At 42.6% G+C, this 65,270-nt stretch overlaps 3 protein-coding genes across 3 annotated transcripts; 1 reads left to right on the top strand and 2 right to left on the bottom strand.

Moving 5' to 3' along the window:
* The first annotated feature begins 9,030 nt into the window (after positions 1–9,030).
* Positions 9,031–38,596, top strand: HOOK1 (hook microtubule tethering protein 1). Its single transcript, XM_061451119.1, has 22 exons — positions 9,031–9,184; positions 15,363–15,448; positions 17,044–17,116; positions 17,430–17,480; positions 19,084–19,216; positions 20,126–20,193; positions 21,412–21,474; positions 21,963–22,046; positions 24,552–24,718; positions 25,307–25,447; positions 26,783–26,984; positions 27,590–27,700; positions 27,936–28,023; positions 28,108–28,168; positions 28,767–28,907; positions 30,926–31,013; positions 31,452–31,486; positions 32,071–32,153; positions 32,537–32,637; positions 32,994–33,095; positions 34,174–34,242; positions 35,002–38,596. Exons 1-22 carry the CDS (start codon positions 9,134–9,136, stop codon positions 35,158–35,160), a joined length of 2,157 nt encoding a protein of 718 aa, XP_061307103.1. The 5' UTR covers positions 9,031–9,133; the 3' UTR covers positions 35,161–38,596.
* A 3,776-nt stretch (positions 38,597–42,372) lies between these two features.
* LOC133268256 (cytochrome P450 2J2-like) lies at positions 42,373–48,242 on the bottom strand. The gene is made up of 10 exons (XM_061451104.1): positions 48,170–48,242; positions 47,543–47,820; positions 46,790–46,952; positions 46,505–46,654; positions 45,792–45,952; positions 45,188–45,364; positions 44,726–44,861; positions 44,341–44,528; positions 43,711–43,849; positions 42,373–42,940 (listed from the first exon to the last, which is right to left on the bottom strand). The coding sequence occupies exons 2-10, from the start codon at positions 47,729–47,731 to the stop codon at positions 42,765–42,767; spliced, it is 1,479 nt and encodes a 492-aa protein (XP_061307088.1). The 5' UTR covers positions 47,732–47,820; positions 48,170–48,242; the 3' UTR covers positions 42,373–42,764.
* A 1,409-nt stretch (positions 48,243–49,651) lies between these two features.
* On the bottom strand, positions 49,652–63,711 carry LOC133268241 (cytochrome P450 2J2-like). The gene is made up of 9 exons (XM_061451088.1): positions 63,619–63,711; positions 57,807–57,969; positions 56,888–57,061; positions 55,151–55,311; positions 54,175–54,351; positions 52,873–53,014; positions 52,535–52,722; positions 50,994–51,132; positions 49,652–50,541 (listed from the first exon to the last, which is right to left on the bottom strand). Exons 1-9 carry the CDS (start codon positions 63,709–63,711, stop codon positions 50,363–50,365), a joined length of 1,416 nt encoding a protein of 471 aa, XP_061307072.1. The 3' UTR covers positions 49,652–50,362.
* Between the last annotated feature and the right edge of the window lie 1,559 nt (positions 63,712–65,270).

Genomic DNA, 65,270 nt, shown 5'->3' with positions numbered 1-65,270 from the left:
TGCAGGGCAGCAAGGAATCTGCGCTCTTCTTGCACTTTCATCAGCATCCAGTCTTTAACTGGGAACCTGAGATATTATTAGGCTTGACTCATTGAATTTGACCATACCTGTTTGAGAAAGACTGTTAAATAATAGCAAGGTTCCCTTCACATATCTCCAGAATATTTTGAGAAAGATAACAGACAGAAGAAAATCTCCTAAAAATCTATGAATCTATACGTAAAATCATTAAAAACATGACTGTCTAAGGCCTGACATTCCTACTGACCTTTTTTGGTCTCAGTTCATGCTGAAAGTTGCAATCCTGGATCCATTTTGTCCAACTGTAGGTTGGGCTTTTTGGGTGCTAGGTCTTTTATTGAGGCCTTAAAGCACAACTACAGTGTAAATAATAATGTTTACTGATAATAAGTGTGTAATTTTGGCTTTGGAGTTGAAGCTGGTGAATACTTATTTGTGCTTGAGTTATTTTGCATAGTTGAATAGTCCCATCAAAGCCAACAGGTCTGCTCCTGCCAACCACTTGTATTATTGCATTATTATTTCCCAGTTTTACAAATCAGGGTTCTTATTCTACTCCACAAAATCCTACCTAACCAAAAATTGGGGTTGAGAAGTATAAAGATGAGGTTGAGAAGTACGAAGATGCAAAATCACATTTCCTGGCAATGTTCTGGAATACAGCCTCTCTAATGGCATCTGACACAAACCAGGGGTTTTTAACTGAGATGGAGGTTTGCAGTATGCACTCTCAGTGTGTCCCAGCTGTGACCTAATTCCATCCTGGGATGTAAGAGTGCTGGCTGCTGGATACATAGGCAGACTTCCCAGTGTTCTGCTGAAATAAAGAGCTAAGCGATCAGAACTGCTGTGAACCTGGTTCCTATGCAAAAGCAAAACATGTCAGCCCAGCTGTCAGTGAAAAGCATCAGGAAAGCAAGAGAGAAATCTCTCTAAATGGAAACATAAGCTGAACGGTTAGTGGAAACAGGCGATTGTAACTTTTACCTCCAAAAACGATCTGAGTGCAAAATGTACTTTTGTTAGAAATACATATAAAAATAATTGTAACCTCCCTGTCACTGCCTTAAAAAGAGGCTCCACCTGCCTGCTGCAGGAGTTGGCTTTCACTCTTTGGAATATGCTGTATCAAGAGAACCTTAAAATATGGAGGGGGGAGAATAAAATTCAGACAAACTGCAGTTTATTTTCAAAGAAAAGAAAAAGGGAAAATGACATTGATATAAAAATAATGGGAAATCTGAACTCAGTTTTGCATGCTAACTTCCTTATTTAATACATAAATGTTGTGGCGAGTATCAGGATAATTCTTCTTATGCTCTCCATACCTTCAGCTTGCCTACTCTGTTTAGCTATGGTGGGGTTTTAGACATTTCTGTGTTATTTAATAGCAAGTGATAGCTCTGACATTTTCACCTATGTTTCTATTTCTGAACATAAGACTTTTCTTCAGCTAGAGAATACTATTTAAGTCCTCCATTTAATAGAATCATAGAATCAACGAGGTTGGTAACATGTCTTCTACGAATTTTTCACACTAACTTACAGATGTTGAGAAAAAAAATGGAAATCAAGTTTGGATTTCCCTGATCCTGAATAAAAACCCCATGCTCATGAGCTTACTCAAGAAGTAAGCCCAAACTGTGGTGAAAACTGGAGATGCTTGGTGTTCGGTATTAAATAAGGAAATTTTCAGGATCTGAATCTACAAGCCAAATGGTCTTCTTGGGACACAAAACCATGTGCCAAACCAGTGCCTTAGTGGTCAGAACTGTCTGTTCAACACTCTTCTGGAAACAGGATTTGAAAGTGTGTGTTTGTGGCAACTCCACCTCTGTCACAGTTCATACTACTGAATTTTTTGTTATGGGCACCAACTGAAATTGTATCTGAGAAATTTAATACATGTGAACTTGTAAAGCCAGGAGCTGCTACCATGAGAGAGCAAACAGATCTGTTATGTCAATTCATGTCAGCTAGCTAATAGTGGAATTGCCAAAGCCCACTATCACTTGTGACCTTGTTTGCTGAAAAAAGGATGAGTACTAAAATAGAAGGGCAGAGATCTGCGAGAAAGTAAACAAAAAGCCAGAAATAGAAAAGCACAGATAGGAAATTGATACTGTTAGGGAAACAACCGAGGCAGTGAGAGAGCATGTGAGGAGGGAAGGTTGCAGTGACAAAGTGGGGTCTGGTTGCGACAAAAATGGTGTCGTAGAGGTGTAAATATTTTACCCCGCTTGAGTTGCTGTGCATAAAAGTTCCTGGTTCTGAGATGTTTTCCTGAGATAATCGAGGAAGATCATTCCTTAAAGATGTTAATCATTCATCTCCTGCTGTATGAAGAAAGTAGAGTTACAAAGATCTGGCCATAGTCTATTTTGTAAGTGTGGGTGGGTGGCTTCCCGCTTCTGATCTGCTTTGTTTCCAGTATAGCTTGTTACGGAATTTAATGAGATATCACAACTTTTAACTCTGTGACATTATTTCCATCTTTTCTCTATCCTCCTTCTCCTCCTCCTCTCCATCCCCAATGGGAATTGCATTATACTAAAGCAAAGATAACCCATCATTCTCACATTCATCTCCTAGTTCTTTAAAAAGTGAACAGGTAGGGTAGTCCTCATGTAGACTATCTTGTCTTTTCCCTTTTCACAGTGCAAAGTGAATTTCCTTTTCCCAGGAGAATTTAGAGACAGTGGCCTGGTCAGAAAAACTCACATATATAATTTAAAAAGAATCCACATCTCTACAGAGCCTGTGACTCTTCAGAGTACAAAGCTCCTTTCCCCTTCTTTCTGTAAGAAAAGATCCCACAAGGGCTTTTTTTTTTTATTTGCCTTAGACACAAGATTAACAGGAATCGTATTGCAATTTAGTGTTCTCTGTGATAAAATGGGATTTGCAGAGCTCATGTTAGTAATATTGTTAAAGTAACAATTTTATCAATGCCTAACTCACTGGCATATGATAAACCTTAACTAATATTTGTAAAAGTACTTGCTATTTTTTTCTGAAACTATTATAATATACTAAATATTATTATTCTGTGAAACAGGTGTAGATGCCTTTGTGTTCTATATACACACTTGCCAGTCCAAGCCATCATAGTTTTAATGACTATTTCTTACCATCATTAAGTCTCTGGGGATGAAAGAAAATGTTCCTTGAGTTAAGATGTGCTAAGAAAAGCATACAGGAGAGCATAAATGGCTCAGGAATTCCAGGAATCCCACTGGCTTAAACAATCCCTTATTAAAAGCAAGTGTTCTCATAGTTGAATGAGTTCCAGAAAGGGCCTCAAGTGATGAAAGTATTTCTATCTAATGTGAAAATACGTGAAAGATGCTTATTCCATGTGAAAATATTTTTACCTTTCAGAAAAGCCTGAATACAAGACTCCTTCAATGAATACACTCTCATACAAATTATTAGTTTTTGGAATTAATATACAAAATATATAGAATTCGTACTATTTTGATAGTGAATAGATTATAATGACTTTCATCTCCTATAACAGCCAGACAAAATATTTCAAGAGGATTTTATAAAATCGATACTTCAGTTACATAGTGGAAAATTCTACATTCATCACCATGACATTGCTCCCATTTCTCACAGAGTATCATTGACCTGGAAAGTCCATAGAGCATCTTCAGAGAAAAAGCAATGGGATCTCCTTCAAACACATCACAGCACAGTAGTCAGTCCTATTGGCTCATTGTGCAATATAAATATGCCCTACATACCCTGTACCTTCCTACTCCCCTCACCTAAAACACCAATATTGGTATCTCCTGCCCTCACCAAAAATCATACAAGAGCCTGGATGAAAAACACTCTGAAACAGTCAGCTACCCCCAGTAGTATTTCAGCCATCGGGACTGTCTCTTTTTATGCTTTCTGGTTTTACGCTTTCTTTCCACCTCCTCGAGCTGTTTTTCTCAGAGGTGAGAGGTAACCAGTATCAGGTGCCCAAACAGCTTCTTTTCAGATTATGCTAAAGTCTCCATGTCTCAACCACTCCCTGCCCTGACAGCTACTACTCTTGTAGAATGCGATTCTTGGTGAGATTGGAAAACAGTAATGAAATTAAGCTGTGTCAGGCCCCATCTCTCCCTGGTTTTACACCCCAAAGGAGTGAGGAACAGATTGGCATGACTTTCACAGCTGCCACAGGTCTCTTGGGTAACTTTCCAGGGAGCAGTCAGGCCTTGGGGTGCAGCAGCAGTCAGAAGACTGTAAGTGCTGACTGCCAGTGACCTGCTGGTTTTGGAAACCTCATCTGACTCTTGTGCAATCAGGAAACACAAACCTGCAAGGTACTGATAACCCTCTGCCAGTCAAATAGCATGAGTTATTTGAGAGGTTTTTTATTGCATATTTTTGATTTTTAGGTATTCAGTTGTGGCGAATAATGTCCTAAATTTGCTACGTTTGGAGAATAATCACATAGCCAATGCCTTTTTCATGAAAATACAACTTCCAATCCACACAGAGCTTGATTCAAAAGTAAGTGGGAGTGTATATGCCAGGAAGATGTAGGAGATTACAGCAGGACATGAAGGGACACATGGCCCAGGGAATACAGCAAGTATGAAACCACTTTGTATTGTGCAGTAATTAACTGCACATATTTTGGCCCCTGGTTAGTTTCTAGTTTCAGCATCTAAAAACTTCAAAAACACCTCAGCACCACAGAACAACATGAGGCTTATGTGATGCTTCTAAAGCAATCTTATAAATGCTTTCAAAAGAAAGATGCCTGGGAAATACAGACTTCCATAAATATATTGTTCAAGCTACTAAATCTGAATGAAAATCTGAGGATCATTTTGCGTCTCATGTATGCTAATGGTGAGAAGCATGCAAGTTACGTAAGTAACCACCAAGTGTCACTGTTCAGTATTTTTACATTCTGACATCTCTGTTCCTATTAGAAAAAACCTTTTAGATGCAGTCCTGTAAATTAGGATTTTCCAAGAATAAGAACATTTTTAAACTAAAAGAGACTCTGCCACACAAGGCACAGGAAAACTTAAGTATCTGGATACTTGGCTTTCTTGAGCAAGTCATCAAGTAATTCCTGAACTAAATATTGATCATATTACTGGATATAATAATGTGAGTCCCACTGAAATTAAGACACCCCAAATGTTAGGGATCAGATTTTATTTTTAAGCCTAGCAATTTAATTTATTGTAGCAAACACCATTTTTTGTTGTTGTTTTTATGAAGAAAGGTAGACAACCTGAGATTCACTGAGATTGTCAGATGCTTTGTCAAAGATCCTTTTGGCAAGGGATGCATTATCAAAAAGAGTGAACGCATTTTAAGTAAGTAATTTTCTATTGTGAAAAGTAATTTAACCTGACTTTAAATTAGACATCAGAGATTGAATTGCAGTCCTGGCATGAGGTGCCAAGCCAGTTCTCCCAGTTTCTAGAATGGTAATATAGGTCATAATCTTTGATTGGCACCAAACCATATTTTGTTGACAGGCATTCACGTAAGATGCAATTCATGAAGGAATTTCCAACCAGGCTTAATAAATAAAATCAAACCACCTTACTCTACATAACTTACATAGCTTCCCTTTGTCATTATTTCTTCTACACCACTACTGAACGCTAAGTGCATCTTGCCACCGCTGTGGTGTTCCTGATGTGCTCCTGCTTAGCTGCAACTTGAAAGATGTAAAATAGCTGCACAAATTTCCATTTGTATTTGTGTTTTATTTCTCTGTAGAATGCCTTAAATTTAACATTCCTTAAGAGAGATCCGTGCAGGGTGCTAATACTGGTTTATCTGGGTGAGCAGTCAGCCATTAGGAGTCAGGTGTGTGACGTAGATCCAACAGCTAGGGTACGTGGGTGAGACAATCCCTCCTGACATAATCTCAGATTACCAAACCTGAACAGCCTGCCTTCTTCACAAAAGAGTGCCTCTCCCACAGATCTCAGCCACGCTCTCCACGCTACGGACAGTCTGTAACACCTTTCCAGCACAGCCTTCCCTTAGGAATAATAATTTCTAGATGCTTTTGAATGAGGAGCAACCCTGAAACAAGGATATTAGCCCTCTAGTGGAAAAACATTGTCTGCAGTAGTTTTTGTATGTATGGAAGATCACCCCGGTGAAACAGTGTGTTGTCAGGGCTCTGAGTGCATGAATAGACCTTAATGGTTTCTCTTTGTGCCTCCATCCACACCCAGTGCCTATGGGACACTTTATGTAAGCTCAGCACTGTATTTAACTTCAGCAGAGTCACAGTCAGGTCAGTGCCCTGCCATGGACCCCACTGATCTGGACTGTGACCTGTGGTCTGAGTTCCTACCTTGATCTTCAAAGTGCCTCGTCACTGTGCACCTGCCCAGCGATCACGGGACTGTGCCTGACTCTGGTTATCCTCGCAGATCCCAACCCTGACTGGCAGGTTGCCTTCCAGGCTTTACCTTGTACTTGCCTCATCACCATCAATTTGCCTGATCCTCTGAACATCACTGGACCTGCCCTGCTCACCTTGCTTGGATATTGTGGGATGGTGTCCTGGCTGGTGAAGCTCTTGCCTTGCTGGCTGTGTTCTTACTGTTGGCTCCATATTCCCCGGGAAGCAGCTGGCTTTTGCTGCTCCCTAGCTTGCGTAGCATAAACCCAGGAAAAAAGGAGCATCCTGTAGAAGCCATATAAAGTAAGTGTGAGAGAGGTTAAATCTGCAGAGAAAGAACGTATGAAATCAAAAAGCTGAAATGCAGAATTATATGTTTTTGTCAAATGGGTCATCGGAGATTGAATAAAGGTTGTTAGGAAGTGACAGATGCTAGGATGTGATATTTCCTGAGAAGGACAAGGACATAAAATTATAGAAAGGAGAAACAATAAGCACATGAAAAGGGGTAAAAGAAAAACTAGCAAAAGCTCCTAGAAATTATAAAAGAGTGAAAATACTAAAACCCTAAAATTAGCATGCTCAACAGCCCAAATCCCAGCACAAAACTCTCTGGGATTTTACTGTAAAAACCTTTTATTCCTTATTCTATTTTTAATAAGGATTTCTGATGATCTTCCATGGCAACCAAATCTCTTTAAGAACCTTTGGCGAAGGAAACTGTCAAAGGGTATTCAGAAATCCAAGTTCACTCTTGAGCCTTTATCAATTCTGGACAGCACTATGAGGGGAAATAACCATATAAATACTGTCCATGCCTCCAACACAATTTTAATTGCTATGAGTCAAAGTAGAATTAGTAACAGAAAATTAAAGTATGTATCTCAAAGTAGAATAGCCAAAAAAGGAGCATGCAATGCCAGTAAGAGCTATTTATTCAAGTTATTTAGTCTGCTCTTCAGCTGACCTAAACATTGATGTGATTAATGACATCCACATTGAAATAACAGGCAATGTAAGAATCTTCATAAAAGAGAATCAGCTAACAAATATAACAGTTCAAGTCAATTAGTAAAAGAGGCTGTTGGAATGAAAAGGTACTGAAGTTCTTGTGCTGAAACTGAAGAGGGGCAGAATTATCACGTCCTCTTAGTTTAAGGTATTTAGGCTTTTCACCGGAGTGCCTGAGGCAGGGTATTAGAGAAGACAAGATCCTGAACCTGGCATACCTAAGAGCTAATCAAATAAGGCAAGTTTTTCCTTTGAAAAAAAAATGTAGTAGAGGAAAGCAAGTAAAAGAATTCTGGTGTGTTTTTTTTCTGAAACAAAAAAAGATCAAACGAAAAAGTACTCCCACACTTTAGGTATCGTGTAGTGAACTATGTAAGATGAAAAGAACGTGCACGGTGCCTGTCTGGTGGTGTTTGACGTGCTGTGCAGTCAGTGATTACAGGACTGCCTGTGGAGAGGTGGCAGTGTGCCCGGTGCTCTGCCAGGTGGATCAAAGGCTTGCTGGGGAGGACCAGCCCAGCAGTGCCCCTCGAGCCCACAGGCCTATGGGAGACTGGAGTATGGTGGGGTTTGAGTGGTACTAACAACAGCCTCTGAGGCTGAGGAGAAACAAAAAAAAAACAACTAAAAATGCGTTGCCTTCTTATTCCCACCTGAATTTCACTGTGGGAGCAGTCACTGGATGCTTTCAGTTTTGGAGCTGGGCTCTGGGTAGCATGAAAAAGCTTGAAAGGAACATTACGTGGCACAGCAAGCACAGATCCCTGGTGCTGCTGGCGCTGTTCTGGTGCTTGCCAAGTAGGGTCCACCAACAGCCTTCTGCCCTGGCACCTTTGCTGTGGAGCAGTGGCTGCATGTTGCCACTTTGGGACTTGGGCTCTTGGGTGGCGAGTTGGAGGAACATTCAAGGCCAGGCTGGATGTGGTTCTGAGCAACCCCATCTAATTGAAGGTGACCTAATTCGTTGCAGGGGGGTTGGAATTAAATGACCTTTGAAGGTCCCTTCCAACCCAAACTACTCTATGATTCCATTATTCAAATTGGTATGTTTGATCTTACTTAACAATGTTATTTTTAGGCAATTCCGTACCCTGCTCTGTAAGCAACATTTGTGGCTGGCACAGGTACACTGACCTACCTACACCTCAGGCACAGTAAGTGGTGCTTGTCAGCCCTTCACCTCCCACCTCCGCGGCCCGTCCGCCCCCCGCCTAGGCTCTGACGGCCAGAAGGCGGGAGGAGGCAGCGGCCGCCATGTTGGGACGGAGCGGCGCTTCCTGTGCGTGCTCAGAGCAGCGGAAGGACAACAGGGGCTGTACCCGCTGAGTCCCCGGCCCACATTTCACCCGGGGGTAGGGGACAACACTCCCGCCGTGCCCGCGGAACCCGCCCCCGAGGCCGCACCGAGGGGCGGCAGTTGCGGCAAGAGCTCAGAGGAGCCGCTGAGGCGACGCGTGTCCCCGCCCCTAAGGACGACGCCCCCCTCGTGATTGGCTCGGACGGCTACGCCTCCCCTGTGATTGGTGGCATTTGCTGCCACTCCCGACACGGGGCGGGCGGTTAACTCAATTGGTCTGACAACACCCCCTATCCCCGCGCGCGCGGCGGTGCGTGCCCCTGGAGCCACGTCACGTCGGCCGCGCGTGGCGGTCCGCGTAAGCGCGCTCGGTGCCGCGGGTGCTGAGGCAGCCGCCCGGAGGAGACGCGGGCGCCATGGAGGCGAAGCCGGCGGAGCTCCGGCTCTGTGACAGCCTCATCCTCTGGGTGAGTGGCCGGTGCCGCCGCCTCGCTGCCCCGAGGGGGCCTCCGGGAGCGGCGGGAGGGGGATCGCGCGGGAGCGGCGTGTCCTGGCGGAGAGCGCCTCTTCCCGTCAGAGCCCGGGGCTGTTGCCGGGGAGGATGGATGGGGCCTGCCGGGGGGGGTCAGCTCCTCAGTGGTGCTCCTGCCCGGTACGAGCGGGCAGCAGCCAGCGGCGGTTTGGGCACAGGAACCGGGCCTGGTTGTTGGGATGGGGCCTAAGTGTGAACCGAGGGTGTTCGCAACCGGTCAGACGTTTCCTTGATTGTAGATGTGGTCGTTCGAATACCATGTGGTGGTTCTCCAGCTGTGGCTTTGGTGCGGAAACTGCTCAGTAATTAATAATAGTAAATATGTCTAATTAATTTGAATAGAGTTGACAGGAACAGAAACCTCAGAACATCTCATACCAGCTCTCAGTTGGCTAAAGCATTTATTAGGCAGGCGCAGCACACCTAAACGTCCGGTGTTTCCTGTGCAAGAAGCTTGTATTTAGACTCATAGACTTATGTACGTGGTAAGACCTTTAACATAATAGAATCATGGAATGGTTTGGGTTCACTTAGTTCCACCCCCCTGCCACAGGTAGGGACACCTTGCACTGTAGCAGCTTGCTCCAAGCCCCGTCCAGCCTGGCCTTGAACACTGCCAGGGATGGGGCAGCCCTAGCTTCTCTGGGCACCCTTTGCCGGCACCTTCAAGATCATAAAGTCCAACTGTATTTAGAATCCTAGAGTCACGGGATGGTTTAGATTGGAAGGGACCTTGAAAGTGGTCTATCTCCAATCCCCCTGCCACGGGTAGAGACACCTTCCACTAGGTGAGTTTCTTCTGCTTCCTAGTTTGCAATTTTGGTCCTGAAGGTGCAGTACCTTTGGTTAGGAGTGAGCTGCACTAACTAGAACTTCTGGAAGAAATCCTGGCAGGGAAGGCCACGTTTACCTGATGTGAAATAGCAGGTGTCACCTTTAGAAATAGCAGGTGTTTTGCCTGTGTGAATTGTAAACTGGAGAAGGGAGTGTTTTAGAAGCATTGTGGACATCTTTGAATGAAATTGGTGGAAGTGATAGCAACAGCTACTAGAACAGGAGTTCCTTTTACTTTCTACGTGACAGTACAGAAGTTGTAACAAGTTGACGTCAGTACTAAATCCATGAAAAACAATTCCCTCCTTTATTTCCCTTCCTCTGTTTTCCTTTTAGTGATCTGTTTTGCTGACTCAGGCTTTGTCTTATGCTTACCTCTCTGGATATCTTCTGTCATTTAATCTATGCGTACTTTGGTTTGTCTCTTTTTTGGCTCTGTAACTGTATTTTCCTCTCAGCAGTCAGGTAAGAATAGCTCTGTCATGATTCAATTGCAAAATAAATCAGTGCATTCCTGAACTCTTGCTCAGAATACCATGAGCACTGCTGAACTTTCTGTAAGTTTTACAATTCCTATTTAAAAGATTATAAGCCAGATACTCATTTTCTGTATCCTCACAGTGCATAGCTGAAATGACATTATAGATCATGAAAGGAATTCTAATGGAACTTTAGCTTTAAACTGTAAGAGTTCTGTGTAGTGGCAGTAGTGGAAATGAACATTCAACTCTGTGCGCTCAGGTTTTCTGTAAAACACTCAGCAGATGCATTTGCAGATGCATGTTTTTAGATCTAACACCCTATTTCTTGGACCTAGTTTCCAACTTAGAAACTTTGTTAACACTAAGATTGTTTCAAACATCCTTTCAGCTTGAATTTCAGTTTGAATAATAGGGGAAATAAAAGGTCTGGGGAGGCAGGAATGAAGTGCTATATTTCAGAAGAGAAGTGGGTTCTGTAACTGTGGTTCTAAAGCTTTCTTAATATATCTACTGTTTTAGTATAGTGAAGAGATGCTCATGATTTTCTGTGTTCTGCTGAAAGATCTTGTGGTTTGTTTATGTATTTAATTTTGGCAAACTCCATATTAGAAAACATACTTTGTCCAGAGAGGAAAGAGAAAATTCAGATAAAACTGTTATTTATTGGTTCTGCAACACAGATGTCATTAAAGTCTGAGGATATTACAGGAAAAAACTTAATGGAGTTAAGTTAAATTATAGGGGAAATGTACATGAGATTCCAAGGAAAATCGATGTAAGTAGTATCTGTTAAGTCTGAACTTACAAGTGTGTTCCAGAAACAATTTTCTAAGTCAGAAAGACAAACTTCAGTTAGGATATGTGAAGTAAACCTGAGTATTTTCTGCCTCTGGGTAGGAGTGAAGGAGTAAAAGCAGCAGTAGGCCTAGTGGTGCAGTAGAAATTCTGTATTTATGTGCCATTACATAGGTGTTTTCTTTACTGTAGCAGAGAAAAAGTTGGTTGAATGTCTTTTGGTACTGGGCTGCTCTGAGGCTGCTTCTGTCTTTGTCTCCAAACTAGAAATATGTGGTCACATCTTAAGCAGAAAGCTTCCACAATAGATGTACCCTTGTTTGGCACTGGAAGCATTGGTGATGTTAAATCTGTCCAGTGGCTGAGTTGTTTTATTAATGTTCTGGCATTAAGAATGGGAATGTTCATTGTTACTTTAAAATCTCTTTGACTGACTCTATAAAACTTCTATCCCTAGTTTGTATAGTCTGGGTATAAAATGGAGAACCTTAGCTCTACATTGTCTGGATGAAATTGAGGGCATACCTTCCCAAGAGGTTGATTTCTGCTGGGTAGCACTCTTTGTTTCATCTACAGCTCTTTGGTGGTAGAGCCTTCAGCAGACCCAGAGAAAAGGCATTAAGTGCTACATCTACAAACTTGAATTTTCAGATGATTATTGGAAGCATGACAGCTGTGTCTGAGAGAAAAATACTTGCTTCTCTTATAGCAGCAAGTGGCAGGCTGTATTTAAGCTAGATTCATGAAATGGTTTTCAGTGTGAGTAGCAGTATGTCCTTGAAGCTATATTTAGTAAAACTAATCAAGTTTGGGGGGAAAAAAAGAGTACTGCTACAGTTGTGAAGTCTGTGACTGCTTCTGCCAGCCTCCTCCCCGTGCCTACTGTGTTCATTAGTTTTGCAAGTACAGTAGAAACCTGTCTTGAGGAAATGATTGGGCTGGCACAGGGTTTGAAGAACCCATAATTAATGTGTCTACTCTCATATTATTTCTAGGTGCTTAAGTAACTTCTAAATATACAGAGAAACTAAGATTCTCAGCCCTGCTTTTTGCTTAATTAGCTGTTTCTATTCTGGGAGATACTGGCATACATAAAGCAGTGTCACCGGGCTTTGTAAGGCCTTGTTTACCTGCTCTGACAGGCTTGGGTGAAATGGTAGTACCTGTGCTTAGCAGTTTCTTTGGTTTCCGAGGAGGTATTTCCAAATGGCAGCTTCATAATCTTGGTGCCATGAAACTCTGTGCTCAGTCTTGACTTGTAAGCTTGCATGCCTGTTCTTGTGTTGGCATTAAGGTTGCTATAGTATTAGAAACCAGTGCTGTCAATCACAGCTGCTTCTGTGATTGTTCTACTTAGTCTGTGTTGTTCTACTTAGTCTTTTATGTAACCTAACAGGGATTATGGACTTCTCACCTGCTGTAATACAGGATTTATAAAATGCTTTTTAAATTTAAAAACAAATTACAAAAACCCCCTTGCTTTGCATAATTTTCTCATATTGGATTTATTAGACTCTTTTTGAAGCAAGCAAACAAATATTCAGAGTCTGTGGTCACTTTTATAAGCATAGATGGGACACCAACTGCCTCAAATTCTTACTCCTGGACACTGTGCTTTTCCACTATGTTGGCGTAAGTAGCTCCAACCCAAGCCATTCTATGATTTCCCCAACACGCCTGACAAGGCTGTTCACTGGTGACCTCTGAGGAACCTTACATTTCACAGGATGCTTGGGAAAGCCCTTTCACAAGTGGACAGGTAATTTATGACATAGGAAACGTAGTAACTTTAAGAAGTTGGTTTTCACAGCGGACAGAGATTGTAAGGATCTATTCTCGCTTCCATTCTATTCCTCATAAACATCTTTTAGTATTGTTAACAGCAAATTTTCTCTTGTTTGTTTTATTCATCATGGTAAGGAAGGCTGAGCTTAAAAGAACTGCTGATGAACTCTTACTTCCCTGAGTAAGTGTGTGATGAACTGGCCGATGTGTGTGGAAACTGCTTTCTTACCTGAAATAGTTAGTTCCAAGCTGATTGAGTTTTGGAAGGCATAAAATATTGCAATTATAATAGCTAATTATAATAGGTAATTCTGTCAAAATAGCTTTTTAAAGCTATCCCCAATATACCTTAGGGATAGCTTTAGAAAAAGACACAATATCCAAAATGGAGAAACATGTTTAACTTGAGGTAATTCCATCCTACATATCTTAAATGTGGGGAAACCAGCAAACTAAGGAAAAAATGTCTGTGCTCATCAGAGATATGGAAGAGCTTCCATGTGAGAACTGTCTGTATAGATGAGGACTGTTGGTCCTGGGAAAGGCAGTGGGAGGAGATGGGGATGGGTATGGAGGAGAGGTTGATGCAGACTTGAGCTCCTGGAAAGGGCAAGAAGAGTCTGTTTACCATGTGCACAATGATGCAGAGATGGGAGAGATGAGGCAGAGCTAATAGGTGACAGGCTCTCACAAGAGGGGATATCCTGCAGACTGTCTGGATGCTGAGTTTGTGACTGCAAAAAGTGCCTCAGCCACGTTCATGGAAGAAAACTTCATTGGGGACTGTTAAACAGGAATGTAGTGTCTGTGCTCCAGGGGTTCTCAAAGACACAAATTTCTGGAGCCTAATGAAGTGTTTTGAGAGTTTGGACTCACTTTTTACAGTCTATGGATTGATATGAGGACCTGGGTTACCTCAGTGTTGTAAGGCTTTATACATGAAGCAGTCCAAATTGAAGGCAGAAATGAGCAGAGCAGCAGAAGAGCTGCCCATGGATGTGTGATAAGCTAGTATTATACATCAGGTTGATGATGGGGCTCATGTGTATAGAGCTGTCTGCTGGGTGGTTGTTGCAGTACTGTGTAAGGACGTAGACATGTTGAAAGTATTGCTGGCATTTGTGCTGCAAAACACTTGTGCTGTTAGATTTTGTTCTTTAAGATGGGAGTTGTATCTTGTTTGTACCAGTCCTGCTACAAAGGGTCTTCAGTTGTACTTGTGCCTGGAAGCACCAGTTAGAATACAAAGATTGCATTCAACAATTCATATAGAATAGATCAGACAACTTACTATAAAATGCTTTCATGTATAATCTGATTTTGTAATGGAGGAGAAGAAGGAAAACTGGGGCTTTGTTGCTTAATCTTTAGACAGATATATGTAGGTTGGATGAAACTGCATCCAGCCCTGTGTTCAAACACTAGGTACTGTGATGCTTAGAAAATAACAAAGTGGTGGTGGAAATACCAGGAAAAATATATAAGTAAAATATAACTGGGAGAAGATGCATATCTTCAGGCTATAGTGAAGTTTCTTGGGTTTATAGCAGTATTTTAAAGTTGCATATTTAAATAGGAACATGTTTAGAGTAATTTTGGAATCCTGAATTGCAGGGAAATATCTTGCCAGCTTGCAGAACTTGAAGTGGTTCAGTCTTTTCCCGCTGTCTTCATATCCTTAAAGTGTACAGCAGACAACTGTTGGTTTGTTTTTTTTTTTTTTTCACTACTTTTGTACGATTTTCCCCCTTCCATTCTTAACTCCCCAGATAATTTTGGGGGTCTCTGTTGTTGTCATGACTTCTGTTACTAAATGTTTGGAATAAAAGACTGAATAGTTTCCCCCCACTCAACTTTCACCCCTTGTTGTGATCCTGTTTTATGTTTAGATAGTCATATGTCCAGAACTAAGCAGTGTAATATGATTTGAAAGATGGATAAACATGACTTTAGTTTCCCAAGTTAGTATTCCATAATTTGATTTACAATAAAAGGACCAGTGAAAAAGTGGAGTGTGGCTGTACTAACTTTGTAAGTTACTATTCAGAAGAACTGAGATGATTGGGATGGCTTAAAAACTGTACAGTTCAAAAAGCGTTTTGGCTGTTTCAAGTGGAGAAACATCTTGCTAAATGCTTGTGCCTTAAAGATGAAGATGGTAACTGATTTCCTGTTCTGTCTCCTGAGTAAGAAATGCAATGTTTTTCCCTGTCTTAGTTGCAGACATTCAACACTGCTGCACCTTGCAGAGATGTTCAGGACTTGACTAATGGGGTTGCCATGGCGCAGGTACTTCACCAAATGTAAGTTGATACTGGAGGAAAGGTATTTAATTTCTTGAGGGTTCTGTGTTTGCCATGCCCAGTTTTTAAGTAGGCGGGGGGGGGGGGGGGGGGGGGGGGGGAGGGACAGTTTACAGGAGAAGATAAAGTATACCTTTGTATTGTTGTTTTGGGGATGGTATAATAGTTGAATGTGATAGACTATCTCCTCATCGCCTTCTTCATTCTGATACTGCAGTATTAAATTCATACTTAAGGGTAATTGAGCAGGAATGATAGGACCTTTCTCACTTTTTCTATCAACCCTCTTTCCATGGATATCCATACTTCAGGCAATATGTTCCACTTTATGAAGAACTAAAAGTTCAAATGATGTCTTTGTGTTCTCTTCCTTTGGGATTGCTCAGTTGATTTAGTTGCAAGTTCTAAGATTTATATAACTGTTTGGAAAAAACAAATTGTGACACGTCAATGGCAATTTTAGTATTAAATAATTAACAGTTTGCTAATCAAAATAATTCCTGTTGTGTTGGTGTGATGACAAAGGGTACTGGGTTGAGTGACATACTAGGTGTGACAGTTATATTTCCTTCAGAGAGCTGTAACACAAGTATCATGCTACAAGTCATTGCTGCAGCTTTATTGTTGCTCAGATATAAAGCAGAAGTCTGAATTACTATCTCCTGTTCAAATTGTATTTTTAATTACTAAGAAATTACTTAATCACCACCATCCCCCTAAAAAACCTCAAGCCAAAATAATACATAAAAATCACCCCCAAACCAACAAACCCCCAAACCCATAAACCCCACCCTGTCTGCTTGAAAAGGTTTTAAGCATGCTGAGTAAAGACAGAGCTCACCCTTTTCCTGGGAATAGCAAAAATTGATTTAGGATTACTTAGTGAAGATTCACTGAGCAATGTGTGTGGTATGAGGCTGCTACAGGTTTTGGGCATACTTCTTTACAACCACATTGGTTGATGCTAGTGGGGATAATAATAATTGGGTGTAATACATAGGTGCTTTGAGACCAGTGAACAAACAATATGGTGTGAAGAGATATTGTTAAATATACTGTGATTGTATCATGCTGCAGCTCAGTGTGTGTTAACACTTCCCTCAGCAACTCATCCTTGTTTATGCTGGCAAAGTGAATATAATTCTGCCCAAGGGAACCAGTGACATACAAAAAGATTGAATGCCAGTAGCTTAAACCAGTTTGTTTCCTAATAAACACCTTTGACAAACTGTGGCAAATATTGGAAAATTGAAATGTATGAGAATAGGTATCAAGCATAACATCAGCACTAGTCAAAAGAGGATGTTTGCATCATTATGATCACTTTGTCTGGTATAAAAATTCAACGTGACAAAGGCCTTGTGTTCCTAGCTGTAGCTAGCTCAAGCATGTACAGGAATTCTTCTTGCCCTGGAATGTGGCGTCTTAATGCAGCCAGCAGGATGGAAATTGCTTCTGACATCAGTATAATTTGCAGTCTTGAGGAATTCATGCCTCGTTAGACACCATAGTCAAACAGCCAATGATTTAATGCTGGGAATCTGATACCTTATTTATATAAATGTGCTTATTGACATTTAATCATTTCATTTCAGAGATGTCGCTTGGTTTGATGCATCTTGGCTAAATCGCATTAAAGATGATGTTGGTGACAACTGGAGAATAAAGGTATTCAAAATTGAAATTAGTGGAAGTTTGTGGGGTTGGATATGTTGTCTGTCCTGAGAGTATTGAGCAGTCCAAAACCCACAAAATTAAGCTCAGACTTTTTAAGGTTATTTTAAATGTACTTGAATTGTCTGTTGATAGTTTTAAGTGCCTTCCAGCATTGTTTCATGGGGATTTTCTTCTGCATTATTTCTCTTCCCCTCTCATTATAGATTCATATCATAGAGCTGTTATGTGAACATGTTGTTCTAAATTATTATTTAAAGAATTTTAATGAAAGCCTGTAACTTTATCTTTTATGTACAACAATTAGGCCAGTAATCTGAAGAAGATACTGCAAGGAATTATGGACTACTATCATGAGGTATGGAAAAACCAGCTTTTTTTTTCTGTTGTTCTAATTATTAAACATGATTATTGTCCTCTTCACCTAGCTTATTTGTTTTCTTGGCAAACTAATTTATTTGAAGGACTTTCTTGGCAGAAAGTAAATGAGAATTAACTGGTTAAGTGGGAGGTGTGAGTGATAATAACATTAATTTATGCAGGTGTATTTTAGATAAGGTTCTTGGAGTGTAATCTGGAAACCATGTCTCTGTCATCGCCCAGGTAAATGTCACAAGGACTGAGCTGCAGAATCCTGTTGGCTTTTGTGCATGGATTCATATTTGCTCTTGTCTAATGAAGTTTTAATCCTTTTTTACACAACAGAACAGATTCAGCAAGCCTAATCTAGGTTTTACGGCACTCACTTGGAAGCCGAAAGAGAAGTTACAAATCCTTCTGGACACAGAAAGGATGACAGTTTGTTCTCTCATGCAGAATGCATGGGGTAGCCATAAACAGGTGCTATTTATTGAGGTTTTTTAAACAAATGCTGATTTTTTTGTGTGGAGCTTGATTACAGTAATGTAATGGGTATGGTTAGAAAAACTTGCCAGATCATCTTATGGCTTCCTGGTCTCACTTGGGTTTAGTTGTGATGTTGAGTGCCAAGCCCTTCTGTATTGCCGGGATTTTGCTCCATCCCTGGCAGTGTTCAAGACCAGGTTGGATGAGGCCTTGGGTGATATGGTTTAGTGTGAGGTGTCCCTGCCAATGGTAGAGGGGTTGCAACTGGATGATCTTAAGGTCCTTTCCAACCCTAACTATTCTATGATTCTAGTCTATGATTCTATGACTGAGGCTCTCTCACAAAGCCAGAAGCAGAAATTCTTTAGGCTTATGAGGAGCTTTTTGAAGGCTTATGGAACAACCAAATTTGGAAGCATTTTTAATTCTTTTTTTTTATTATACTGGTAGAATAAGTTGATTCTCTCATTTGAAGTTTAGCCCAAAAACTTACTAACTTCCTGCTGTCACTTTTCCCTGTATAAGTGGTCAATTAGCTAAACCCCCAGTTAATTAACTTTCAAAATATGTGGTTTTGCCAGAACAATTTTATACTAAAGTGCATAACTTCATTACACTAAATAATTGCTAGGTGGTTTGCGTGTATATATTTTTAATGCTGTCTACTTTAGATTAAATTTAGGCCTATTCAGAGAAAAAACTGAGGTGTCAAGTATGGTTAAGGTCATTGGCTAACAGGGGATTGAATATGCGTTTCCCTAAAACATATCCACACTGAGGGATGGAGAAAGACATTTGGAATAGCCTTTGCTGGTGCAGGAGAGGCACGTTGTATGACTTGGTGTTTCATGTGTGAAGCCCCATAACAAATGATTTAAGAACATCTGCTTTATCTAGGCCTCTTAAGATTTCCTAATCTGTTGCTCTCCACGCTTAATGTTTGAGATCTTTTCCTTCCTGAAGTTTTACAGTAACAAACTTATTAATAGACCATTTTGTCTGGATGGCTGAGTCTAGGTTTCTTACATGATACCAGATTTTCATGTACAGAAGTGGGAGTCTACTTTCTGTCTTCTTTCCTATTATGTTTTAATTTTATTTTTTATTTTCTCCAGTTCTTGGGTCAGCAGATTTCAGAAGAGCTTATTCCAGACTTAAACCAAATATCTGAGAACTCAGATCCCACTGAACTGGGGAGGCTTCTGCAGCTTATTTTAGGCTGTGCAGTCAACTGTGAAAGGAAACAAGGTATGCACTACCCTAACCTGTTCAACAAACAGCAGACTGCTTCGGGTGATTGCTAAGGTGAATGAGATGTAGAAGCTTTTCTCATGTATTAACAAATTAACAATAGAGATTTTTTTATGTGCCTATTCTGAAACCGGAGTTAACTTAAAATCTGTGGGGAAATTTCCTTGTACAAAACTCCTTTGCTCAGGTCAGGTTTAAAAAAATAGTCTGAGGTGTCTGTAAATTATTCATATTTGTTAAAATATAAACCAAGACCTAAAACTTGCTATTCAAATGCCAATCAATCAAATTAAATTAAAAAATTATATTAGAAATTGCCTTTTGTTTGTCTGCAGAGGCTCAAGACTGAATTAGTTGAGTTTTCTCTCCCCTTCTCAGAGCTAATGCTCAGTGCTTGAGTGGGTATGGAATCCTCAGTACTAATCTTCTAGTAGAATGGGTGTGATTCTTACGTAGTCTGAAATGACTTTATCTAAGGGTGTTTGGGAAGCCAGCTGTCAGGCTGCACTGGGAATGAATATGCCAACAATTACTTTTTTCCATGAAGTTTTGTTTGTTATCTTAGTTGCAAGCTTATCGCTCTTTGGAAAAGCTTATATACATACATACATGGATGAATGTATGAAAAAGACCTGTGGAAATACAGATGACTTAAAACCTCCTTGGTGTATTATGCATAGTATTGATTTGTTCATTTAAGAGATTATAATCCCTTACGTTTATCTACCATATGACTGTATAATAATGTTGTTTAACACTAGTGCTCTGTATAAAACGAGCACTACATGTTTTGGAGAAGCTTCATAGAGAATAGCTTCTCCTGTATCTCTCTGCAAACAGTATGTCGTGTTACTTAAGCCATTATGATGAACGTTGTCGTGACTCACTACAAATTCTTGTTAACAGAACACATACAAAATATCATGACCCTTGAAGAATCTGTTCAACATGTTGTCATGACTGCCATTCAAGAGGTAAGTAATAATTCGTAGCCTACAACAACAATCAACATCTGTTTGTTGATTTTTGTGAATTTTTTATCCAAGCAAGGGTCAGGGAAGAGCATAAGTACTTCCCTAATTATCTGGAAGGGTCAGGATTAAGAGGCTCCAGACCCCAACCCCAGGGTCTTGGATTTAATCTTGTATGCCCAAACATGCAATTTAGAGAGACAATAAATGCTTAAGATTTCTTGTTTCATACAAGAAATGTATCTCATTACCAACCATCCACTGTACTGGAGTCAGGTTCTGAAACACCTCTCTCAGTGCTCTAGTTAAGCTGGTTGTAACTGTTTGTGAGGCTACATTCTTCTCACAGACCGTTCCAGCATCAGATTTACAAACTCCCAGCTGCATCTCTTCTATTCTTGTCATGGTGTACTCCTCTTGCACTCTTGACTTGGCTTTGGTTGGATCGTCTTAGTGATCGTGCACATGGCACAGCTCTACAGTCAGTCTCATCTGTGAGCTTCAGGACTGTGAAGCAGAGTGTGGAGGGAGGCAAAAACTAAATGCTAACTTTGAAGAAAATGTAAGGTGTAATTGCACTCTCATCAAGGTAACAGTGGAGTTGGCAGTAGGCTTTAAAACTTAGATTTAAATTGACTATATAATCTTTAAAACTCTGAAGTATCCTATTTGGAGAAATAAATCCATAAACCTCTTGTTTGTTGTATTCTGACAAATCAAACTTTATTTCTGAAGAAGGTATAGATATAATACTGTAATTCTCAAATAAGTAAATCCTTTTAATTGCTGATGAACATACTGTGTACATCTGTGTACTGGAGATCTGAGAGAGCTATGTGAATGTTTCGGGTGTTTGCTTAATGGCAATTAAAGTGACACAAACTGTGATAACTATAAATGAATTGCCTGAGACCGCATCCTCTGTTTCACTCTGTTTTAACTTGACTAGTGGGGAGCAATAACTTCAACAGATCACAGATTCATCCAGTAAGATGTTACTGCTAACTTTGTTAATTTGGGGAGGAGGGTGGAGTAGAAACTGTCATCTTATCTAAATTTGTTTACATCCTTAACGAACAATAAGATGGGTTTTTTTAGTATTATGAGTCTGTTTTGATGTATTCAAGGGATGCAAGGACATGTGGAAAATACAATTGCTACTTAGCAGGCAATGAATTTGCAGATACTTAACCTTCTTTTTACTGCGGCCTCTTTCTGTAGCTCATGAGCAAGGAAGTAACAGCTCCTTCCACATGTGATGCATCAGGTGACATGGAACAACAGGTAACTGCATAATATTTGTTGCTGTTGTAGTTCAAGCCTGAACAATAAGTTGGTATTTTGCCATCCTTTGAATAAAGAGGTGTTGCACCTAAAATGAAGTTGTCTTTATGTTTGTAAAAGTAGCTGCCCATAAAGGAGCCCCAGCATTTCTATTTTGAGATGAAGGGTGATTGATATAACAGGCAGGGATTTTGAAATTGTGACAACATGTACCCATATTTGGTTTTGTTATGCTTTTAGCCTTAGTTGTTGTGTTGAATCTAGATGTTACTCTGAGTTTCAGTACTTCACTTTTGACATGTAGTAGTCATTTAACATGAAGGTAAAATGAACAGAGATTGTTATCTAACACAGTACATATAGGTTTCTGTGTCAACATGTGCACCTAAAATCCTTCTTAAACAATTGTAGACACAATTAATTGGAAGCTAGAAATGTGAGTAGCTTGGATATGGGCAGAATGATTGACTATCTTATTTTTTTTAAAGCTGAAAAAAGCTTTGGAAGATCTTCAGGAAGCACTAGCAGAAAAAGAAGAGTTGGCACAAAGGTGTCAAGAGCTGGATTTACAGGTAAGAAACAGCAAGTTGCTTATTTCTTTAATACGTAGTGGTGCTGCTGTTAAGATGCAGAAGTTCTGAAGGACAAAGTGAATTTGAATTTGTTTAGTTATATGAGAATTCTTAGCTGTTTGTGGGGGGGAAAGCAATCCTGTACTCCTGAATGCAATTGCTGGATATACAGTACAATCAGCAACTAAGCTGAGGTCCTCTATCAGCTGTTAACTCAAAGGTTGTTAGGTCTGCTAGCTTTATGTTTACCCTTAGTAGCAAGTATCATCAAAGCAATGTTATGGTGGCTTTAAAAATTGCCTATTTAATTTTAAGTCACTGCTTCCTTCTAGTCTTTTGAACTGTGTCCAAAACATCCACTTCATATAATCAGTCATCAGATTTAATCATAGGAAAATGATGCTGTTTTCAATGGGAGTTGATGGTAGACTAAAATGTGAGATTTATTTAAAAGTTACTAATTTTTTCTCATACAGAGCTGAAAGATGGAGGATATTTTGGGAATTAAAGAGAATGGAAGCTAACAGCCCCTTGTTAGAGTTTTCAAACCGTACTGATAATAGTAGTTAATGAGGTCACCCTTCAGAAAAAGGAGAGAGAACTTCATAACAAGAAACAGGAACTTGCATTTCAATCCCCTTGTTTAAAAAAAAAAATAAATCCATTTGTTAGCCCTAAGTCTTGAACTGATATTTCTTTTCCTTTTTTCTTGAGGCAGTAATAAGGCTCCCTAGTGAAAGCAGAGATCTAAAATTGTTTGTGAGCAGTATTTGCAGGCAAAAATGATTTATTTTAAATGGGGAAGGGGCTTGATTTGACAGCTGAATTCACAGTTGACAGTTGTTAAACTTCAAAAAGTGTCTTCACTGTTCAAAAGCTTTCCCTTCTAGAGGTGCTGGGATAACAGTTTACTCACACTTTCTGCTTCCATTAGGAGTCTTAGAGTTTGAGTAGTCCCAGGCTTTCTCCTGTCTCCCACAAACCTCTCTTGAGATTTCTCAATGCTAAGTTATAAAGCCAGTTGCTTGTAACATAGCATGGGCCAGGTGAAGGCATGAAAGGTGTTTGGAGGAAAGGTACAAACACATGAGTTAATGGCACCAGAGATTTTTAAGACTGTGGTGTGTTTTTAAACTATCTGTTCATAACTTATGTTGACTTTGACACCAATTCTATTATGTTGAAATAGTAGAAAAGAAGACAAGAAAGATAACAGAAAGGGACCGAGAAAAGATGAAGAACTTGCTCTGGGTTGTGCAGTAGTTGTTTTTTTTCCTTTGTGATTGTTGTGCATGTTTAAGGAGTGGCTGAACCTTGATCAGAAAGTATTGTGCTGAGCAAGGCTCAGGTATGCCCTTTACTCACAGGTGCTTTGTGTGCATGTATATTGTAAAGTTCCATTTGGTATGTAAAAAGGAGTGAACCTGAAAGCCAGCACCCAGTGAAGTGGGACATTACTAATTTGGTTTTTACATATATTTGTCTGATAGACTTCTAAATGATGATCACAAGCTGTTTCTTAATATTGCATACTTCAGGTTATATCTGATGCTTAATCTAATAATGTCACCATGATATGTTTTTTATTTTATTGATTTGAAGCCGTAATATTGACTGACGCTTCTCATTTAAACTAATTCTTAATAAATTCACTTGTAAGGTCTCAATCTTCCTTGATATTTTCCAAGAGTATAAGAAAGGTAGGTTTTCTTTATGATTCAGGAAAACATAACCCAAAAAGCATATTGTCCCTGTTTAAATGCCAGTTAACTAACACATGCTACATGCTCTTATGTTTGACAGGATGTTAAATTAACACAGCAGCTTTCACTAGAAAAACTTTGAAGGTTCTATCCTCTTAATCCTTCCCCATTTTATGGCTGTTAATACACTTACTGTTCCAACAAAGTGTTGTATTCTCATTTGCTTAGCTGTGAACACTTTTGATATCAAACCTGTTTGACTGTTGCAAACAAAATGCATGCTCTCTATGAAGCTGCCTAGGTTTTTTTGTTGCGTGTGTGCTTACCAGCTTACGGCGCCTGAAACCGCTTCTTGCGCTACCATCCGCTGCTGAGCGCACGGCAGTACTGTGGTAATGTGCTAGCCAGTGCCATCCTGCTTCTTATTGTTAAGCACAAGCAAGATGGAGAGTACCTTTACACCAGTTTATATTATATAATTACTTTTTGGATGGTGTCCATGGTATCCTTTTTAATGAAAGTACCAGTCTCTCTCCATATCACATTGTCTGCCTTTACCATGGTGTGTTACAAAAACTATGTCGTCTTGCTATTTTTAGAGGGACTTTTCCTGTAGTGCTTCATAACTGTCATACACTAAAGCATTCGTGTATGCTCAAGTATGTTGTGTAAATTACATTCTAAAATCTCTAAACACTCCAACCTTTTTCATAAACTAATTTGGTGATGCACTGCTGTCTTGCTTCAGCTCTTTCCAGTTGGACAGGTCTTAAAATTGGTGATGCTGTTTTATCTGCACTAGGTGGCTGCCCTCCAGGAGGAAAAAAACAGCTTGATGTCAGAAAATGAGATTATGAATGACAGGCTAGAGCAATTAGATGACTCTCTTGATGATCCAAATACCGTGGTTGCAAAAAAGTATTTTCATGCACAGTTGCAGCTGGAACAACTGCAAGAGGAAAACTTCAGGTATGAAATGATTTCTCTCAGTCTCTCACTTGACTTGCCAAATATATCCTGAGAATTTCGGGTACGCTTTCAGGGTTTTCCATCTCGGTTTCTTTTGTGATAAAAGCTTCTTGGTACTGGATAAATATATTTTAAACACTTTAAAAAGAAACTGTTTCTTGTTGTAGAAGGTATTACTTTGTAATTGCCGTATTGTAGCCATTTTTCACTTCCAAAAAGGTGATGGAGGGCAGAAGATGAGTGCCAAAGTGATTTGTGTGTAAACAAAAACAACCCTAACCCCCTCAAACCCACTGTATCTCTTTACTGTGCTGATTTCTCCTACATATTAGTCTCTCCCCCTGTGATCTGTAGGGGGGGATCAATTTTCATGCAGTCCTTTGGTACTGATATGGTAAATTCTCAGTGTACAATCCATTATGATTTAAAAGGTGGACAATAAAATATTCCATGCTTGCAGTACCATTTTCCTGGCTACTCAAGTCAATACGTTTCTTTTGTCTTAGTTATTTTTAGTAGTTCTAGCACTAAATGACAAATGTGTGATAATGCTGAGTTCTTAACAGAGTTCTTTTTTTGATCTGGTAGGCTTGAAGCTGCGAAAGATGATTATCGCGTCCATTGTGAAGACCTAGAAAAACAGTTGATCGAACTGCAGCATAGAAACAACGAGCTAACCTCCTTGGCAGAAGAATCTAGAGCCTTGAAAGATGAAAATGATATTCTTAGGTGTGTAATAGAGCTCCACACACACTAGGAGGATTTAATGACTGAATTCAAGGCTTTGTGTTTGGGCTTTGTTTCTGAGGTGTTAGTTCTGCAGGTCTTACCTGCATGAGATCTAAAATGTTGGAAAAGGGCCCTTTGACAAAGCAGAGGTGGAGCACAGGCTTTCAGGTATAGCCTCTATTGCTTGTATAAGGAAAGCAACTTGGAATTTTTCTGTGAAGCAGGATGGATAAATACAGAAATTATTATTCTTGTGGGATGGAAGGTTGAAGTTCCGGAAGAATTAAGAAATTTTGAGGGGAGTGTGTGTGCATTTCTATTAAGGGGACATTTTTGTTGCCAACAAGCTGCCTTTTCTGATGTAGAAAGCCATATAAGCAGCTAGAATCTTGACATAACTTCTGGTGTCAGCATTCTAGGCTAGATTTAGGTTAGCAAAAGGATTAACAAAATGAAGATGAAATACGCAGTAGCCTTGATGAGAATTTAACATTCCAGCTTGTGCAAACCAAATTAAATACCAGACCACCCAAGGAATATCAAAAGCAAATCATACTGCAAAGGCAGGTCTGCTATGCATAAAATAACATGAATAAAACATGGAAAGAAAAGTGGTTTCAGGTGTTTAAGTTGTAGTGGTTCTTAACATCTGAAACATCTTAACTATGAGGTTTTTTCCATGATTTTCTTGTACTAGCTTCTAGTGATACCATATGAAAGGATTAAACACAGATCCTAAATTTGTGTATTTATGATCCAAATATTTTCTTACCACATAGATTTTTGTTAATGATCAACTGGTGATTCTTGGCCGTATCAGCTCATCATAATTTGCATAGTGCAGTTACATTCTAATTATGTATAACCCCACAATGAGAGCATCATCTGTGTGTGTTTTCCGAACCAGGGGCCAGTGCTTTGAGATGACTACCTAGCATGGGATGTTGTGGTGCATTTACATCGCACTCCACAGAATTCCCTGGAGATATTTGGCATACTGACTCTTACATGTACTTCTGGCATACAACTGTTAGTCTTACTCCCACTTAAAACCTTGTGGTGATCTCAGTGTTTATAAGCAGTCTTTGCATAATGCAAGTTTGCCTCAATTATGCATTTGAAAATAAAGCAGTAAGATTTAACTCTGCTGTTAAGCATGTTTTATAGCATCGTAGAATCAACTACGTTGGAAAAGACCTTTAGGATCATCAAGTGCAACCTTTACCCCAGGATGTTTCTCTTTTTGAGACTAGCTTGAATGTGCACTACAGCAGAATTTGAGTTTTTTAATCTTTTGAAAAAACATGCTCCTCTAGTTTCTGTTTCTACTTTAAGGGCTACTGCAGACAAGGCAAGTAAGCTGGAATCAACTGTTGAGGTGTACCGTAAAAAGCTGCAGGATCTGAATGACTTCCGCAGGCAAGTCAAATCCCTGCAGGAAACCAACATGATGTACATGCACAATACTGTCAGTCTGGAGGATGAACTGAAGAAAGCCAATGCAGCACGTGCCCAATTAGAAACCTACAAAAGACAGGTAAGGCTGCATCTATACTTAAGGTGTTGCTTTTTCCTCAGGTAGTCATCTTACCTAAATAAGTTATTTTAATTATGTTTCAATGAAAAAAAATTAAACAGCTTCATCATGGGCTTAGCCTGTGTTGTCCATTTTAAAGCTTTTACTAGTCTCTGCCATTTACTTGCTGTTTTCCTCTTATTTATTAAACTATCCACCTTAACTGTAGTTGCCCCCTCGAATGATTGGTTGTCTATGATTTGCAGGCTTTTCTTCTCTGCTTTAACTGAGGTAGTTTCTGTGTCTGGGAGGTCACTTGTGTGTAATATTCTTAACTTGCTTCGTGGAAATTTATTTTAAACTGTAGAAGTTTAATTGTGATTTCACTTAATTCAGTACTAATTAAGAGATGCAGGAGTTAACTATTTTAAAAAACAACCAAATAAAATAACATAAGCAAAACACCCCCAAAACCACAGCGCTAATCCCATCTCTGTCCCCCTGAGCTTGGAGGACCAGGTATTTGTCTGAACTGGGCAGGAGTGAAGGTTTTAACATAGCTTTTAAAGGTAGCATCTTGCAATATTCATGTGCTGAATAGATACACACTTACTTTTAATAAAAAGGTCCAGGAGCTTCATAACAAGCTGTCTGAAGAATCAAAAAGAGCTGATAAGTTTGCATTTGAAATGAAGAGACTTGAAGAAAAGCATGAAGCTTTAATCAAAGAGAAGGAGGTAAGTCTCTCTTGAATTATTTGCATACCTAATAAATTTCTGAAATGCTCTGCTTGAGGAAAACCTTCCCAGAAGTAGTGCTACCATAAAAATACATGTATTAAACATAAATACATGAAAATACACATGAAACATGTCTTAAAATGTGTATGTGTCAGTACTATTCCTGATTAATATTATTTGGTCTTAAAGTGATGCACTATGACTTAATCCCACCTCCAATATATCACCTTAGAGACTGATAGTACAGTGTGATGCGTTAAAAGAAACAAATGAAGAGCTCCGGTACTCACAGATGCAGCAGGATCACCTGAGTCAAACAGGTATTGCTTATTTTTCAGAGGCTTTTTTATGTATATTTGTGATTGCTTTAAGTTTGTTAAATTAAACTTCCCATGCAATTTCAGGTGGATCTCATGTTAAAAGCCATGAGAATCTTGCTGCTGAAATTCTGCCAGTGGAATATAGGTAAGGCAAAAAGGTTGAGGTTGGGATTTGCATGGATAATGTTGCTGCCGTGAAAGTTCAGTATTTTCAGCAACATGACTCATTTCCCACTTCCTGCTTTCTTTTCATGATTCTTGTTTGGACCTCCAGGTAGCTGTTAGTAATTAATTCCCCATACTATAATTGCTTTGCATTCTTTCTTAAAAGCATATGAGATTGCTGTATATAAAGCTTGGCTTGAAACATCCTCTCTAAGGAGCAGAACAATTCCTATTTTGCCACTGGCAGACAGACTAAATAAATAATACAAAGCAACTAAGACCATCGAAAAGCTGGCTACCACTGCTTTAAAGTCTGTCAGAATGAAACTTAAAGGTGCAATAAAATCTGGGTTTGGAGCGACTTAATTTAAAACTTTGGTCATGTATTTCATAAAACTATTGTGATGTTTGAAAATTTGAAGTTACCCTTAAATAAAAAATTGCAGTTAGCCCAACTATATCCTTAAGCAGAACTTGGTTTGCTCACTTTAAGATTGGGGGAATGAAAAGGAGTGTAGTCTACTCTTAGTTACCTTTTTCTTAACTAACAGTGACTTCTTCTGTTGTTTTTGATTCAGAGAAATGTTTATTCGGCTGCAGCATGAAAATAAGATGCTCCTATTAAAACAGGAGGGATCAGAAAATGAACGTATTATGGAGCTCCAGGAACAGCTGGAGCAAAAGCATCGCATGGTGAACGAGCTAGAAACTGAGAAAAGGTGATGGGTGAAACAGCATCTTAAAATAAACCTTAAATTGAAAGAAGGCAGATTTAGATTAGGTATTAGGGAAAAATCCTTTGCTGTGAGGGTAGTGAGACACTGGCACAGGTTGCCCAGAGAAGCTGTGGCTGCCCCATCCCTGGCAGTGTTCAAGGACAGGCTGGTTGCAGCTCTGAGAAACCTGCTCTAGTGAAAGGTGTCCCTCCCTATGGCAGGGGGTTGGAACTGGATGAGCTTTAAGGTCCCTTCTAACCCAAACCTGTCTGTGATTCTGTGAAAATGTATCAAAAAGTGATTTCTGGACCTTCAGAGTGGCACTTGCAGGAAGCCAGTTATCCTGTTTCTTTCACCAGTGTGACTATTAATGAGGAGCTGAGAAGCAAGCAAGAAGATAGCTTTAATGTGGTGGTGTAGAATGTGGTAGAACTATGTGTAGTGCACTCTGAAGAGAGTGTTGCTTATTGGATGCTCTTAGCTCTGAATGGTAGACCAAGAATGGATGTAAACTCTATTTCTAGAACTTCAGACTAACTGTGTTGTAACACTGGGTTATGCTCTGAACTTGTCTATCAGTTAGTTAATATTGAAAGCAGTTTACTAGTTTATGAGAATTTTAGGTAGGTAAGTTTTGAGAAAACTTAAAAGGATTCTGAGTCTTTCATTATAAAATGTTTATAAAGCTACTACGTGTGTGTTCCAGCAGAAGTTCAAGTCAAACTAAAAGCATTTGAAATCAACTTCATTGTGGCTTAAGTCCTCCTGGGTAGACTCTGAAAAATTATCATCCAGACATGAAACAAAAATCTGTCTGTTGTGATCTATTTAGAATCATAGAATCATAGAATTGTTAGGGTTGGAAAGGACCTTAAGATTATCCAGTTCCAACCCCCCTGCCATGGGGGGTTGGAACTCACACTAAACCATCTCGCCCAAGCCTCAGTCCAGCCTGGCCTTGAACACCACCAGGGATGGAGCATTCACAACCTCCCTGGGCAACCCATTCCAGTGCCTCACCACCCTCACAGTAAAGAATTTCTTCCTTATATCCAATTTAAACTTCCCCTGTTTAAGTTTTAACTGGTTACCCCTTGTCCTATCGCTACAGTCCCTAATGAAGAGTCCCTCCCCAGCATCCCTATAGGCCCCCTTCAGATACTGGAAGGCTGCTCTGAGGTCTCCACGCAGCCTTCTCTTCTCCAGGCTGAACAGCCCCAACTTCCTCAGCCTGTCTTCATATGGGAGGTGCTCCAGTCCCCTGCTCATCCTTGTGGCCCTTCTCTGGACTTGTTCGAACAGTTCCATGTCAGTTTTGGTACTGAGGACACCAGAACTGCACACAGTGCTCCAGGTGAGGTCTCACAAGAGCAGAGCAGAGGGGCAGGATCACCTCCTTGGACCTGCTGGTCACACTCCTTTGGATGCAGCCCAGGATATGGTTGGTTTCTGGGCTGCAAGCGCACACTGAAGCCGGCTCATGTTCATTTTCTCATCAACCAACGCCCCCAAGTCCTTCTCCGCAGGGTTGCTCTGCATCTCTTCTCTGCCCAACCTGTAGCTGTGCCTGGGATTGCTCCAACCCAGGTGTAGGACCTTGCACTTGTCATGGTTAAACTTCATGAGGTTGGCATCAGCCTACCTTACAAGTGTGTCAAGGTCCCTCTGGATGGCATTCCTTCCCTCCAGGGTGTCAACTGAACCACACAGCTTGGTGTCATCAGCAAACTTGCTGAGGGTGCACTCAATCCTACTGTCTGTGTCACCAACAAAGATGTTGGACAAGACTGGTTCCAACACCGATCCCTGAGGGACACCACTCGTTACTGGTCTCCAGCTGGACATTTAGCCATTGACCACAACTCTTTGTGTGTGGCCATCCAGCCAGTTCTTTATCCATCCATCAGACTGATGCTTCTCCAAATTAGGGGCAAGGATGTCGTGTGGGATAGTGTCAAACACTTTGCACAAGTCCAGGTAGATGACATTTAGATAGATAAACCGTCTTTTCTTCTTAACAGGCTAAATGAAGAGCGTATTGGAGGGTTACAGCAGCAGATTGAAGATCTGCAGAAGACTTTACAGGGGCAGGGATCCAAGACTGAAGGAGTAAGTGAATGTTCTGGCTTGACCTTGAAGACATCTTGCCAGTTTTGTTTAAAATGCTGCAGTGTAACACCAAGTATGAGAATTCACAAGACCCCCGCACCAGCTGCATTTCAGTTTGAAAAGCTCTTGTTTTAGGTGATTCCTTCCCCAGACCTACTTTGAGGAACTGTAGCTCTTCTACCTTCTCTTTACTTCTAAAAATCTCTAGTTTTGTCCTTAAATGGTGGTATAGTGAGAAGGCTAGTTTTAAAGAAAAAAGGTGCTGGAATTGGTATCTGTGCAGTCAAAAAGTTTGAATGCAGTTACAGAAATGCATGAAAAATGCAGTTTTCTCAGGATTTATTTGGTTTTGCTTATTTAGGTGTGCTAAGAGTTCTTTAGCATTGCATGGTGTGAAATACTGAAATATAACAGAATTTTAACTCTTTCCTTTTACAGTCTAGCAACCTGAAGCAGAAATTGGCAGCACATATGTAAGTAAGGCGCATGCATCTGCTATAGCTTATTTATACGAAGCAATTTAACTGTTGTAGCACAGAAACTACCCAAGTCTTTGTAGGGATGTCTTGTTTTTCTAAGCCAATGATGTGAGAATCCTTCATGTAGTGAGTTAAGTATTAACATACTAGTTTTGTCTACTCTGATCGTGATAATCTTGTAATACTAGTATCCAGTTAACTGTCTCTTCATCGGCAATACTGTTTTAACTGTTCTGATTCTACAACAGACTCCTAAAAACATCACTCTTACTGGACTCAAAATATAGTTAATTCTTCTGAAATATTTCTATCCTTTCAGCAGGCGTAGTTCCTGCTAAGTAGATGCTGGAGGGGTTTCTGTTCATTTGCTTTTTTGTTTCTAGTTTTATGTAAATGATAATTCAGAGTCACAACTTTTATGGTTCTTCAAAAATACATACTACTGTTTCTATTTAAACTTTTTTGAGTTTAAAATAGTTCTTTAGACACTTTCACCACTAAGTTTCAGCTTTCAACTTGTAACACTGTACATGGAGTTGCTTATGAGTTTAATCCTCAGCCCAGCCTTCTGTTTGTAGGGAAAAGCTTAATGAAGTTCATGATGAGTTACAGAAGAAAGAGGCTGATCTTGCAGAGCTCCAGCCTGATGTTAGTCAGAACCGTAAGTTGTTCTGTGTGGCTTTGGGGTGTTTCTTATAAGACTATGTTAAGTTTCTTCTCAAATGATTTCCACAGTCAGTGGGCTCTGGGATACTTGTCTGGATAAAGCTCTCCACTACAGCATATGTTTAAGCCTGAAATGGGGCTGGGGAGAGGTTCATGGGGGCTTAGTTTTGTTGAACAGTACCCTGCAAAACAGGAATCTCAGGTCAGGTAGGACCTTATGGTCTGAAATAAAAACCTGATAGACTGAAACAAAAACTCAGGAAATCGTAGTAGCTAGAAAGTTAATTTGGGGGATGGTTAAATCAAAACACAGAAGTCTTGAAAATACTATATCTGGTTTTATTTTATATGTCTTTTGTTGATAATTTCTGTCCATAGCCCAGAAGATTGGAGAGCTGGAAGCAGCTTTGCGTAAAAAGGATGAAGATATGAAAGCAATGGAAGAAAGATACAAAATGTACCTAGAGAAAGCAAGAAATGTGAGCAGCATATTTCTGAGCATACACTTTCCTCCCTCATAAATTGTTATACAGGTTGAGTCCTCTGCTCTCCAATTCCCGATTAAAATTGGTAGCTACATGTTGAGGTTTTAGTCAAACTATTCAACTGCAGTCAGCTAAGTGTATGAGAATGCTGTTTAGACTCCAGGGTGAGAGGCATTAATGATTATTCCTTTGTACCTTTTGGTATCTTTTTGTTGTACAGTTCAACAGCCTGGTTTTCATCATCCTGATTAATGCTCAGTCTGTTTTCATGTTTCTGCTGTGAGCGAATGAGATGCAGAGCTGCTGAGAATCAAACCTGACTTGTAATGCTTTTGTTTTACCTTGTGCAGGTGATAAAAACCTTAGACCCCAAACTAAATCCAGCATCAGCAGAAATTATGTCACTGAAAAAGCAGATAATGGAGAAAGACAAAAAAATTGAAGCACTGGAGGTAAAAGTTTATGTACTTAATAATAACTCCTGACATGTTCTGTCTGTGATATCAGACACTGAAGTTACTGTTTCCTAATGATCCAGTACCATTCAGTGCTGCATTCAGTTAGAAACTGAACAGACCATCAAACCTAGAGATTTTTAGTTTGGCTTAATCAACTTTGTATCATAGTATACGCCTGTCAGAGCAGTTTACTTTTAAACAGTGTTTTTCTGTGTACAACTGAAACACTAATATGGATTCTTTCTAAACTCCCTGTAAGTGAAACACTTTCTAAGACTCACAGTTTTCCTGTGTTTATGATAACTTGTATGGAACTGCAGAGTCTGACCTTTTTCAGTAGTAATACTGCTTAGTTTGTGTGAAGGATTAGATATTCAAGCAGTGAATTGTTTAAATTACTAGACCACTGATATCAGTTCTGGAGTTCTTGAAACTATAAAGCAGAGTAAAACCTATTAATTCAATAAAATGTGCTTGGCTGAAATCCTGATTGGTGATAGTAGTCCAAGTACCAAGGAAAATTCCATTCAGTTTTATAGCAATAATGATGAGACTGGTTAGAACAGTTACCTGAGCAAGTATGAAATTCTCCAGCACGAGTTAGTAGGCTGAAAGGTCTGACTTTATAAATGCTGTGGCCCCAGGTTTCTTCTATGTGTATGTACTAGTTACATATACTATGTAATAACAATTCAGTAACATAAAAACTATTCAGCCCCTATAGAGATATCTTGTCTTTTGACTTTCGGGTCAAAGAGATAATAAATCATATATAGATTTTTCTGATAAACTCTAGATTTTCATGTATTCTCACATATACACACACCTTCAAAGTATGTTTCTAACTTGAACTGCAGCTTATGTAAAAATTAGCCTCCTCTTTGTAGTCCATAATTTCTCTCCTAGTCATTTGTGGAAGTATCTTTATTTACACTTCTAAGCCTTATGTTTTTTTTTGCATATTTAAGCTTTTCTGCTGCATGTGTTTATTTCATTCAGTGGACTGCAGTAAGTTTATACAACTAATTTTTATGGTTTGATTTAGATTGTCTTCTCTATTGTCTCCTTGCAGGCTGAATACAAACTTGCTAAGTTACGTGATTATGAGGAGAAGCTAATTGTAACTGCATGGTATAACAAGGTGGGTCAAAAGTTTGTTTGCTGGTATCTCAGCAATCAGAAAACCACATTTTGCTAAATGTGACAGCTAAATCTTACATCACATCTAGTATATTTTTTTAGGAATATTATAACAATCAACTAGTTTGTATAAGTTGTTTTCTCCTTGTCTTCTGTGCTTTGGAACAGAAGACCTAAAATTTGGCATAGGCCGTGACTTCCTTGTTAGTGATGGAAGCTTGTGGCAGCAAGTAGTACATCTGGATTTAGCAGACAAAATTCCTCAATATTCAATAGCATTTGTTGTTGAAGTAGCATTTGCTGTTGAAGTATCTGAGCTTAAGATAAAGGGAGGCTGTGGCTCAAAAGGTTTCCAGACTCCTGCTTTAGATGCTCAGTGTTTTTAGCACAGTATTTGTGATATAAAGCTAGAGGCATTTTCTCATCCTGCAGCAGTGTTGCCAAGGTTGTTAGGATGTTTTATGTTAACATTGCTGTGAAAAGGACTGGAGAAAGTTGTTTATCTTCACATGTTTAAATAGAGGTTCATGACAAAAGACTGTCATGGGAAATTAAAAAAGCAAAGCAAAATTAAATGGCTTAATAAAGGAACAACTTTACAATAAGCTAAAATGAACACATTGCATATGCATGTGAATGAATCTTTCTTTCTACAGCCTTGGTTTTTATCTTTTATGGCAGCAGTTCTGTGTGTATACTAAGCAAGCATGAGCTCTGTGTATGAAAAATGGCCAGTAAAGGTTGTTTAACTTATTTGCAGAGCATAACTCTTCAGAAGCTAGGTATGGAAGCAAGACTGGTTGGCAGTAGCGGTGCCTGCAGAGACGGTCCCGGACGCTCATTTCTAGCTCAACAGCGTCATGTCACCAATACCAGAAGGAATATCACTGTTAAAGTACAAGGTGCAACATCCGATTAAACCACAAGGACCATGAGGAAAACGATGCTAAAGTGTCCTTAAATGTTTTATAGCTTCCACTCTTAACAACTTGATGAAAGAAGAGGTTAGAATGGTGGGCAGCTGTGAATTCAACATCAAAACCTAGCAAGAAGTCTGAGTCAATCAGTGGTGTGTCTAGAAAGTAGCAAATAGATTTCCAAGAGTAGATTTAATAGCTGCAGTATGTATTTACAAGCACAACTTAAAGATTTATATTTGCTTTCAGAATATATTGTAAATATAAAATTTGGCACTATATATTTAAAACTTTATCCAATGGGTTTGGGCTAGAAGGCTCACTTTTTGTAAGATGTTATGCAAAAGCATTCTGCAGGAAACTGGCAATATAGGGCATTTTCGCTGGGGTCTTCTCAAAATAAAAGATTGGCACCAGGGCTTAAAGAAAAGCTTTTTTTTTTAGAATACAAAGTACAGTGATTTTAAAAGCAAGGAAAATACTTGCATTTAATAGAAAAAGAAAAAAGGTGAAGTACCTGTTGACTTGTTTACATAGCAGGAGGCAGGATTTGTTTTGTCATCTCAGGTGAGAAGCAGAATTACACAGTTTACTTAGAAAAGATTAAGTTTGTGCATATATACATTCAGGAAAACCTGTCTTGAAGATGTTGAATTCCCTAAAGCCAAATAAACTGTCTTTTCCTGTGTGAAGAAAAAGAGCTATTTATAAGAATTCAAAAGTCTGGGCTATGTTTTAAAAGTCTGGCATGTCGGTACACTGCATTTATTTGCAGAAAGGGAGTTAGGTGGGAAGGAACCAGTTTATTTCCAGCTATTTATGCAACCCTGTGCATAGAAATCAATTTTCCTCATTTTTTTAATGTAGTTTCACTTCAGTTATTCTGAACTGATTGTGGTAGGCAGATGAATGAGATAGCTTTGCTAGTTGTTGGCAGCAAAGCTTATTTGTTGGCAGGGAGAAAAATGCATAAACTATAATAGTTTGCAGGATCTAGATCAAAGGAAATGAAATGGGGATTGATATTTGGAATTCTTGTGTGGGAAGTTGTTATCTTTCACAAAAATTGTGTCACTTTATTTACCAAATATCTTATTTCTGTTAGGAACTGTATTTTTAGGAAACTTGTTAATGTCCATTCTTTGCAAACTATCTAGAACAAACTCATTATACACATAGTTAAATAAAAGTACAACAGCCCTTAAAATAATATGAATACGCTTCAAGTATTTGAGGGTGCTGTAGCAGTCTGTGATCTAAATATAAAACTCAGCCATATGTGTCAATGAAAGCATATGTCTGCCTTCACCATTAAGGCCATCTTTGATTCAGCTTTGCAGGGTTTAAGTTTTGAATTGTGAACTTTGAGTAGTTTTCTATTTTGCATGCCCCTCAGTATGGCTTGTTGTTTGATTTCTTCCTTCCCCAGCATCTTAAATTATTTATTGGGCATTGCATGCAATGCAATGCAAAGAGAAAAGGGAAGTATTAATTTTTAACGCTGAGTTAGCATTGCTTCTTAGTTGTGATAGTTTTACAGTGCTCTATATTTAGGCATTCAACAGACTTCCTCTTTCAAAACTTCTGTCTACATAAGGCATTGTTTAAAAGCCAGTCTCATGCTAAATGTGGTGTGAACAGAGAATATGCCAGACAAACCATCACTGGAGGGTTTTGTCTGTCAGGTTGTGTTCTTCAGGACTTTATGCTCCTTTGACTACCTCTTGGGTTTTGAGGTCTTTCATTGCTGCAGTAATGTTGTTTGTATTTTTAACATACAATTGCTTGTTTAATCTGCTAGTGGTGTGGGAGATGGTGGTGAGCAGTGGAACAGGAGACTAAGTCTTAGCAAGATGCTTGTAATTCTAAAGCCTGGTACTTTGGTGTGTTGTAGTGAAATGTGAAACTGTCGCTGATGATGTTGAGTGGGTCTCTTAACCCTTGTTCTTTACAGCATGGAAACTTTAATGGACACCTTTCAAATACTCATCTAGTTAAGTAGGTTTGATGCGTTTGTTGTACTTCTCACGGTAGTAGAGCTGTGTCAGTAGTCATATTGGGTGCTGAATAGTGAAAAATTGGAGCAAATGTCTCTGTATACTTCTCAAAACTGCAATCCCTGGGACCAAAAATGACCAAGAACCTCCTTATCATTTAGCTGCAAGTTTCTCTTCTGACTAGCAGTGGAACTAAAGACAGGGATCAGCCTTCTTCAGGGGCAAGGTTGTCCTCAGTAGTCTTGTTGGGGGTGCCAAAAATGAATCGAGTTTTCAGGTATTAAATGAAATGTTACTTATTTGGGACTTTTCCAAACTGTTGGAAGTTAAGCCTGTGAATACAACTTAAATGTTTCTTTGGGATTGAGAACCTGTTCAAGAGTGACTGGTTGATAACTGGTTAGAATTGGGTTATGTCCTATGAATGAGGAATCAATCTGTAGAAATAAATATTTGATTATAAGCCATGGTGTTGTATTCACCTCACCTCATCTGGCTGTGCAGAAAGGATCATTAGAATAAGTATCATTTTAATATTAACATCATTCATGTCAAAGGTACTAATAGTGTTGCTGTGTTGCAGCTGAGTTGTATGCAATATGGAGCAGCAGCGCATCAGTACAATGTTCTTTAATTCAGTGTGAGGCAGCACGGAGAAAAAGGCTCCTTGTCTCTGCTGCAAGATGAATTCATATCATGTCTAGACAGCACAGTTAGGAACAGATTAAAGTTATGAGATGAAATCATTGAATCTTGCTGAAGCTAATCAGCATTATTAGTAACTTTAGCCAGTTTCCAGTAAAATGGGTAATATAAATCCAAAGAAACAAAAATATGTGCTGATTGACATATCATCTGTGAATATTTTTTTATGTAAGATTAATTAATATGGAAGAGAAGTATTTTATAGCAATAATACAAATTTTGGACTAGTAGGTTCTTTTATTCAAGGCGGATCAGGCAGCAGTTTTGAGAAGATTCTTTTGCAACAACTGTATTATAGTGGATTAAAAAACAGTCACTGAAAATGAAAATAAGTTTTCACCTGATTTTCTTATTGTTCATTAAAATATATATATATATGGGTATTCTATTTTCTACAATATACACTTACTTGGAAATGAGTAATATAAGCAATACTGATGTTTTATTTAGGTGGCCATAAATAGCTTAGGAATTAGGAAATGAAAACAATTGTTCAAGAGTGGCTAATGTGTACTAAGATAATATTCTTAACTTTTATGCTTTTCTCCCTTCTCCCCCACTAGTGATGCTAGAGTTCAGGTTTTCAGTGTATCAGTGTCTACATCTTCTGGTTAAAACAAATGTAAACACTGTGTTGCATAGAACTTGGAAAATTGCACTAATTTTTAAACTTTTGGGTTTATTTTTTTCTTTGGAAAGAATTCTTTTATATTCACATAAAGATTTTTAAAATCAATTCTCTGGTGTCTTTATTGCAAGCAGTGTATATAATGGTCCCTAGCTGCTGTTAACCATGATGTATCCATAGTTTTGGGCAGCATATGAACTGGGTCTGCTTGTTGATAGAATTGCACTGTCTGAAATGTCATGTTACAGGATCTGTAACATGTATGTGTAACCCTTTGTATGTTTTGCCGTAACAACAAATCAGTTGTACTGCCTTCCCCTCCTCTCTTCAGTTCATTCCTACATACAGTTCTGCTCAGTTAGGCTCTCTGCCTACTCTCCCCAGCCCTAGCTGAGAGGACACAGAGGACAGGTATATGCTTCTAAATCACCCCACTTGTTCTTATCTGGAAAAGAAAACTGACTACTCCCTTCAGTCTGCTTTGCAGGCTATTTATGTGCCCAGTTCTTATCCTTGTTGACAGCTTTCCTGTTCCCTGAGCACTAACCTTAACCCAGAAGTGAGGTTGGGAATGAGAGCAGGCAGCCATTCAGCCCTCCAGGCTGAAGATCAGCAGGAAGAAGGTGTCGCAAGTGTCCTTCAGGGCCTGGTTTCAGACCTGCTTTTAGGACAGGTTTTCCCTCTCTCTGAACCATAATTGATGGCTTGACTATCCTGGCAATGTTAAGTATTGATTTTTATTGCCTTGGGCTGCTACCCCTGTGAGGATGGGGAGCTGTGTGGTACCTCGATGTGGAAGGGCAGAAGGGTCCCAGTGACTGTGAAGTGTCCAGATACAGAAGAACCATTTTTCCTTCTTTCTGAGGCTGGATGTAAAAGTGTTCTCAGACACCAAAGAATGAAAACTGCAGGTGTGGGTTTGAGGGAGGAGGGAAGGGAAAAGACTCAGCTGTGCAGGAAGCCTGTGCTGAGCTGCAGGATGTTTTCAGCCCATGTGTGAGCAGTCATGGGACACACTGTCAGCTACCACTGCCTTCCTGAGCACAGGGTTAAGTGAGGGGTGGTGTGTGCAGGGGGAATCTCATTCCCAAGTGCTTGGTCATGGGAAGCTCTGTTCAAATGCAGACCCTGGCTTTTCTGGTAATCATGGCTGCCCCATCCCTGGCAGTGTTCAAGGCCACATTGGACACAGGGGCTTGGAGCAAGCTGCTCTAGTGGAAGGTGTCCCTGCCCGTGGCAGGGGGTTGGGACTGGATGAGCTTTAAGGTCCCTTCCAACCCAAACCAGTCTGTGCTTCTGGTAGCTCCTTACAAGCCAAGCAGGTTTGTATGTTTAAGCAAGGGCTGTCCGTGGCGGAGCACAGTGCAAGGAAAGGGAGGAGGTGAGGTCCTCCAGAACCATGGAGATGGTTCTGTGGAGAACATAAAATACTCACGGAGCCCCTGTGCAAAACAGCCCTGTGAAATGTGCTCATTGCACAGAGCACTGCTACCCCAGCCGAGGCCCACGGAGGAGGGGGAGGAAGCTTTTGGGTGTAGCAGCAGCCTGGGAAAGGAAATGGGAGTCTCAGCCAACAGATGACACCTGCAGACTGGAAGTGCTGTGGGAGCAACGCTGCGCACAACAAACTTGTCACTGCACCCCTCTCTTTCAGTCGATTCCAGGCATGCAGCCCACTTCCAGCCTTCCCCTTCTGCTCCTTCCAAGGAAGGAAAAGAAAGAACATAAGGTCTAGAAAGTCAAATGAACTTCCTTGTTTTTACTGTGAAGGGAAGATGTGGGAGAGCCTTGCCAGGAGCAAGTTGGTTGCAGAGTGAGAAAGGGTAGAGAGAGCCTAGGTTAGGGAAGTCTCATCCCACTTGTATTGAGAACCTGGTCAAGTCTCCTGCATTTTGTAAATAGGTTGGTTTGGTTCCCACCACGTCTTCTCCCATCTCCACCTTATGGATCTGTAAAACAGGAGCCTCAAGTGCCAGAAACAGCATCTTAATCCAACCTCTTATTTCCACCTGGCTCTGCCTGCGACAGAAAATCAGAGGAGGGGGAAGAGCCTCCCCTCCAAGCCCGGTGCGAGAAGGAGCTGTGCCAGAAGCTGTGTTCACCTCCTATAACTCTAGCTTTATGTTATACAGCTGTGCTTGGCCCCAGTGTGCAGCAGTGGGGCCCAAGGGTGATCCCAGCCTTCCCTGCTTCCTCCCCTCTGTGCTTGGAGGAGAAGAAAATGCAAGTTAAAATAAAAGGATTTAAAACCTACCTTGGTGTTCATGCTTGCATGAAAAAGGATGCCTTTAATTCCTGCAGATGATGACTTAATTTTCCTAAGTGACAGTGGGGAAAAATTTGCTTCCTATAGGAACACATGCAAAACTGGAAATGAACAGGAAAAGACTGCTTTCCCTGCTCTTCCTCAGCAGGTGGAAGTGAGCTGGAGGTGTTTAGTGGTGCTTGTTGAGCCGGTGCCTTCCCACCTTGTGGGCTCTGTCCTGTTCCCAGGAGCTGCAGCTTTCACTCAGAGGCCTTGCCAGGGTCCCATGGTGTGACTGTTACTGAGTCCATGCCTTTACTGGTGTTAACCATTGGTTGTCGATCTTAGAACTGTTTCACCTTACACAAACTCTCAAGACTGGTTTGTGTTGGAAGGGACCTTAAAGCTCACCCAGTTCCAACCCCTGCCACAGGCAGGGACACCTTCCACTAGAGCAGCTTGCTCCAAGCCCCTGTGTCCAACCTGGCCTTGAGCACTGCCAGGGATGGGGCAGCCACAGCTTCTCTGGGCACCCCATGCCAGCACCTCAGCACCCTCACAGGGAAGAGCTTCCTTGTATCTAATTTAAATCTTCCCCTCTTAATTTAAATCCATTCCTTGTCTATCACTACATGCACTTATAAAAGCCCCTCTTCAGCTTTCTTTGTAGCCCCTTTGGGCACTGGAAGCTTCTCTAAGGTCTCCCCTGAGCCTTCTCCAGGCTGAGCAAGTTCAGCTTTTTCAGCCTGTCTCCATAGAAGAGGTGCATTTGATCATAATTTAAAATAATAGGAAGTATTTACTGATATTTTCCAAGGGTCCCTTTTATTCATAGAACCATAGAATAGTTAGGGTTGGAAAGGACCTTAAGATCATCCAGTTCCAACCCCCCTGCCACGGGCAGGGACACCTCACACTAAACCATCTCACCCGAGGCTCTGTCCAACCTGGCCTTGAACACTGCCAGGGATGGAGCATTCACAACCTCCCTGGGCAACCCATTCCAGTGCCTCACCACCCTCACAGGAAAGAATTTCCTCCTTAGATCCAATCTAAATCTCCCCTGTTTAAGTTTGACCCTGTTACCCCTTGTCCTGTCACTACAGTCCCTAATTCATTAGCAGCCATTTATCATGTGTTGCTGGGCAGGTAAATGGGGAGGGTTTAGTTTATTCTAAGAGACAGGACCCGCAACTTCTATAGCAAGAAGTACAGATGTTTCATAGAGGTATCTGTCAGTAGAGAGCCCTCCCTGTGGGTGTTGCATGTGTAATTGCTGCCACAGGCTTTAATAGTTTCCCTGCTCATCCATTTGTACTGTCAGGGTCATTTGTTTTCAGTACTTCTGTAAGAATTGCCTTTGCTGTTACAGTGGCAACCTCTCTGCTGACAGAGCAATGCTGCACCGATGGGGATTTGGTGCTGTGCTGCTGCCTCTGCCCGGATGGGCTCGCAGTCCCCCTGCCATCCCCTGCCCCGAAAGCTGGGGCATGGCCAAAGGCTACAGCCAACGTTGGTCTGCCCGTTGCAGAATGCTTCATGACAGAAATGTTTTGGTGAGGATTTATTGATGTGTGAGATGTTACAGAGTGACTTTTGGTTTAAATTGGTTACCTGTCAGTGATAACAAAACAAGGAATCTTGGCAATCAATACGTGTACTAGTGTTATCAAGCGAGGGTGGTTCTGCTCTTCCATGGTACACAGCCACAGCCTGAACACTGCAACCTCTGAAGTGTTGCCCGTTTTCTTGCTGCTCTGAAGCACGGCCATCCATCATAAAATGAGCAAAGCCCCAAGCCCCCCATTCCTTTGCAGTGCCATAGGGAAGTGCCCTGGCAGATCCCAGGCTGATCACCTGCCTCATGTGACGCAGGGTGCGAGGTCCACTTGTAAAAGAACTGATTTTGCAATTGCTTTAAGGGAAACAAACAGGAACCGGGCAGTTGTTGCCACCACGCAGGGGAGCTGCTGAGGGCTCATCGCTGCCTGCTAAAGGCTTTTCCCTGTGTGGATGGCAGCCAAGGCTTCCCTACCGAGGCACGGCACAGATCTTGTAGGGCTGCGGGGCCACTGCGATGCCCAGCTGGAACTCGAGGCTGAGCGTGGTGTCCGGGGGTGCCTGGAAAGTGAATTTCTGGAGCAGAGACGTGAAGAAAAGGAAGAGCTCGGAGCGGGCCAGCACCTCACCCAGGCAGGAACGCTTCCCTGCGGAGACAGCCACCAATGGCATCATAGAATCATAGAATCATGGGTTGGAAGAGACATTCAAAGGTCATCTAGTCCAACCCACCTGTGTTGGCTGATGAAAAAGCTTCTGTGTCCATTGGGACCATAGTCCAGCTGTGTTACCTGCTTCCCAGGATGAGTTTTGCAGCCCAACCTGAGCACCCCAATAATGGTGCTGGTGTTAGGGCATGGGCTTCCTCCCTGGATTGCATAACTTTGTGAGGGCACATGTGTGTAACTGACTATGCACTGTATCCTCCCCTGCTTGGATAAGCTCTGCTGACACGTATGGTCTGCATATGTCCATGCTGGGAGAAGTGGCTTATATGAGCTACACCAAAGAGAGCTATCAAAGAAGGTGTGTGATGCTGGGATGGAAAACAGGGATGATAAAAGCATTGTCTATGGGGAAGCTCTTGCTTGGAGTACCCTGTGGAGCCCTAGTGAACCCACATGGGAGGTGGAACACAGGACCATGCTCTTCCCTTTCTTATTTCTGGGATCTCTGGCATTTTTATGGTCTTTTATTCATCCTCATCTCAGTGCATGTGAAGAGGGACAGGAAAGGGCTCAGTGTAGTCATGGTGCTTTGGGGTGGCCACATCAGCACTGCTTCTGTGGCACCACCTCCCAGTGTGCAGCCAGTGTCTGCTCTTTCCATTGCTATTTTCTTCCGTGTCTCTACTGTGCAGTTGGAAGCCCCATCCCACCGCCTCAGCACAGAAGCATCACAATCCAACAGATCTTACCTATAGAAAATGGTATAAAATGCTCGTTTTTGTAGAATTGACCACCCTTCAGGAAATGCCCAGGGTTAAAAGCGTCAGGGGTTTCCCACACGTTCTTGTCAAACAACACAGAGGTTAAACTCGTCGTCATAATAGTGCCCTAGGAGGAGAAAAACAAATTGCACTTTTCCTGTTGCTGACAGCAGGAGGGGCATTTTTATCTTCCAGTCTCCTCTCCATGAAGAACAACCACAGTCAAATCATGCTGCAATTACTTGTCCAACACCACCCTGCATGGCCAATTTCCTACTTCTAACCTGTTCAGAGGTACAATGATTATATATCCTCAGTTTCCCCTCATCAGCTTCATTTTTATCCACTGTAGTGATGGGTCAAAGTTCTTGTAATAGCTCTGAGATGGAACCTGTGCCTCGATAGCGTGCATGGAGAGAGTGTCACCACACAGCGCAACACTGCTCCTGAGTGCTGGGACTTCAGCAATTCCCAGCTCCCCGGGCATGAATCCCTAGGCCATGTAGGGCAGAGCCACAGCATCTCTGCCCTGTCCAGAGTTCTCTCCTAGTGAACATCTGCTTTTGCCATCCAAGCAGTGTTGCTTACTGAAGTCTCAGCACTCAGAAGCAGGGTTACCTTTGGTATGAAGAAGCCGTCCACAAACGTGTCCTTTATCGTCATCCTTGGCACATTGAATGGGATGATGTTGCCTTTCCTCTGCACTTCGTGGATGACGGCGTTGGTGTAGGGCATGCTGTCTCTGTCTTGCAGGGCTGGCTGCCGTGCCTGCCCGATGACCGCGTCGATCTCAGCTTGCACACGGGCTGGTGGGAAAGAGCAGGGATCAGTCAAGGTACAAGGAGGTTGCTGTGAGGGTCCCCCAGGGACCAATCTGCTGCTGTTTGCACCTCTTTTAGGTGAGTGCAGGGAGGCTCCCAGTTTTTCCCCTCAAAAAAGAGAGTTTCTCATGAAGGTGTCAGCATAAATGCAAGGGAAAACACTGAGCTTTTGCTAATTGTACCTTGAATTTCTGGATATTTGGCCATAAAGAGCAGAGCCCAGCGGATGGTTGTGGAAGTGGTCTCGGTCCCAGCCAACAGCAGGTCCAGTGTGCAGGCCACGAGGTTTTCCTCTTGTAAGCTGCCGCTGGCATTGTTCTGCACAAAAAGGTGAGATGGGTTTATACTTACTTATATAGGGGAAGTTCAGGTAGAATACAAGGAAGAAGTTCTTCACTGTGAGGGTGGTGAGGCACTGGAATGGGTTGTGCAGGGAGGTTGTGAATGCTCCATCCCTGGCAGTGTTCAAGGCCAGGTTGGACAGAGCCTTGGGCAACATGGTCTAGTGTGAAGTGTCCCTGCCCATGGCAGGGGGGTTGGAACTGGATATCTTACGGTCCTTTCTAGCCCAAACCCTTCTATGACTTCTCATCCCTCCTTATTTCTAAGCCCAATTGCAGAAGGGCTTACTCCACATTGCTGACCTTGGCCATCTCTGTCAGGTAGCTGTCAATGAAGTCCCAGCTCTCCGAGGGGTTCCAGTCCTCCTTGTGCTTGTCGATTTTCTCTTGCACAAAGCTTTTCATACACTTCCAGTTTTTAAAAATGGTTTGGTGGGATCCAGGCAAGTACTTTATTATAGATGGGAAAGAGTTGTACAGCTTTGGACACAAAAGGAGAAAGGCAAATTTAATAAAGGACTGACAAAAAACCCTTTCTGTTATCAAAACTTGAGGAGCCTTCAAGCTTAAAAATTACTAGAGTTGGTGGAAATAGCTAGGCTCCAGAAGGGCTTTACAAGGGATTGGTGTGCCTATTACAGAGTGACTTGTGCATTACCCGGTGTTACAGCAGGCAGGTTGGCAGTTGATGGGCAGGATGTGGGGTGAAAGAGAGCAACATGAACATGCACAGCTTGAAAAGAAGGCAGGAGGAAATTACAGGCAAATCTAATCCCATGCAAAAGAATAAGGAATGGCAACAACATTTGGTGATGCAAATGATACAGGTTTAGAGGCTGACTCCAGAGAAGAAACTACGGCCCTGCAGAACTGCACGCCACCCATGCTGGTGGCAGGAGGGCTGTACCTGGCTCATGACAGACCCATGGAGAACAAATGTCTCGTTCAACAGCTCCAGCAGTTTTTGGAACTTCTCATCGTGGTAGTCAAACCGATCGCCAAAGATGACAGAGCAGATGACATTTGAAACAGCGTTAGTGACTTTATATTGAGGGTTGAAAGGATTCCCTGGAGAAGGAAAAGGGAATGATCGATTCACGTCCAGGCTTCACAGAAAAGAAGAAAATACAGCTGTCAGAGGTAAAATGTTCAATAAATATGAGTGAAATGAGTGGCTGTTGTGGCTTTAACCCCAGGACAGTGGAACCTTGATGGGCATCATCCTGTGTCACTGCTCTCCTGGCCTTGCCCTCTCCATGAGCTGGTCAAGCTCGGCTGGGTAACCAGAGTGGTCCCAGTTCAATCAGATAGTGAAGATGTTTGTTCAGCGTGCAAAGCAGAGCAGACGTCATTTGAATTCGTTGGGAATATTGGTGTTTACACACATGGGATTTTCCAGGGATCTCAGGAGAGCAGCAGGTTGAAGGTGGGCTTTGAATAACACTTGGGGTGTTACCTGGCTGTGTTCACCAGTCAGTTTGAAGGCAAAGCACCTGCAACAGCGAGCTGGCATGCTGGCAGGGTGCTAGCATCGCGTGCAAGGGAAGGTATATTTCAGCATACAGTGAATCATAGATGATACCTGCCTTCAGCACAGCATATGAGGGCCACGGCACTCACCCTGTTCTTCCCCAAATGCTTCCACAAGGTATCGGCACTCCTCCTGGATGCGCTCTTCCAGGCCCCTCTTCCCGAAGCCAAAGTTTCGGAGCGTGGTCAAGGTGAATCTCCTCTGCTGCTTCCACAAGAGCCCGTTGGAGGAGATCAGTCCTGGCAGGAACACCCCACCATGAGCCAAAGCAAGGCAGATCCCTCCACCGTGGGGAAAAAGCTTCAGGGCTCTCCCTTATCTCAGCCGTCTTGGACCTCTGCAGGACCAGTGCTTTCACCTGAGGGATAACTCACCCAAGCTGCTGAAGATCTCCTTGTCAATAGGAATTTCGGGGCGATCCATGAAGTTTTCCGCTTGGTTTACAAGAACTTCCTTAATCATCCGCAGCCCACTTACACACACAAACGGTACATGTCCCATATACATGCTGAAGATGTCCCCGTATTTTTCATGAAGCTGGGAAGGGGTGGGAAATAAAGAAAAGGGGTTTCATTTGCAGTGGATGTGTCTGTTGGGACAGGGACAGCCCTGGCAGAGGACACGGGTGAGACTAAGGGAAGCTGGGAGTGGGAGGGGAGACGGGATGTTTGCACAAGTGTCTGCTTGCGTGCGTGTTGTCTCCTCTTATTTCCTCTTATCCCAAGTCACTGATCAGGTGTTGGTGTTAACTGGCCATAAATCAAGTGAAACTCGACAGGTTTGATTTTTCAGTCCTGTGTATTTCTCGCTTTTCTTTCACTCCCTTCCCAAACACTCTTCCAATCCCTGCTCAGACCTGTGGAGCTACTACTGCCGCGACTGCACCCATGGTATAGTGTCGTGCCCTTTGCCCAAAGGATCACTCTGCACTTGCCCCCCTCCTCATATGAAGGCAAACTTCATACACGTTGCTGCTGACTGAGGGCAAACCTCCTGCCTGCCCTGGGCTTTGCTTCTCTGAGTCCTCATGGTCTGTGGGGCTTTGGTTAACCCTTCCCCACACCACAAAGGTTGCATAGCTCCAGTCCTCCCCATTCCCTTCCCCAAGGTGCCCACGTCCTTTGTACCTTGTTCACCACGGCTTGGGGATTTCTGAAGTCCATCAGGTAGATGTGCCCCAGAAAGGGTAAGGAGAAGGGGCCGGGAGGGAAGTGCTTTGGCTTTCTGCGCTTCATGTAGTCGGCGACGAGGAGAAAGACAAATAAGAAGACGAAGATCACCTGGAAGGAGATGCTGTCCCACAGGAAGCGCAGCATGGTTGGATGGTGGGGTCAGGGCAGGTCGAGCTCAGGGGGCACCACTGAACCCCCAGGGACAGGGGGAGATGGTCAAGATGCTGGCACAGCTGTGGGAACACACACGAGACAGCATGGAACAGCTTTCCCTGACCTGGCTTTGGAGGCTTCGTTCGGACTCCTGCTTTCCCAGGTTTCATTTGATCAACTCCCTTCTTGATTAAACTCAGGCATTTCCTCTGAGCTCATTAAAAACAAAAAATCACACACCAAAACACCCCAAAGCTCCCCCTTTCCCCTCTGGCCTCCCACCGCTGCATTACAAAACACCAGTGATCCACGTCCTTGTCTAAAGGACAGAAACAAGCTTTGCGGGGCCAGGATTAAGACCTTCTGGCAGCCTCCCCATGCCCATGGCTTGGTGCAAGCCCTGCTCTCCCCTTCCCATGGTGCTCTCACCGTGCTGTGTCCTGGTGTCAGCTTCCCGGTGCTGGGGAGGCTCCAGCCGCTCCGAGCACCTTGTGCTTCTGTTGTTTGCGGAAGCCCTGCCACTGGTAGGAACAGTGGCAGACCGAACCCTAGGGCAGCAGGGACACCCGAGATAAGGTTGCACAATCCTTTCACAAGCCACCATCTGACTCACGGGCTGGGGTTTCAGTGCGTCAGGGTGATGTGGGCTGAAAGCCAGCACCCATCCGGGATCTGCAGTGGTTTCTAAGCACTGTGACTGTCTGATCTCTGATAAGCAAATGCAAGCAGAACAACTTTCTCTGGCCATAAAGGTGGCCTACACTGAGCCCTCCAGCCACCCCTTCTCACCTGCCTCTGAGTCTATAGCCCGTGCTGGAGCTGCTGAAAGCCCAACAAAGCTAAGGCAGGAGCTGGGAAGCTAAAGCAGACGCTGTGGTCCTTTGGGTAAGCTGGTAACAGGCTGTGTTAATTTTCCCTTCTGAGAGTGGCTCTGGGACAGGTAGTCGATCTTGCACATACTCCACACTGAATTTTGATGTATGTGTGGTGTTTTATTGTGAAAGAAGCAGGGGTGTTTGTCAATTTAAAGCCATTCCCTTGTCCTGTCCCTACAGGCCCTTGTCCAAAGCCCCTCTCCAGGTTTCCTGTAGCCCCTTTAGGCACTGGAGCTGCTCTAAGGTCTCCCCTTAAGGAGCCTTCTCTTCTCCAGGCTGAATCAGCCCAACTCACTGTTTTATTGTGGAACTGAAAGGCAAACCCCCCGTTTTTTTCTCTTTTTACTTCTGGCTTTTAAGCACACTTAGGCTTGAAATGAGGCATGTGTTCCCCTTCCCTCACGTGAGATATTCCACTCAAAAGGGTAAAAACAAATCCATGTCTCCTGCCTTTATGTGATCATTACATTGAAAAATGGCAGGGAGGGAAGGGTGGTTTTTTTCCCAATAGATTTCAGAGAAAAAGAAGAAAAAGAACCCTTCAATCATTTACTCCCCCCATGAGTAGGGAAGGAAGCCCTAAAGTGACAGAGAAAAGCATTTTATAATGGGACGAGATCAACATTTATTTGCTAAGCCAGTGAAAGTAATACAAGCTGTAGTGTCAAACAAACCAAAGGTCAGACCTATGCCAGAGTGGAGAGAAACCAGCGCCTGGTCCTGACTGGCTTTGAAAACCTCACAGGTGAAAAAAGCCACCGATCTTTTCTGTTTTCTCTTTTAGACAGGAAAACCCCAGCCACCGGAGCCTGTAACTGCGAACCATCCATTCAAACTGCAGCAGGTCTAACCCTTAGATAGCGACCAGTTAGAAGGGCAGCAACTCATTGACAAACCCTCGAGTGTCCGGCGTGGTGAGGATGTGATGTGATGTGCAAAGGACTCTCCCATGCGGCGTAAATCCGCCACTGCACAGGGATTGCTTTGCAGCGCAGCAAAGGCGGTTATTGCCAGAGATGGAGGCTGGAGCCGGCGGAAACGGAACTGTATTTAATTCTCTTTTCCTGTGAACTATTCCGAATCCTACGTGGGTGCCCAGAGAAAAGTCACTTCTTATGAAAGGTGAGGAGGAAAGAGGAAAAAAGCAATCTTTGCTATGCCTATATTCCAAACAAAAGCACACAGGGAACTGCATTTCTAAGCCTTAATGCTTGGTCGCATAAATGGAAACAAAATCTCTTCGACTTGCCTTTTTAATTAACTAACTCGTGCTCATTTAATCAGCTTTTAATTAATTAAAAGCCGTGGACCCAACTGTGCCCATGGTTTTGCAGCTGGCAGACACCTTCCTGGAAGTTGCTAATGGCTGAAATTAAGTAATAAGGCTTTTAAATTCAAGCACTTTGTCAAACTGACAGAGGGAAGAGCCGCAAGGGTTGTCCTCATTGCAGTGTGCAGGATGTGTAGATGCACATCCCTGGAGACACTGGAGGCCAGGCTGGACGTGGTTCTGGGCAACCTGATGTAGCTGATGTCCTTGCTCATTGCAGGGGGGTTGGACTAGATGACCTTTGAAGATCCCTTCCAGCCTAAATTCTGATTCTGTGTGTCCCTCCTGTCCTGCCCACCGCCACCCACATATTAGTGTGCGCTTGATATCCGTGGCCCATCATTCCAGCCCCAAATCTATGGGGCTGATAGCGACACTTTGGGAAGCAGGGAGGGTCGGGGCAGCCCCAGGCTGGCCTCAATCACGCGGCAGTGCACAGATCTGGAAGGGCTTGGGGCAGCGTGTGAGGCTGAGTGTGAAGGCGAAGGTCAGCATGGCAGCCTCTGGCGCCTGGAAGGTGAACTTCTGCAGGAGGGCTGTGAAGAAGATGAAGAGCTCGGTCCTGGCGAGCTGCTCCCCGGGACAAGCCCGCTTACCTGGAAAAGGAGCCGGAATAACCCCCCACTGAGTCTCGAGCGAGCTCCAAGCACCTCTCGGGCGCCTCTCGCATGCGCTGCTTTGGGCAGGCTGCGGGAGCTTTTCTTCCTCGAAAGGTTAGGTGGCAATGTTCACCCACACATCCTTGCAGAAACCCTCCCCGCAAGTTTACTGCCGAGCTCGGAGAGACCGAGAGGGGGAACGCAGCGCAAGAAAACAACCTCCCCGCAGCTTGCGCAAGAGGAAAAAGCCTTGTTTTATCAGCCCGCAACACCAAATTGATTCCCCTCCCGCTCCGAGCAGGCAGTGTGAGCTGTGACTCGGGATTTTCACTGCGGGGATGGGCTGGAAGCTGGACAAGGAGCAGTGCCCCCTACTCTGGAGGAGGTGTCTTGAGGGGGTGGAAAAAGCATTGCAACAGGAAAAACCACCTCCCCATCCATCATCCTACCTGCAGAGAAGGGCAGAAAAGCCTCCCGCCTCCTGTACTGGCCGTTATCCAGGAAATGTTCAGGATTAAAGGTGTCTGGAGTCTCCCACACGTTTTTGTCGAACATTATCGAAGTCAGGCTGGTCATCACGGTGGTGCCCTGTGAGAGGTGGAGAAATCAGGCGATTACATGACAGAGAGCAGCCGACGTGTTGTCAGACTAGTTTATTATTAGCTCCATTCCACATACAATACCAACTACATCTTTTTTAAAGGCCAAAACGTGTTTTTTTCCTGAGCTGTGTAATTAAACGAGGGTGAAAGCCTACAGGATTGTTCACTTCTGTGCGCCTCTATGTGTCACCAGAGTGTTGATCCTTGCCTCGTGCTGCTGTAACTGGGGATGTTGATATAAACCAGCTTCAAATTGGTGACACCGTGTTCCCATTGGAATTTGGAACAATTTAACCAGCTAATTTTCAATCGATCTGCTTTCTTGTTCTTTTATTCTAAACCTCATCTGGTTAATCTCCACATCTTCCATCAGAAAAAGAGATATTCTAGTAAGTGTGGAGCAAAATGAACAGATTTATTACTTTTAATTTTCTTTGATGCAACCAGTCATATACACGGAAGAGAACAGTTATATCTAAATCTTATCTTTGCTTTCACAGTTACAGAACAGTGTGTACTCATCAATACCATTACCTGGCTTTTATCAAGTGATACTGTTAATAGATGATTTTTAGTACTCTGTGAAATTAACAAACATGAATTGCTTTCATGTGTCTTTTGGCCCTCTATTTTGATGACGTGTGGAGGGCATCTTTTGTAAAATTTAAGGCATAAACCTTTTACATTTGAAATCTATGACTATAGAATCATAGAATAGTTAGGGTTGGAAAGGACCTGAAAATCATCAAGTTCCAACCCCGCTGCCATGGGCAGGGACACCTCCATGCCAACACCACAATATCTCACAATTCTCCATAAGGATGTGTGACCCATAACAGCCATGCAGCATTCATCATGGGCTCACAGAATTAGGGCTGGAAAGGACCTCAAAGTTCATTCGTTCCAACCCCCTGCCAGGGCAGAGACACCTTCCACGAGGGCAGGTTGCTCTAAGCCCCTGTGTCCAGCCTGGCCTTGAGCACTGCCACAGCCATAGCTTCCTTGGGCAGCCTGTGCCAGCGCCTCACCACCCTCATGATAAAGAATTTCTTCCGAATATCTAACCTAAATCTCCCCTATTTAAGTTTGAACCTATTATGCCTTGTCCTGTCACTACAGTCCCAGGTGAAGGGTCCCTCTCCAGCATCCTTGTAGGCCCCCTTCCCATACTGGAAGCAGCTCTGAGGTCTGGATGCAGCTTCTCTTCTCCAGGCTGAACAGCCCCAGCTTTCTGAGCCTGTCTTCAGATAAGAGCTTGTATTTTCTATATAAGTGTGATATTTCCATAAGATCCTGTGGGTTGGCTCCCTTCCAGGTGAGATCTGGGAACTGAGCCATGAAGACCCTGCTGTGGTGGGATGAGGGGAAGGCTGGTGGCCTCCACGTACTTTGGGCAGGTGAAAGCCAGCCAGGGTGGTGTCACTGGTGGACATCCTGGGCACCCCCAGGGGTACCACGTTGCTCATCCTCAGGACCTCACTCAGCACCGCGCTGGTGTAGGGCATGTTCTCCTTGTCAGCCATCGTGGGTTGGCGGGATTGGCCGATCACCATGTCGATTTCAAGTTGCACTTTCTCTAAGGAAAGCAAAGCAATATCTGTGTTCTAAAGGTTTCCAATAAGAAGCCTGGGGCACAGGCACGTCCAGCATGTGGCAGAGCTGGAAATAACTCTGAGTTTCACTTATCTAGTTTTGGACCAAACGAAGGACCCATCCACAGCCCTACCCTGAATGTGGGGGTACGTGGCCATGTAGAGCAGAGCCCAGCGGATGGCGGTTGCCGTTGTCTCAGTCCCGGTTAAGAAGAGGTCCAGGGTGGAGCACAGCAGGTTTTCCTCATGGAAATATGAGCCGGTGTCACCCTTAGACTTGGGGAAAAAACATAACAATGAGAACTCTTATTAAGGAGAGGATGGTCTCAAAAACCCAACCCCAAACCACCTGTATGTAACTCAAATCCTGCTTCCAGTTTATTACCCACCAACCCTGCTGTGGTTGACCCATCTGGTAAGTCATCACCGTGCAGCTGTTTGCTCACTTCTCCCCTTCCCTTTCTCCCCCAGGGCAGGATGGGCAGGACAGTCGGAAGAATGTAAACCCCACGGATTGAGATAAGAACAATTTAATAACTAAAACAAAGTAAAATATACCACAAACACCAATAATAATAATAATGATAATAAAAGGAAACAAGAGAAGAAATGAAAGCTCAGAAAACACAAGTGATGCACAATTGTTCACCACCTGCTGACCAATACCCAGCTTGACCTGAGTAGCAATCAGTCCCTTCCTCTTAACTCCCCCCCATTTCTGTACTGGACATGAGGTGCTGTGGTATGGAACATCCCTTTGGCTAGTTTGGGTCAGTTGTCCTGTGTTTGCTTCCTCCCAGCTTCTTGTGCCCCTCCTCACTGGCAGAGCATGAGAGACAGAACAGTCCTTGATCAGAGTAAGCATTACTTAGCAACAACTAAAACATCGGTGTTATCAGCATTGTTCTCAGACTAAAGCCAAAACACAGCTACTAGAAAGAAAAATAACGTTACAGATTAACCCAGGACAAACCCAGACTTGGAGATTTCCACTCCTTATTTCCATTGAATTTCGAGCCCTACAGACTGCTCTGAAAGACACACTGGTTGCTGTACAGTGAGTCTTGAAAGCAGGTAGAGTTTTCAAATGTGAAGTTTCACAATAGCAAACACAGGCCTGTGAGCTCTCCTAGAAACACGAACACGTTCCCTGAGAGCCCTCCTACGCCGTGTGGCAGAATGAAAAATGGAAGAAGGCAAAGTGTAAATACTTCCAAATGAAAAAAAAATCTGTGCTTTCAAAGTGATCAGTCTCCTGCTGTTGCTAAAAAGTTTGGCGTGGAAGAAGTAGGGAGGAGAAGGCAACACGGGAGGCAAGAGCTCCTCTGACAAAGCAGCCTCGAAGCTTCTCTGCTCATTTTATGGGTTAAGCTTTAAGTATTTTTGTCTTACCTTCTAAGCATTTCCCTCTTACCTTCTAAGTGTTTTCCTCTCACCTTTTCGATTTCCTTCAGGTAACAGTCAATATAATCTCTTGCCTCGGACTGGTCCAAATCCTCCTTGTGCTTTGCGATCACTCCTTTTACAAAGCACTCAAGTTTCTCCCAGTGCTTGAAGATTTTCCTAAAGGGTCCTGGCAGCCATCTCATGATGAAGGGGAAAGCATTGTACAGCTGGTGAGAAATCAAAGAGAACGAAAGAGTATTTCTTGGGTTAAAAAAGAGCAGGTATCATAGTTGGAATGATAGTACAATTTATTAGCTCTGCTTGCTACCAGAAAAACACCAGTTTTGCTACAAAGGTCAATTTAGTTACACAGATGCAAACAAATACAAACAAGATAAGAATCACCCCACTGTTTTCTGCTGATAAAGTTCTCTTGGGTGGCCAAAGTTGTCGCTTGATGTGAGGTGGCCGCTGGAGTCAGAAATCAGTGTGAATGCAGAAAAGCCCCTTAGTACTGGGGTCCACAAAGGGGCAGAGGTAAGACTTGACCTATGATGTGTGGCCATGCAGAAGCTATGTCCCCAAATCCACCTGTTTTGGTTGTAAACCTGGACTCTCAGGCAGTTTTGTCATGAATAAAAGTTATGTAAGAAATTGGTTGGGAAAGAGGTGGTGGAAAAGGTGGGAATCTTCACAGAGAGTGCTATTTATTGGCCCTTCTTTTTATAGAAACAGGTATTTTAAAGGTTTTCCCATTGTTTTTTGGTTATGTCAGGTATAAGATTGGTTTCACAATCCTGTAGTGTTTTATTTCCATGTGCCTCAATAATTTATCTTGGTTCATTAGTTTCCTGATGAGTTTTGGGTATAAACCCAGTCTAATGTGAAAAAATACTCATGGTCATTTCCCTTATAACATGACTTTTTTTTGTACAGGGAACAGCAGATTACGTCAGTGACTTAGAAACTCTGGTTTCTGAGAACTCACATGCAGCTGAAGCTAGAAAGGCATCCAATTGGCCTTACCTGGCCCCAGAAACTTCCGATGAGCAGAAGCGTTTCAGCCAGCGAGTGCAGCAATTCCTGGAAACGGTTGTCATGGTAGTCGAAGCGGTTCCCAAAAGTTATGGAACAGATGATGTTCGAAACAGCACTATTAATTTTATAATGAGGGTCAAATGGCTGGCCTGGAGCAAACGAAATGAAAGGCAGATTTATCTTTTTTCTTTAAAGTCTCAGGCAAAACCACATTCTCTACCAGATCAATGGTTGTGAAGATGCGATGAGACCTCATCCACTTCTCATCCATGGTATCCCCACCATCCCCACCACCTCCATCCTGCTGGAGGCTGGGCACTGTGAACCACGACATCATTTCTCCGAGGACATCCCCTCCTTTCTCCAGCCCAGGCTGCTGGCACATACTGATGTTAGGACAGGGCTGCTGAAGCAGGGTTTGAACTGTTTTCCAGGGAAAACAACCAGGAGCGTGCCATGCTACGGCTGCTGGGTTTGCCTGCTCTAATGTGTTTTCAGTGCCAATTTTAAACACCAGGAGAGAGTCCCTGGAAGCTTAATGCAAGGCAGGGAGCTCGTGAGTAGCCACACTGCAAAACAGCCATTACACTGTCCACCACAGAGAAATGAAGTGAGATGGAGGAGAGAGGGAAGAAGGAGAGGACTGTAAGTCTCTGCACCCACCTCTAAAATCCACCAATGGCTCACATGGCCCACCTACGTTGTGATGCATATCAGCTCCTATGAGAGCAAACTGTACTGTGATGTTTTGTCACATCTCATTCTGTGGAAGAGCTATCATCTCCTAGGGCACATTTAGGCAGCCTGGAGAGCTACTTGCCATGATATGAGATTCTAGAATGAGTAAAGAATCCTGAGCTGCTGTGGGTATGCTGGGGAGCATCGCTTTGAAATGCAAGGCGCAGGACTGCTGATAGCCCCACTCTTCAAGAAAATAATTAAAGTGGGCTGGTGCTCAGATATTAGAGTGATGGACATGATCGCTATTTGTCATTACTAATGGAAGAAAGGCCCAAACCAGCAGCTTAATTAGTTTATTGATTAGGACTATAAAGGACTATAATCAATTGGCAACATGAAGTATTTGGCCTGTTCAGTGCAACAGCAATTAAAATGGAGCAAGTTCAGTATATAATTTCACAATTCCTATTTAGATCTTTCTTGTTTACTATATATAGCTCCATAGAATTAGCTAAACCCCATCTGCTTCTATTTAAAGCTGAAGTGCAACATCACCCATGTACCAACATACAAATTATTCTTACTAATATCGCTCTGGCAGTTCTTAAAAGCTGGGCCATAAAAGAGCAATGCACACGCTTCATCTGTGCATGATACAAAAGGAAAGCCTGACTAAACAAGTTTTAAAATACTTTGCAAAACCAAGGACAAGCAGAGGTTAACTGAGCTTCCAAGCATATGTGCCTGACAGCAGGACAGCTGCATTTATTCCTTCGCAGAACACAGGAAAGGCTTTCTTAGTCGTATAAACATGCAAGGTCTAATAGGTACCTAATATGTGTTTGCCTAATATTAATAAGGAGGAACTAAAATATTAGGCTTTGAGGTCTAAATAAGTGCTAAAAGGCACAGTCTGGAAATGTAAGATTTGAGCTGAGAAATGTTTTGCATGTTAGGAGCTGCATCGGAGTGAGAGTTTTACTATTCATTGTTCACTGAGCTGGAAGCTTTACCTTAGCATGGTGCTGTACCTTAACCACCTACCTTTCTCCTCCTCAATCGTCTCCACAAGGTACCGGCTCTCCTCTTGCACTTTCTCCTCAAAACTTACAGCAAGGCTTTTCAGTGTTGCTAGAGTAAACTTTCTCTGTTGCCTCCAAATATGCCCATTTGATGATATGAGCCCTGTAGGCAGTAAAACCAAGCAAACTAGTCTTGCTGTGGTTCATATAGAATCATAGAATGGTTTGGGTTGGAAAAGACCTTAAGAACATTCAGTTCCAGACCCCTGCCACGGGCAGGGACACCTTCCACTAGAGCAGGTTGCTCCAAACCCCGTTCAACCTGGCCTTGAACACTTCCAGGGATGAAGCATATGAATAATAAGATTCAGAAATGGCCTTTCACCTTGAATAAGAACCCCAAACCAAAGCAAACAAACCCTCCCAGACATGGAAAAACTATAGCTTTCCCTGGGAATTAAAATTCAGGAGTAATTGGCTTATGCTAAAGATCTAGTTTTATGGATTTGCTTTAATCTGCTACTTTGTCACTTTGTGTGGGAAAAAAAAGTGTAAGCCAAAATACTATGAGTACTATCACGCTGTTGGCAGAGCTGCAAGCAGGAGCACCATACCCTGTCTCTGGAGCTATATGCAACTGATGGAGAAAAAGTAAAGGAGAAATTAAAACCAAGGGGAAAACTCTTCACGTGTATCGATCCCTGGGCAGCTTGCATTTGTTTCTCTTCTTTCATCAAGAGCTGACTTTGATCCCATCCTTGTCATTCTTAGAGAGATTAAAATGTGCACCTGTGTGATTATGAGACTGAATTCAGTTACTGCCCTCCTCTGTGCAAGCTTTTATGGGTGCAGTTAGCAAGATTTTATTTCGACCTGGTTGTTTCACTCTAATTGTTACCGCTGCAAGTGGATGAAACATTTGTACCAAAATCCTAGCTTACCAAAGCCTCTGAATATTTCTTGGAGGAGTGGAATATTTGGCCGATCTGTAAATATTTCAGCCTGGTGGACAAAAGCTTCTCTCACCATCTGGTACCCGTTGACTACCACAAACGTCAGGCTTCCAAACTGCACGCTGAAGATGTTCCCATACCGAGCAGTAAGCTGAAAGAGAGATCATCAGCCTCTGAGAGCAAGAAGGGTGAGATTCGCAAAACTCACCTGGGCAAGACCTCAAGCACTAGCACCTAACTTTGAATTTAGCCCTGTTTGAAGCAAAGGGACTTATGAAAATCCCAAACCCAAGTTGTAGGTCCCATCCGGTCTAAACTATTCCATGAATCATAGAATCATAGAATAATTAGGGTTGGAAAGGACCTTAAGATCATCCAGTTCCAACCCCCCTGCCATGGGCAGGGACACCTCACACTAAACCATATCACCCAAGGCCTCGTCCAACCTGGTCTTGAACACTGCCAGGGATGGAGCATTCACAACCTCCCTGGGCAACCCATTCCAGTGCCTCACCACCCTCACAGGAAAGAATTTCCTCCTTATATCCAATCTGGAGATGGCATAAAAAGTGCTAGAGAGCTGTAGTGTGGGAGAGGTGGTTTGCTTATGTTTTTGTATACAAGGGTATGAGAGGTCACCATGCCCAGACTCTTGCTGCAGAGGGCAAGGCAAAACAAATGATCCCTCTCATCAACATTGTGTCTAACACAGTGTGGTTTCTTGCTTCAGCTGTCCCATTTAGAAAAGTGGGTTCAACTGCTGATGGCTAGAAATCTACTTCTAATTTTAAGCCTGAATGAATTTATGGTCAAATTATAGCCATTTTCCTTGCATGGCCTTTGCTAGCAATAGTGTCTCCTCTGCAGCCTTCCACTCCCTGATGTATAAGAGCAAAAGGTGACCATATCATCTCTCAGGTCTCACTCTGCCACGGAGCTCAGGCCATTGTCTTTTTAATATGAGTTACATGAAAAGAAGCCCACGGTCACCCTGAACTGCTGTGGGGACTCATGAAGCCAGTCTGGGACCAAATGGGTGTCTCAGGCATTGTGTGAGATTATTTTTTTTAGTAATGATTGTGTGTATATGTGACAAAATATCCTGAGCAGGCTGCCTCAGCCTTCCCAAAGGGTTCCCTCCCAGGGAGACAACTGTGCTAGTGCCCTGTTAAATAGGCTGGTGTCGGCTTGCTAAGTAAAAGTCACTGGAAAGGATATTTGCAACCAGCAAGTCAGAACTTCACCTCCCACTCTTGCAGTCACCGCCTCTTTCTGCAACAGGAATGGTCAACTCAGGGTCTTAAAGGTTTCATTCAGATTTAATGGGGTGAATCGTTGGCCTCTGAGCAAGGACAATGACAAGACAATTTCCAGAGGCGATCTTTACAGTCCGAACAGTTCATTTCTCACTCAGCACTTGCCAACAATCCCCCAGACTGGCCCGGCCCCTCCAAACCCTTCCTGGGCTCCAGCAGAAAACAGTGATGGTCAGATGGGAAAAAAGAGGAGGAAGATGTAAGTCTTCCTCCATGATGTGTTTCTTTCCCATTGGACCTTCCTACTCCCATGGAAGAGGACATGATAATAAGAAATAAAATTAAGAAGGGTGCCTATCATATATGGCTACTACATAGCTAGTTCTTCAGAGGCTGCCCTTGCATCACAGGTTTAGTGACAAAAGTCACTGAAGAGGTAAAATACTGTTAGTAGGAGAAATGTTCATGGAACTCTTACCTTCAGCAGCACAAGGTGGAGGGGCTGCCTAAGGTCCACAATGGTTCCAACAAGAGGAAAGAGCTGTGGCCCTGGAGGGAAATTCCTGGGTCGTCTCTTTTTCACAAGGTCAATAATCAAAAGAAAGGTGACCAGAACCACCAAAAGCATCCAAATATTCAGCTTTTCCAAGAGGGAAACCAAACCAGGCCAAAACTGAAGCTCCATCTTGGCTGATGAACTCCAGGAAGGTGTTTGGTGCTGGGGTTACTTTTGCTAGAACAGGAGTAAGAAAGGACTGGAAAGAAAACAAAACAAGCTAAGATGCTAATAACATACTGGGGACAGGACTTGCCATGGGCAAGCTGCTTTCTTATGTCCAGCTACTGCCAGATCACCTACTGAATAGCTACGTTTAAACACTGGGATCTCCGAAACCAACCCCAAAACCTCCAAACATTTGGCTGAACAAAAGCAATCCTGCAAACCTTTAGCTTTACATGTCTGTCAACAACTCCCTAATTTTCTTATGGAAGAATATTGCTCCCTTCTGCCCCTAACATGGAGCTCCTTTATACAGACACCTCGCTGGGATTATAGGCATTTACAAACAGTTGAGGTTAGGAGAAAGCAGCTTACTTGCCTAATTACATATGGTGGGCGTTGCATAATATAAAAACCAGTAAGGCATCTGAGGTGATGGGCACCATACAAGCCACTAAGGGGCTGATCCTGTTAAGTGCTAAACACCATCTGCAAAGGACTGGGTGCCTTCAGCATCCTTCAAAGCCTGGCTGGCTTTGCCAGAGCCATCAGAGGAAGTTCAGGCAAGGGAAGCACTGCGAGAGCCCAGGGCTCTGCCTAACCACTTAAATGAGAGTTAAAGGAGCTTAATTTCAAGAGTGAGAATGTAGGCTCATGCGCTTGCCAGCGAAAGAAGAGATGATTGGAATTTATGCATTTAAATCTCCTGGGTTTCCTGACAATCTCCTTTGAATAAAGCTATGTGTTGTCCCAGGGAAAGGCTGCAGTAGACCCACAGTGACCCCCCTGACCAAGAATTGACCTCACATCACTGGCCAACATTTTAGCTACAACTTGTTTCCACCCCTTTTAAGAGATCCACTGTGCAAACAGCCAAAATTTATACTGAAGCGAAACGGTCACTAATGATTTTTTAAATTATTTGCCTAGAAGTTACGATGAGAAGTTCAAAATAATGGTAAATTTTCATTGTCCTTAACGTTTTAGCAGAAAGCTTTTATTTTGCAGGGAAAAAAAATATTATTTCTTAGGAAATAATAATTCTGAAATTATTTCAAGTGAAGTGTTTCACCACTTTCAAGAGCTTTGCTGTCCATGTCTTTCATTGCCTTGGTGACGGCAGTGCCAGCAGAAGCACACACAGGCTGTATGACAGACCTGCACCTTAGTTATTGCAGGAGTCCTTTTTAAGTGTAATACCTATGTGCAACCCAACACTTCCTGGTCTGCAATATTATTTACAAGTTTCTGGATGGTATTAGGCACCAAATGGGGGGCATTAATGGGAGAAACATCTCACATCAGTGGTCTATAAAGAGTATTTACATGTCACCATAGCACAGCTGTGAGCAGCAGTGGTTGGACATGCTTTGCTGTCCCCAAGCTGGTGCCCCCGTGCTGTTACAGTACATTTGCATCAACAAACCTATTCCACCCTTCCTGGTGTGGCAAGCCTTGCCTTGCTTACCAGAGGCTAAATCAGGATAGTGGGCTCGTGCTCTTCATCCTGGCATCAGGGAGATGACTCGGTTGGTGGAGGTGTCAGCCTACAGCATGCTCAAAGGGACTGTGATGATAAGGCGTCAACTTCTGCTAGCCCAGTTTCACTCCTCTGTTCTTCGCTATGCCATATGATTTGTCAGCATGCACACAGAGTGCAGATCCCTCTACCACTTGTGGCTGCTGTGAATCGGGCTACGTGCAAAGCCAAGGTGTTAATGTGTTCTTCTGGGTGGTGTTGTGGGGGTGGATGCATCGTGGTTGACAGGAGAAATGTTATTTTTAGCAGGAGGAGCACATTTTGCATGTACTCACATGTGTCTTGTCAGTCAGAAACCTCAAGCCTATTACTTTGCCTTGAAGCTTCACATGTCCAAATGCATCTCTTCACAAAGTTCTTAACACGTCACACTTACTAAAAATTAGGGAAGAGCTTTCCAGTATTACCGGGGCTCTCCTAACCTCGGTAGACAATAACACCAGCGTGTTACCAAACTGTGTTGTGACGGTGCTATTTTGGGTCCCAGGCTTTAATCAAATCAGTTCTCAGCATGTGGTGATGTGCAAATTCCCAAAGCACTGAGGAAGTCATATCACCGCTGTGCACGGGCAGTACAAAGCAGTTGGACAACTCCTGGCTTTGCAGTCTCAACAAGACCCTTAGCTGTAAGATCCTGGTCAACTGGAAGATAAACCTGTGCCTCTGGCCAGCACCACGAACACAGGAACATTGGTTGTCTGTGGTCCAAGTAGCCAAAGTGTGAATTAATATAAGGATGGACACCCACACATGTAATATGGAGCAGGATGTAAACCCACCTTCCCCAATTCCTCCTTGAATATCTAACCCCAGTACACAACTTTTTGACCACCTCACCTGAGCTTATGGCTACCGTGTAGATAAATTGTGCCATATTGCATGGACACACACATATCACTGCTTGAATATTAAGGCATCTTGAACAGCCAACAGACAGAAATTGGCCCATATGCTTTGTACCTTCTTCCCTGGCTAGATGTCTAACTGTGTGCAGAAGGTTTTGAAACACAAAGAGAAACATTCTGTTAAAAATGCAATTACCATTTGTTTTTCAAGATATAGTATCCCATTATTTTTTCCAGAGAAGTGAAATTCAATAAGGTTACAACAGAATGTAGTCCAACAGTTACCGTGCTTTTAGAGCATTATTTAAGCTACAGAATTTCTTAATGATTAGAAACATATGTAGGAAAAAATCACATGCAAAAAGAGAATGACTGGAGACAATTTTCCCCCAAAACACTATTTTTTCAGGCAAGTAACAGCTCATCCACCACTGTGGTTCTATCCACCACGTTGGAGGTGTGAGACACCCACCCAGCTGGGGAGCCATGTGCTCAGGTCACATCAACAGAGAGGCTCCAGCCAAGACCAGGGACCCATCCTGATTTACACCAAGGAGTACCTTGCTGCTTCTTTCCTTCTTATGTCAGATCCAAAGGAGTAGTGCCATTCTTAGCAGAGGCAAGCTGGTGAACATCAGCGACCACCCTGATGTGCGTGTTACATCCACATCACAAAGGGCTTTCATGCAAGTTTAGATGCTGCTTCATGATCCATCCCAGGTGGGTCCTAATGGAGCTGGAGGTAACGGCAGCTTTGGACACTAATTTCCTTTTAGGATTTGCTTTACTGGATCAAATAAAATCTACAGAAGCTTTGTACATGCAGAAAGACACAAATGGAGAACACTGGAGCACCCACACTTCCCTGAGCAAGCTCAGGAATGACATGGTTGAACCCCATCCTTAAACTTAGGTTCCTCACTTGGGGCGATTTAACTAGGACATAAGTATGCCCATGGAAGCTCAGGGATAAACTCTGACTCTGAATCCAAGCCGAGTCCATGTTTAATGCTGTGCCTGCGTGGCAAATCCTAAAGTGCCTCCAGTTTTGCATCTTCTCTCTCTCCTACCTCATACTATATCTAACTATTCTCTAGGCTTTCCTTGGAGTACCATAGACCTAGCTTCCTGGACACAATGACATTTCCAGCAGTAATTAAATTTATAAGACAGGCAACTGTCACCATGAATGGGTAAACTGAGGCATTATGAGCCTAAAACAAATGGTGTAAGTAGACCTACAAAGAATCCCATCGTGCAATCCAGGAAGGATCCCCAAAGATGAGATGCTTGGTGCCTTCCTACAACAGACCAAAATGTCTTTTCACTGCTGTAGAATACAGTTGTGGTGATTTGTCAGCCAGATAATTCAATATAGGTAGCAGAAAGCATTGCAGGAAGCACTCCCTGTGCCTCCAGACCCTGCCTCACCCCTGACTTTTTGGTCTTTGAGCCAAGACTTCATTCCCTTCACAGCCAGGAGCCGCATCGTCTTTGCCAGCCCTGCGCCATCCCGCATGGCAGACCCCATACGGACGTATGGAATCAGGCTTTGGGGGGTGCCGGGTGCTTCCCCTGAGGGGGCCATGCCTGCGGCACTGCCGGCGGCAACCACCTACGATCCCTTTGGCAAGACCCTGCCACCGTCTGCCGCAACCTGGCAGAGCTGGGGCTGCAACCCCGGCTGTTCGCATGGGGCGGCTTCCCGCATCCCAGCTCTTCCTCCGGCTCTCCATAAACCTCTAAAATACTCTTCCCTCCGAAGATGCACCTTTTCAGTATTCACAGAGAAGAGTACAGTCACATATTCCTCTCAAAGCCACAAGGACTTGACTAGAGCTAAAATGTCATTTATGTACATATCACAAGCGTTTTTCTAGGCACAGATGTCTTTCTGGTGCCAATATGCTGTTTATGTACTTATCTGTCACAAGCACATGTCTACATACATATGCCCTGCTGGCAGAGGCACAGAGCATTTTGAAACTCTTATTAGACTGCTAATGAATAATACGCATACAAAGGAGAAAACAGAAGGTGGGTCTATCAGGAACAGCCTCTTTCTTAACTACCTTTTAATTGTAGGAGAGGAAGAAAAGAGATGAATTTTGATATGCTGGCATCTGTGAAGGCCTGCTTAGCAGCATCAAACACCATCATTTTAAAAGTGGATTTTTCACAGGTTTGGGTATTTTGAAAGGGGGGGGGGGAGATTTCTTTTTTTTTTTCCCTTAGGGAAAAAAAAAAAAAGAAAAGAAGGAAAAAAAACCCACAAAATTTTGACACTGAGAGTATTGCAAATCCTGGTGCCAATGATGTACGATAGTGTGATTGTCACCATGGAATGCTGAAAAGCCCGAGCAGCTGTTTGGCATATTGACAGTGTGAATTCGGAGCGTTTTAAATGCAAATGACAGTATTCAATTGATCGCAGGAAAACAATGGGTCATAGCCTTACCTTTCCTTGGCTACACTCTGAATAATCAGTCTGCAAATCCATGCACATAATAGGGATATTCTGGGGATTTTGTTCCCCATTTACATGTGGGTCCAAAATGATGATTCTTTTGGGCAGAGCTAGAGCAGAGATGTTACTGCGCTGTCCTGGGCACCGCACTGGGGTGAGGTAGAGAAAGGGGTATAATTTGCTCCAAATCCACTGTATCCTATATGTCAGCCTGTTTTTAGAATCATAGAATTCTAGAATGGTTTGGGTTGGAAGGGACCTTAAAGCTCATCCAGTTCCAGCCCCTGCCACAGGCAGGGACACCTTCCACTAGAGCAGCTTGCTCCAAGCCCCTGTGTCCAACCTGGCCTTGAACACTGCCAGGGATGGGGCAGCCACAGCTTCTCTGGGCACCCTGTGCCAGTGCCTCAGCACCCTTGCAGTAAATGATTTCTTCCTAATATCTAATGTAAATCTACAGTCTTTCACTACTTGCTCCTATAAAAAGTCCCCCTCCAGCTTTCTTAATAGTGCCCTTTCAGGTACTAGAAGGCTGCTATGAGGTATCCCTGAAGCCTTTTCTTCACGTCTATCCTTTTCTGCTTGCTCTTTAATCATTCCCAAAGGTGGCTGGCTTTCTGCCT

This window comes from Pezoporus flaviventris, unplaced genomic scaffold, assembly GCF_033815535.1.
Source record: "Pezoporus flaviventris isolate CSIRO_AGI_PZ_B2104156 unplaced genomic scaffold, CSIRO_AGI_Pfla_v1 ptg000013l, whole genome shotgun sequence".
Lineage (NCBI taxonomy): Eukaryota > Metazoa > Chordata > Aves > Psittaciformes > Psittacidae > Pezoporus > Pezoporus flaviventris.
This window is presented reverse-complemented; position numbering and strand designations above follow the sequence as displayed.

What these genes read in the sequence shown, in the direction of transcription:
- HOOK1 (XM_061451119.1), top strand. Translation starts at nt 9,134, where the DNA reads ATGGAGGCGAAGCCGGCGGAGCTCCGGCTCTGTGACAGCCTCATCCTC. An exon ending in GCGCAGGTACTTCACCAAAT is followed by an intron (nt 15,449 to 17,043) that starts GTAAGTTGATAC and finishes ATTTCATTTCAG; the next exon opens with AGATGTCGCTTGGTTTGATG. An exon ending in ACCTAGAGAAAGCAAGAAAT is followed by an intron (nt 32,638 to 32,993) that starts GTGAGCAGCATA and finishes TACCTTGTGCAG; the next exon opens with GTGATAAAAACCTTAGACCC.
- LOC133268256 (XM_061451104.1), bottom strand. Translation starts at nt 47,731, where the DNA reads ATGCTGCGCTTCCTGTGGGACAGCATCTCCTTCCAGGTGATCTTCGTC. An exon ending in CCCAAGCCGTGGTGAACAAG is followed by an intron (nt 46,953 to 47,542) that starts GTACAAAGGACG and finishes ACCCCTTCCCAG; the next exon opens with CTTCATGAAAAATACGGGGA. An exon ending in AGCATTTGGGGAAGAACAGG is followed by an intron (nt 45,953 to 46,504) that starts GTGAGTGCCGTG and finishes TTCCTTCTCCAG; the next exon opens with GGAATCCTTTCAACCCTCAA.
- LOC133268241 (XM_061451088.1), bottom strand. Translation starts at nt 63,711, where the DNA reads ATGGGGTCTGCCATGCGGGATGGCGCAGGGCTGGCAAAGACGATGCGG. An exon ending in TCGGAAGTTTCTGGGGCCAG is followed by an intron (nt 54,352 to 55,150) that starts GTAAGGCCAATT and finishes ATTTCTCACCAG; the next exon opens with CTGTACAATGCTTTCCCCTT. An exon ending in ACCTGAAGGAAATCGAAAAG is followed by an intron (nt 53,015 to 54,174) that starts GTGAGAGGAAAA and finishes TTTTTCCCCAAG; the next exon opens with TCTAAGGGTGACACCGGCTC.